The sequence below is a fragment of the Tetrao urogallus genome (genome assembly GCF_951394365.1).
Source record: "Tetrao urogallus genome assembly, chromosome: 2".
NCBI classification, from domain to species: domain Eukaryota; kingdom Metazoa; phylum Chordata; class Aves; order Galliformes; family Phasianidae; genus Tetrao; species Tetrao urogallus.
The window spans coordinates 93,932,428-94,004,516 of NC_136814.1; positions in this window are offsets into that span (position 1 = coordinate 93,932,428).

Genomic DNA, 72,089 nt, shown 5'->3' on the forward strand with positions numbered 1-72,089 from the left:
TTTTTTTCTGGTAGGCGGCTCATTACTTCATAAATCTGTGACTGAATGGGAATTGTGGCTGGGGAGCAACTGTGCTGCTTCATGCATCATGACCAAGTGTGTGTGGGAGTCAGGAACAGCACCTCTCTGGACCAGCTGCTCCATCCATCTGCAGCTGGGTCTAGGTACAATGATCTACGGTCAAGATCTGCACTGGGAGTATTTTTATAGCTGTTTTATAGCAGCTGGTGTGAATGGCACTAGAAAAACGAACGATCAACTTCCTAACCACCAGGAACAAACTAAGAAAGAAAAATAAGCATAAAAATTAGCACATTTCTGTAAGTATTATAAAGACGCCCTTTGAAGTTCAGTTTCTCAGAAGAGCTACAGTGAGCTTACATATTCACTGGTTTGTCACTCAGCTGAAAATTTGCTTTATACCAAAACTTGGCACAAAAATATATTTGAGTGGCAAATGATGTTCGTAATTTCAGATGCTTTTATGTCCTCTTAAAATTGAAAAATAACTATCTGAAAAGGAAATGGAACTTGAAACTAGTTTGTTTTCCTCACTCTTCTGAAGGTAAATGAGCAAATAGAGTTATTTTTAAAATCCAGATTGAGTGGGGTTGCTTATAGAATACTGAATTTATACCTTCAATTCATGTGGAGTCCAGCTAAAGAGAAAAATTCAGCATGCTGTAAATTTAATAGAGTGAATGTTTTTTTTCTTTATTATCCTAGTTTCAACATAATTTACGTAGAAATATTTCTACACAGCTCAGGCTTTTAGCTGTGGTTAAATTATCATCAGGGATCTCAGCACACTTCAGATGCTATCTGGAGCTGCATGTTGTGGTTCCATAGCTCCTGGCAGGGGAAGTACTGCCCTCATATTTAAGTCTCCCTTGTAATGCCTGCATCTATACTAAATAAATCATAACAGAGAAAGTGAGGAAGGTGAAGGTGTTTTTTTGTTTTGTTTTGTTTTGTTCAGAGATCTTAAAATCAGTTCAGAGATTACTTAAACATTTTTTGTGGAAGACTGAGAGTGGACAAAGGAGTGAAAGCATTCTGGGCTGGTTTTCCTGCAAGTGATGTCTAGGAAGAGGATTCTCTCACATTTTGGGTAGAGTTCTCTCTCATGGAAGAAGGGGAGAAGTACTTTTCTGTCTTCCAGAGTCTACCCTCTCTTTAGAAATGCTCAAGAATTCCTCAGGAAAAGAAAATAGTTTTTTCTTTTGCTTTGAATACAGCAACTTGCACCCACTTCTCAATATATGTTTGTCAAGAAAATAATACCTGGAAGAAAAAATTTCTTCAGTCCATGGTGTTTTCCTTGTAATGACATATACATAGCATTCCTTTTTCAGCCTGTCTTTCAGAAAGGAAGAATCCTTTGCCCATGAACAATAGTCACATAATTGCCAAACCCTGATCTGTCCTTTCTTGACTGTGTATTGGGTTGATAGAGAATTCAAATTCCCACAGTATTTACAATCTGTGTGCTCCTACCACACTGGATTTAGCACAGGTCACTTCATTCTCTCTAAAATAGTGTACCAGCATTTCTGAACCTCCCATGTAAACATGTTTATTCCCTCACTCACTCTTCTGCTCTGGTTTAAAGACACAAAGACACATAGGGTGGGCTGGTCAAGCAACGGAGATGTCATGTTGTTCACATAGGAGATAAACTCAAATCTACTATTGACATAATTAACAGATTTTTTCCTGATATGGTTGTATGCAGGTAATGGATGCAGAGGTTGATACAAAATCAAGTAAGAAGGAGGTTCCAAATCAAGTAAGAAGGAGGTTCCAAAGTAGAAGAAGTCTTACAGAAGTCTCTGGAACTCTCTGCAGAGGTCAGAATCTGACTTACCTGAACCATGGTTCTATTTTGTGTCTGTCTTTCAGCCTCTAATCTTAAATAGCATAAGATATATAGAAAATCTCACTAAAGACACATAGCATTCATAACAAATATGGGCAACCAACAGGGAGTATCAGTCCAGTTCATAGGTTAGCTTTGAGAATTCAAGTCAGATTGTGGACTGATTGTATATTCCACTTACAAGGGCTTTATTGGAGCTTTTTCTTTTTTTATACAACCACTGAATTTTTTTGCACCAGCTGAAATTCTGACTTTTTCCATTCAGAGTATTTAATCTCTGAATGATGGCAATGAGGCTACTGAAATTACCAGGAAGTTGAAGGGGAAGGTGGGGGAGAAACAGGACATACTCACCCCTTAATCATAGCCCCTCTCAGATACTGATAAGAAAATAGTAGTATCAAGATCATGTCCTAAAATTCAGACCAATCATTAGCCATTTCCACATAAAAGCAAAAGAAAAGCATTCATGAGAAATGAAAGAGTCTAATCTGATAAAATCAGCTGCTCTTTCATGGCCATACACAGCTTAGAGCTAAAGAATTAGAAAATGCTACTGTATATTCGATGGGAAAACAGGTCTCTTTAGTGTTTTCCAGTCAGCAGTGACAGTCTGTCTTCCCTGAGCTTGGTGCAGAGGGTCAATTTGAATCCTCTGAAGTGCCAAGAGCTCCATCTGCTCTTCCATCTGAAATGGGAATATTTTTGCTCTTTTTTTTAAATCTTGATTTGGTCTTTTGGTGTTTGTGTTAGAACACACAGCCCAGATGCCAATAATGAGGAAAATATATTAAGTGATAAGGGAGAAAACAGAGAAATTAAAATGAACGAGGTAGGAAAATTGTAAATGGAAAATGGGAGCTGATTGCAATATCCAGCCCAGGTGTGGCTGTGAATTAAAGTGCTTTCCTGAGAGATTCCAACAGATAGATCCCATAATCCTACACATCTGGGAAAGTGTTGGTCAAGACAGTCCTGGAAGTTGTGCCAAAAACACCTTAAAGATATTCCACACAAAGATCCAGCTTGCTATATACTCCAGCTGCTGTTTATTAGTGATGCTCATATTTTATGTATGCTAGCATACAGGAATTCTGTTACAGACAAAGCTGTATATCTAGATTTAAATCCATTGATTGTATATTCCACTTACAAGAGCTTTATTGGAGCTTTTTGTTTGTTTGTTTGTTTTTCTTTTTATACCACCACACAGTTACAGTATTTTTTTAGTTGGAACTGAAACATATACCTCCCCAACTACAGACACACACACAAGTACAACAGAATGCTTTCATTTTCCTTAAAGAAAATTGAAAAATGACAGTGATTCTCTTCAGGAAAAAAACTACATAGGGATATTTCACTTCTCTGTTTTCACAAACACTTTGAGCTTTTCTAAGTCCAGTGAATTTGAAAAGTTGCAATTCTGAGACTGTGAAATTAACCTTAGCAACTGCACTGATGCATGTACAAAAGTCTTCAGTGCAAAAGAATTACTGTTCTGTTTCTGATACAAATAGAAATACTATGATTAGGAAATATCAGAAAACACACTCAAACCAAGATTTTTTTTCAAGAATGCTTCACCATGCAACAGCTTACATGTACCAGTTAATACTTGTGAGAATTTTCCTTTTTTTCTTTCTCTCTTTCTCTTTGTTCTTCTCTTTCTTTTTCCATTGTTGTCTGACTCATTTTCTTGTTCTTCCTCTTCTACTCTCTCTCCCTTTCTCATTTTTCTTTCTTTTTCTTCCTTTCCCCCCCCCCCCCCCTTTTTTTTTTCTTTCTTTTCTTTCTCCCTGCCTATTCCCTGGCTTTCCTTTTTTCCTTTTTTCCTTTTTTAATTTTTTTTTACTTTCACTTTTTTTGTTTTTTTCTCCTTTTTTTCCTTTCTCCTTTTTCCTTTCCTTTCTCTTTTTACTCTCCAAACTATGAAGTGGTGAACAGTCCCAGATGCTGCTGGTCTTAAGACACTCCCTGCTATGAAAACATCTCTAGTATATCTCTGAGTTATTAACCACTTTGCTTTCAACAGCAGGTGTCACCACAGTGATAGAAAATCTCAAAATATTTTGTAGAACTGGTGAACAAAGCATGTTCTCGTAATAAGAACAACAAAATAATTCTGAACATAAGGTGACAATGGAAAGAAGTTTGTGGAAGTCCATAAAACAGGGTAGCTGGCATAAGCATATAAAGTTGAAAGCAAGATGGACATAACATTGTTTTAACTGTGATATATCATTGCCACAGTACTCGAAAATGAAACTGACTGACATGCTTTCTTTGTATTGGTACATAGTATTACAAAGCTTCTTTTAAAGAATACCAATTTCCAAATGATGCAAGCTTAGATAGGTAAGTTCATCAAACTAAAACTGTCATCACTTAAATGAATTGGAACTGCCTGTGAAATAAAAACCATGACATTGAATTTGTGAGTGTTTTCCAGGGTGCACACACACACACACACACATACACACAGAATCAACAGTAGATATCAGCTTCATTCTGAATAGCTTTGGAAGCAAAATTGCACAGCAGTGTTTTACAGAGATTACTTCATGTTAGACAGGTTTCAGTGAATTAAAACACTAATCTACCATATTTTGCATTGAATTTATTTGCTATTTCTATCATTTTCAAGGCATTTTGAAAAGAGTTTGAATCTTTAAAGACAGAAATCATATTTAGCAATATTTGTCATGGAAAAACATTTCTATTTTTAGATGAGTTCTAGAAATAGCAACAACAACAAAAAAGTCACAGAACAAATACTTGTCTGTTTTCTCAGTTTTGGTAATTCTAGTGGCTGCAGTGAAATAAGGATGTCTAAAATACTTGCTGAAGTAAACTGATGCTGCTGTCTAATTTTAACTGTTTTAACTATCAATGGTGTTTCAAGGTAGCAAGAAAGAAATCAAAAGATGAATTTAATATTAAAACTGAAGTAAAAGAAAAAAAAAAGAAAAAAAAGCATTTAGAGGGAAATAAAACCCAAGAAGCACATTGATGGAATATTTTTTCACATCTTTTAATGTTTTTCCTTAATTTATTCCCTCAATAGTAGCTGATACATAAGGTGATGCATAGCACTTAAGGGAGGATTTCCTGTGTTGTACTGAGTGCTAAAGTTATCAGAAGCCTGCAATGGTGGCCTCTGTAAGGAAAGGCTCTGTTTTGCCCCCACCCAGGTCAAGCCAACTCCAATGGTGCCAACTGCAGGGCATGGCTGGGCCTAGCAGCCAAGAAGGCAGTGCCTCTGGGAGGTGTATTCAATAAATAGCAGAAAACACTGCACAGGCAGTGAGATATGAGAGAAAATATGTGAGAAAAAGTCCTAGAAACATGACGGTCAAATGCTCTCTGTTGTGTAGGACATGGTGGAACAGGAATTTCCCTGCAGTCTATGGAAAGTGCCATTGTTCAGCAGGTTTGTCCTGAAGGAAGTGAAGCCCACGGGAAGAACTTGGGCATGGAAAGCATGAGGAGTAAGGAGCAGCAGAGAACTGTTATGGACTGACAAAACATTCACTTCCTTCCATTTTGCACCACTCCAGGTAAGGAGAGACAAAGCAGAGCTGAGAATGAAGGAGGTAAGGTGGGACTAGAAAAGACTGGAGAAAGATACTGTTTTTTTCTTTTGGTTTCTCGCTACCCAAGTCCACTGTAACTGGCAATAAATAAAATTAATTTTTGCCCAAATGAGTTTTTCACTTGCTACACTAACTGGTACATTATATCTCTACCTTTATCTCAACCCGTGAGCTTTTCCATCCTATTTGCATCTCCCATCCCACTGAGAAGTGAAGTAGCAGCTGGGTGGGCATTTGGCTAACCAAAGCTAACCCACTGAATGTCTGAAAGTGCATTAAGATAATTAGTCTATTTCCTTCTATTGCCTTTGCTAACATGTTAGAACACAGTTTGTTCTTTCCTTCCTCAGTACACTTTTAATTGTATTTATAGCCAGAAAGCTGTCTTCAGTAAAAGGACCTGCCTTCATATACTTGCCTTAGCATAACGTGGTTGTGGCACTGAAAATGTCTGGTACGATGCTAGCATAATTTGATTAGCTGTTCTCTGTTTTCTCATGGGAGGAACGCTCTAGGGCATCTGCATCGTAATAAATAACAATATATTAAAATGTTAACTTTAGTTGAATGGCATATCCATTAAAGCAGACTGAAAAGTTTTGAAGTTGCTATGCTAATTGTCCTGAAAGTCATCCAATAAAATATGGTTCAGGAAATACAATGTGACAATTTATACCAGGATCTTAAATATATCTGTTCTCTTTAATCACCATCTTCAATCTTCCACTTTCACAAAAGGGCTACGAAGTAGAACTCCTCCTCATGCATAAACCCCCATGATTGTTTAAGTTCTTTACAGAGAGAATGGTGAGGTGCTGGAACAGGCTGCCCAGAGAGGTTGTGGATGCCCCATCCCTGGATGTGTTCAAGGCGTTCAGATTGGATGGGGCCCTGGGCAGCCTGGTCTAGTATTAAACGGGGAGGTTGGTGGCCCTACTTGTGCCAAAGGGGTTGGAGATTCATGATCTTTGAGGTCCCCTCCAACCTTGGCCTTTCTGTGATTCTGTGACTGTTTAATATCTCCCTGTATGAAAGAGGGATTCTTAGTGCTACTGTGCAGCAAAAACTGTAAACTAAAGGAAATACCATTTTGCAGACTATGAAATGAAGGATCTGACATAGACTGTTAAGAGGCCAAAGGTATGGTGGGTTCCTAAAGAAACAAAGTAAATTAATGGAGGAGAAATCCTGTCATGGTCTGAAACATAGATTCCAAATCTGGAAGTTCGTATTCTGAAAATTATGCAAAAGGAAACATAATTCAGTTCATAACTTTATGTCTTGTTCTCTCTAGATGTCCATGAACAGCTCCTGATGGAAAAAAAAATCTACTTTATATTCTACTGTCATCAACTCTTGGTCCACACTTACCAAAAGCGTTCCTGCATATCATCTCATCTCTACAGGATGCCTGGTAGAAAATTTATGAAAACAGATATCATAGGAGCAGAAATAAAGTGTGAGTACAAGATCAAATGTGAGTTATAGTGCTTTACTGAGGTTCTGTCGATTAGCTCAGTTATCCTAACTCTCACTGTTTATGTTTTGGATAAGTTGATCACTCACATGGTTAGTTTATTTAACTTAAACAGAATAACTAATCCTATTATGGATTAATGGGACATTGTAAGAATACACATTGCTGGAGTTTAACAATTTAGCTAATGGGCAATAACTGCCATCACTGTCTGAAGCTGATCATGAATGACAAAGTACCTGTACTATAGCTGGCAAGGTGTTTAGCTGATGTAATATTCCTCCATGAAGACCTAATCTATTCAGTGTTTTCATGTTAAAACAAAATAATGGCAGAATTTGTGCATTACTAGAGAAGTACGTAAGTGATCTGTGCTGCAACTACACGTCCCTTCTGTTCTTTATGCTGAATGCCTGAACCCCTTGTTGTACAGCTCAAGTATGACAGGAACGTAAGGATGCTGCTCTCTGGGCAGTCACCTAAAGGCCAGAATCTGCCAGAGGGCTAGCAAATGAGGAACAGATCTGGGATTTCAAAAGCTCAGATGCTCTTGAGCTTTTTGAATCAGTCTTCATTCACTATATCTGGGATCATATTTTAGGGGTCCAAATATATTATTCTTTAATACAGTATGCTTCTTGCAAATGATTCTTCCTAATTTTGAAATAAGTTTTTTTTTGTTGTAAAATCAGACATTTTCCTAAGTCTTCTATGTGCAATTAGTCAGATTATTGAAAGCAATGGATTTTCTAATATTTGAAGAGATAGTGGCTAAATCAAGCTAACACTGTGTTGTTATTTAATATTTTTAATATTTATGCAAATTTGGGACAGATTTTTCTGCACTGTACACAATAAGTGAAAAACCATATGTCATCTTGGCATTTCAGATTCCTGAAACCACCTTCCTTCCATGCCTTGAAAAAATTTGGACATTTGGAAACTTCTGAGGAAAACAAACAAACAAACAAACAAAAAAAAAACCACCACAAAACCTTGTCAAAATGTTGTATTTTCCCATAGAACTTGAAAACAAGTCTTTTTGTTTCCAGAAGAAGCTCCGTGAATTTAATCTACCCAAGAATTTCAACATTTTAAGAAATATATAAACATATATATATATGCAATGCTCCTGTCAAGTAGGAAAATCATATAATCCACATTTCACAGATAATATATGAAGGTGAAAGGAGTGGAAAGTTAACTTTTTAAATAAATGTTGACTTAATGATTTTTCCTGACTTTGGAAAAACTGCTCAAATCAAATGTTGGAGACATTCACATTTTCTAATGAAAATGTTTACAAACTAAGCAAAGGTCTGACTTTGGACTTCTTCCTAGCACACCACTTGACATGTGCTCAGAATGGATGTGAATCCATATATTTCAGACTGGGGAAACAGTGAATTTGCTGGCTTAGTTTGTGCCCTTTTTGGTACACTAAAGACATTATTTGGGTACATGTAAAGTTTTTTTCTAGAAAATCATGTCTATACTAGCAGTTTGTGTTGCCATAGTTATGACAGTCATGGTTTGTTGCAACACCTAACTAACTGTGGCAAGCCAGAATTTGTTCTGCAGACCTGGCCTCTACATCAATGTCTAGACCTGATTTACCACAATATGGCCAGGGATATGTCTAACTGAATTCCTAGTCCAAACTAAACTCTGCAGTAAGCTATGAGCAAATCAAATTTGAAAATTGTTGTGTACCCCTGTTGGAATATTGGCTTTGTGGGTGCATTCATTTGAACACATGGAGGATCCATTAGGCTGTATTCCAGGCAAATGTTTCTGCTGGGAAAGGAGCTTGACAGCTATTTGAAAGACCAAGCACTGTCAAGGCTTTGAACATGGGTCAACAAACACCTGATTCTCAACCATTCACACATATCCATAGAAGAAAATCTTTTCTGTAGCGGAACACATGTGTAAGTTTTAATGACAGATATGTTATTTTATCATCAAGGCATTTAATGTAAAGTCAGAATTCTTGTTTAAAGCTGTTTAGAGTTTGCTTTTGTACCTGAATATTTAGCTGTCATGGCTGTCTAGATGATGAGTTTGCAGGATAATATGGGCAAGAGAGAGATGTCTGTGAATGTTGCGCAGAAATGGGGGATAAGGCTCAATGATAAGATGCAGTTCTGAAGTAATCTGAAGGTCTTCTTGTTTCAAAGACTACGTTGTTGTGTGGCATTATCTAACCTCTAAGGGAAGTATAACTGAAAAGAAGTAAATTAGAAACACACAATCAAATTTTCAGAAAGTCCAGTTAGACATTATCAGAATCAGTTGGCTTGATGTCATGTCATATCTAACAAGAGCCACTGGTACAATTTGTAATAATAGACTTTGCATTCATAGGGCAGTATTGCTTCAGACTTTCTGAACTTCTAGAGAAGCACTGGACTTTTGTATTTTTGAAGTACACTATATGTAAGATATTTTAAGCATGTCCACTTCAAAAATCACTTCATACAGCCACAGTCTTAGCAATACAGTGATCAGATATAACAATACAGTGATCAGATATATATTCACGAATTTACAGCAAAATCAATTTCTCCCTAAAATATAAATATTAATTCTTGAAACACTTGCCTTAAATTTTTACCTCTTGATGGCTGCCATGCAAAGGTGCAAAAGCACCCAGAACAAACTGTTCTGTGCTTAGATATGCAAGTTTCTCCATGTACTTTTTTTTTTTTTTTTTTTTTTTTTTTTTGTCATTAAGAAAGAGCTCTGGCATTAGTCACCAAGATAAATTCTTGGATCAGTTCTTAGACACAGACTGGCGACGTCTGTGTAACTGGAAAGACTGGGCCAGAGACCACTCCTAGCACTGCGAGGTGCAGCACTTCCTACACTTGTATAAGCTCAGTTTGGTTATCCTTTGAAAACAAAACAACCCTGTACAATCTTCCCATTGCCTGACCCTTGCCATCTCTACTTCAGCAAATGCAATTTGGCTCAAATTGAAGTTGTGCCCTTGAGGACTCTAGCAATTTAACAGTATAAAGCGATTGGTGAGACATCTCCAGTCTGGATACATGAAGCCATAAAGTCCCACGTCCTTCAGCTGGGCACGTGCAATAGTGCAGAATTTTGCCCCCTTGAGCATCCCTTAGTCTTTCATGTAATGAGAGCCTTTCAGTTGCAGGCTCTGTTACTGCCAGGAATGAACCATTCATTTTACTTGGCATTGTAAAAAATGATTTGGCTTAAGAAAAAACAACAGCAACCAAAACACACTTATTATCCACTCCTCTCTATTTCGGGTTCACCAGCCTAAAAAGATAAAATGAACAAGGATTGTCCCTGGAAATCACAACATATGGCTTAAAGAAGCATGTAACATTTAGTCCTTTTAGGATGCATCTAGAGCAATGTAATAGTAGTCTTTAATCCACTCTGAAGTGTCACAGGTATTTTTTAAATCTTAGTGCTACTTTTCTATGATATTGATGTGTTCACTTGCCAGCATTCCTTTAAATACTAGTGTTTCCCACTTACCTGACTTTAACATTAAGAAAAGTGGGCAGTAATGTAGGACAATAATCCATGAACTACTCAGACCTTGCTTCTTGTTTCACTTGGGATGCAGCCCTGGAAGGCTGGGTCAGCAATATCTCCAAATGTTGCATCATGTCACACAACAACCTCTGACAACTATCCTAGGAATTTCTGAATTAATTCTCCTTCTCATTTCTTATTTATCTTTTGTATTTCCTTTGCATGGAATCATAGAATAGAATGACTCTGATCTTTCTTTGCCACTGCAGTGGCCACGTACCCACTTATCCTTGAGGCAGAAAATTTTTTCTTAACTACTTTTCTTGCTTTCTACCCGAACAAATAAATATGACATATATTAGATCTCTGTTAAATTTCTTCAGATAAACATTCTTAGCATTCTGATTTATTTTGTCATTTTCCTGTTGTGTGGATTATCACAAGAATGCACAGATAAACAGGTCACAAAATAATAATAATGCTCACATACTGTGTAGTAGTATTGAGACCTATCATTCCAGAGAGAAATACCTCATATACAGAAGGAAGTGATATGTGGCCGGCAGTATTTCACACTGCACGCTCATCTAAACTGCCCAGAGAATCATGTTTTATAGGAGCAATAAAACAAATGGAATGGTGAAAGATGAGGCAAATGATCTGGTTAATGTATATTGTTTAGCCTTTTATAAGTGCTGTAAATATCAAGAGACATTACACCATCCATAAAAGAAGCTTCTTATTTAAAATATTTATTTAACATACAATAGAGCCTGATTTTAGTGCAAGCAGAATAGTCTACAGTATATTTTTTGGTTTCATATTCTTCAAATTTTAATCACGTTAGCAAGAATCATACATGTAAGTTTAGCTACAGACCATCTTTTACCATTATTTACACTACAAGGTCATCCAAATACTGATGAAACAGAGATTAAAAAGTACATAAGACTGGGGATAATATGTTCCCTCCCTACTGCTTCACTCTTCCTGTAATTCTTTCTGTTATCTGCATACCAGTTGGTTTCAGTCATCAAAATTTACAGATACTGAGCACATGTTTCAGTCCATTTCACCAGGAGTGTTGAAAACTACTCCTAGATGGTCTTGAAAGTTCAGGCGGATGAGCTTTCAAGCACCTGGGTGCACAGTGCCTTCAGGTGGGGAGTTTTCTTACTCACCAGTCTTCTGATTCATCTCTTCTGGCATCCCCATCCTACATATCATGCATGTTTCTAAGTAACTCATAGGTGCATTCCTTCCCTTGGCTCCAAATGCTGCTGCTATCCACCAGGACAAGAGAACCTCATTTTGAAAAACCAGGAGGAGCAACAGCCCATGGATCTGAATAGCAGTTTCTTTAGGAGAGTATCCACTAGCAATATATACAACAATCACTGAAAAAAACAGATACCAAATAGATGCTTCTATTTTTTGTACTTCATCTTTCACAGGAATTATCAATTCCATAACTCAGATGGTACTATTTAGCACTCAGTAAGGACCTGATGTTTTGTTTGTTGGTGGATAGATTTGGTCAGAAATTTTCTGCCAAAGCAGTTTACTGAAAAATGCCAGTTGGTTGTCTGTGAAATATTTCAGTCAAAACAGCTTGGGTTTGATAAAGTTTTGCCAAATCCAAGGCAAGATACCAAGAGAAACTGCATCTCTGGCAGGCCCACCCAAGGCCTGGGAACACATTAAGCTATGGTGTGGCCAGTCTGAAGGCAGGAATACCAAACAGGTTTGTGCTGTGGCTAGGGTTACTGGAAAACTTCAGAGTCCCCCATTGGAAATGAGTCTGGATGTGCTCCAAACAGAGATGTGTCTGGATTCATCCCAGCTGAGGAATTCCCTAAAGCTACCAGAATTAGTGATAGGATATTCAGAGTCTCCATAAAAACCCAAAATTCAGAAAATTTCTAACATAGATTATATAAAAAATAAAGGTAGGACTTCTCCTTTCCAAACTCTTGTTCATAGATGTGTCATAAACAATTCAAAGGAGCAAGAAATTTAAGATTTCTGGACCGTTAGTCTCCATTAGTCTTTACTAAAGATTGGACTCTTAACATTGTAAAACTAAATCAGCACAGATCAAAACATGGCCCATGGGTCAAATCTGGCAGAGAAATTGCTTCCATCTGGCCCAATCAACAGTCCCTGGAGTGGGGGGGGAGCGGGTGTTGAGGCAGCTGATGCTGCTCAATCAGCCAAGCAACTTCTGACCCTGCACACAGCCCTGAGCAGCTGCAGACCCTCTGGGTCACCTGCAAGGGGCGGGAGTGATGCTGGAGGCAGTGGGATCTCTGATGCATGTTGTGATTGCTATGGTTGCCCCTCTTGGACTGTTCTGCTCTTAGCCCCTGATAAGCCTTTTAACAGATGTATTCAGCTCTGTGACATGCCTTGGCTCACCATCCTGCCTGGTATATCTTCTGTCCAACAGCTAAAAGTGAGGTTCACTGGAAGCAATAGCTTTTTACTGTATTTTGAAGTAGGACTGTGAGTGTCAGATTGATCTCATGCAACATTGTACTTTATTGGACTCACTTATGAACTAACCAGTTGTTGCTTTAAAATGTTCAAACTAGATGATTTATAAGTTTGTAACCAAAAACCTTAACTAGGTAAGTTTTATATGGATTTTGGATTATAAATGTTACTTTTGTGAGTGTTTATTCCAACTATAACAATTGCATTAGAATCCCATGCTATAATTAACTGTTATTCTCCTACCTTGATAGCACAAGTTGTTATTTGATCCCTAAGGATCAAATGGTGTGTAGGAGGAGAGAGTCTGCTCCTTTAAGGGTATCTTGCTGAAGGTCTTTTCTAAGGCCACAAGGGATAAACTGAGAGACGCTCACAAGAAACAAACCTTCCAGACACACTAATTGATGGGCTAATGAGCTACAGGTGCCATTTCCAGGAAGGATAAACAGGTGTCTGTTTTCTAAAATTATGTGGAGGTTAGTATGATTGAAGTGGGTAAGGAAGTCCAGGATTTGAGGTGCTGTGTGGACAGGAGCTGTGCCAGGTATCAAAAGCATCTATGAATTTGTGTGTGCGCTTGTGTTAGTGAGCCAGCTGTACAGGAAACTCTATGGAAGAGACAGGCAAGTACATGCTTCAACTGAGGTAGCTGGGGGGGAGGGATGGGACAATGCAGACAAAAAGACTGAGAAGATATTGCTAATGTAGAAGAGTGAGAGAGCTGACCATTGAGATGTTTAGATTCTTAGTCATGGAGTAAGAGAAAGAATACTACTACTCCATAAAATCCAGGCTACCAATACTCAGCAGGATCTGGCATCTTGGCATTTTCTTTTTCTGCTGATTCTGTTGCTGTTGAGGGGAAACATCTGCTGAGTTCTGTGAGCTGTATCTGGACTATATTCCTCTTTACAGGAATGGGAACCCGCAAAGTATATTCTTTCAACCGTACTACTTGGTAAGGGAAAGAATAAAGCAACTCAGCTTCAAAAGGCCTTTGAAAAAATCATTCATGTATTTAGTTCACAGAATAGGAAATGTCAGCATATTCTTGCTGGCATGACTGTTCTTGTTCACCACAGAGATGGTGCATAATCTGGCCCCTACGTTTTTATTTCCATGATTCTTTATGTCTTCTTTCTGGGTTTTGTCCTGTAAATGCATTTATTTAATTATTTATTTGGAGCTTCAAAATGCCAACGCCTCATGATTCCTTCAGGGGTACCCTCTTGCCCAGAGATGTGACTGCTCATCCAGTCTTTCTTTTTTTTTTTTTTTTTTTTTTTTTTTCCCCCCACTCAGAGATTTTAAAATAAAAGTTCAAAGACACTGTTAAAAAGTATTTCCTTTTGTAACCACAGCATTTGGAAGTTAACACCAAGAATCATTTATTCCTCTAAAAGTCAGCTAATACATACAGCTTTTTCAATGTGTGAACAAACTAGGTTTTGACCAACTGTTTGACTGTTTATATGAAGGATAATTGAAGTAAAGAAAGTAAAATTCAATGACCAAAAAACATTAAGGATTTGAAAACTTGTGAAGGGTCCAGATGAGATCACAACATTATTAAATGTCTAAAGAAATTTGGCTACAAGTAGAGGATTAGTTTGGGATCCAATCTGCCTCATTATAGGAGGTTTACTACAAAGAAGACATAAACATTCACTTCAGGAGGATTGCTTCATTACGATGCTAAAAAGTGGATGTTAGATGCTGATGTTTAGTGGATAGTATACCACATGGAATGACTTCTGCTCATGATTCCTGCTATTCAGAATAAGTATGAATCTGTGAATGGCAACACTGGAATGTATAGAGCCCAGAATCTTAGGATAATTCTGGTTGGAAGGAGCCTCAGGAAGTTCCTAACATGATGTTTCATATTGTTTTGTTTTCTCTACAAAACACTGCAGATTTTAATTCTGCTTGGGAAAGTATCTGAGTGGAGAAAGCAGATTCATCTATGTAAAAGATATTGAATGATACTGAAAGACAAGAATCGACAGACAAGCTGCAGCATATTTGCATGGAAATATTTTTTATGTCTCAAGGTGGTAAAATAGTGGATTTTAGGAATGGATGAGAAATCTTTATCTTCGGAGACATTAAAAACCTGAATGCATAAGGCTCTGAGCTGTTGGAACTGATTTCAGCATGTGGTTAAATTAGAGACCTCCAGAGGTTTCCTTGGGTCCTGCTTAGTCCTACAATTCTGAAACTTCTTGGAGACATAGATGTACCCCTCCCCCCATGTATTTACTTAAACAGCAATTATTTAAAAGTTACATAAATAGAAATCACATAATATGAACTGCCAAATTGCAATACACCCATGAGCAATTCCTCATCAGGAGAATCAAGCATGATTAAGAAGTGCTAGCACTGACAAGTTGACAAGAAAAATGTAGTCAATTTCTTCAGACTGTCATGCTGTTTCATTCAAGAATCAGACCAATAATTCCTATTGGCACATCTCTGAGGAAGAAATGTACATTCTTTGTGACAGTGGTACAACTATTTCCATAAAAAGTATTCAGACACAACCATGAAGTACAAAAAGCACTTAATAATTAGTGAAGTTATCTAATAAGTTTGGAAATATTATTAGTCTTTCAGAGAATTGTAGAGAGAGATAATGTCTCTCCTGAGCCCCCTCTGCTCCCAACAATCCCAGTTTCCTCATTCACTTTTCATAAGACTTGTGCTCCTGACCAGCACCAGCTTGTGCCCCAGCTTCGTTGCCCTTCTCTGTACAATCTCCACTACCTCAATGGCTTTACAATACAAGCCAAGATGCCACTGGCCCTTCTTGGCCACCTGGACACGTGCTTAGATGGCTGTCAGCTAACACCCCCAGATCCTTTTCCTCCATGAAGCTTGTCAGCCTCTTTTCCCCAAGCCTGTAGTGTTGCATGGGGTTGTGATCTAAATGCAGGACCTGTCACTTGGTCATTTTGAACCTTATGCAATTGTCCTCAGCCTATCAACTCAGCTTATACAGACCCAACAGTTTTGTTGACATCCCTTCTGACTTCACCAAGAATAGATAACTCTTATCATTTTGTGGTCTCTGTGTTCAAGATGGCTTTCAGCCACCACATCTCCCACCACCCTTCTCTGTTCACGAACAGAAGTTCACCTGTGGACCCAATGCATCCCAACCTGAGGCAATCCAGAATTGCACCATCAGAGGTAACATAACTTACTTCGTTAATGGGAATCTAACATGAATTAAAATTCAAACTCAAACTGAATCAATATTCTCCACACCAGAGTGAGTAAACTGCAGTTTTGAAAACATCAGTGCCAGGATGTGGCCCAATGAAACAGTTTTTCTTTGGCATGTCATAAAAACTTCCCTCTGCCCAAACACCGCTGTCAACAAAGTGGGAATTTCCAAAGGCAAGATATTTCAGGAAAGTTCACCAAAACTCAACTAATTTTCCTTTAATTCCCCTCCAAAATTCCTTCTGAAAGAAAACAGAACACATTCAGTGTAGAAAAGCTTATCCTCAGTAGTTAAACAACTTGAAATGGGCTCTTGATGTAAAGCATGTGAGAAAATATTGGTAAAAGTTATTGCTATCAACTACATGCAAGTAATACAACAGTCTACAGGGAAAGGTTAAAATAAATATATATATAGGTCTGGTGCAACTCCATTCTTTACATTATGAGCTGGATGATATCTACTGACCTTGTTTAAAATTCTTTGATTTTAAATTAGTCTACCGAGGTCATGTAAATGTGGTTTCAGAGTGAGCCAGATATTGAAGGTTTAACTAAGTCATCTTGTAGTATTTATGAAGTCTAGGCAAGTTACATTGGGTCCTCACTTTTTGGGAGAAAGAGAAGTTTGTTCCTATAGAAGATGATCTCAGGTTTCCAGCTGGCAACCAACTTTAGGTGCTCTGAGTTTCCCCAAGAGGAATGTACCTCTCTTCAGCAGATACAACTCACCTGCTTAGGTTAAAGCGAGCCTTTATGAATATCCTGTCCCCAGATCCCTATCCTACATTCCTCACCGTCAGTTTGCTATTTCCATACCTCCACCAGCATGTATATTACCTTATACTCTATAACAGGACATGTGAAGGACACAGATTTCCAGCCTTTAAGTTGAATGCGCTTTGCAGATTTCAGTTAAGACTTTTCACATTGTCTGTTCCTTGTTTTATATTAAAGGCCTGTTCTGGTTTTTTTTTTTGTTTTTTTTTTTTTTTTTAAATTAGTGGTGTTTTCTGTGCCTGATGGTGTGTGAAATGACATGCCACCCTGCATCATCAGCACATAAATAATTCACACTGCCACTGTATATACCACAATAAATGTACTTACAAGAATTAGGGCTTTCAAAGCATTATTTGACCTCCATGACCTTTTTATTTTCAATGGATGAAGTTATTTTTCCTCTTATTTATGGAGCATATAAGATACTCAGATCTTAATGTAATGGCTGAGGCATCACCATAAGATAAAGGGCTAATGGTGTAGCATTAACATTGCTCTACAGTATTTCAAAGAATGGTTTAAATTTCATTTTATTACATCTCTTATTATGCACTGTAACTTCCTGTCATGTCCTATGTCCCAAAAGAAATGTCAGTGAGACAAATATTGCTTTTTGTAATCTTGCAGACTTGTGTTTACATTACAACTGAACCATATAATCTAAATTGTAACCCCAATAATGATTAAGAAGTTGTATTCTAATAAATTGCATCAGTTGAGAAAAATTATTTTATAGGCAAGACAACAAAATAAGAAAGTCAAAATAAAATTATGTATTTTGTTTATTTTTTCCACTAATTACTATTACAAGAATTTCTGTGCCTCTTTCATACTTGGAATACATTAGTAATCTTGTAAGCAGCTTTCTGGCAAAGTCTGTGTAAATCATTCAAACAGAACTAATGAGAGATAACTCACTATAGCCAGTGGTAAAAAACTGCACAATGATTTGTCTGTTTTGTACTTCTAAATCACTGAGAACTTCACTATAGACTTATCATAGTGAAAGTCATACACTTACCCTTTCAAGATATTATTTTTTAAAATCTAATATCTATAGGAACATGAATCCTCCAGTCATCTATTCCATACTATCCTATTAGTCCTTGGAAAAATTTGATCCCATATAAGGTTAATCAAGAACGGTATCTGACTTGCAGGAGACATGGATAGTGCTAGGTATCTACTGCTGTTCCACAAACTGTTTAACTGTTTTGCTCTTTGTAAACACCACAAAGTGTTGACAATTCAACTTTTTCCATGCTCTAATGGGTTTTGAGCAATCTGGTCTAGTAGGAATTATCCCTGCCTATAGCAGAGGGGTTTAAACTAACTGATCTTAAGGTCCCTTCCAACCCAAAACATTCTATGATTCTTCTTCTCTCTCTTTTTTTTTTTTTTTTTTTTTTAAACAGTATGTCACTTTTGTCCAGTTCCTTTATTCATTTATTCATGGCTAATTAAGTGTTTGCTCAAGCTGTGTCTTTCTCATGCTCCAGTGTCAGCACAAATCTTCACTGGGAGACTTTCAAGCTCTATGCATACTGAGCCCTCATTTACATGGCTTTTCAATTGGAAAATTTCTGTTTCTTCTTACAAAACAACTTATATGTTCCTGATTCGTTTTTGTAAATAGAATGACTTACACAAAAGAAAATACAAAGTTTCAAATATAGACAGAGTAGCAGATAAATTTGATAATTTAACTTAATAAGAGCCTTATGGATGCATTTTTAACGATGAGTATTTGACAATGATGGCAAAGTTTGTATTATGTAAATGAAATACTGTGGCTTAATAATTGGGCAGGCTTTGAATTGAAATTCAACTTGGGACCTGACCATGACTAAGAAACTTTGTGAGACATGTTTGGATTTCTCTGGAACTCTGCTCCTTGTGACTATGACAGCACATTTGATGTCGAAATCCTCTCTTACTGGAGGGAATTGTATTAGCATTGTTCTACAGACTTGAAGCACATCCAGCTTTTCTTTAGTTTGGGTGTAAATAGTCATAAAGTTCATTAAAACCTGTTCACATAGGGAACTTCTAAATGCTGGCGAAAAAAAAGACAATAAGTAGTAGTCAGATGTTCACAGATTAAATTTTGTTATGACTTGGCACTCTAACATGAAAGATAGGTATTTCATATTTATTATTAGGCTGAAGTTGAAGTATTGAGGGACTTAAAAAAGGAATGAATCCATAAGCTACCTTCCTCAGTAAATCACAGAAGCTGTGTGATGTGTAAATCAGGATAAAAATTAGGCTATGATTTCCAGAGACTCACAGGTCTTTGATAATGAATGAGATTTACTACTGGAACACATCTGAATAAACTGATAATGAATTATCGTAACACAGTCATAGAATCTCAGAATCATCAAGGTTGGAAAAGATCTCCAAGACCATCCAGTCCAGCTGTCACCAATATTTCCCCATTAAAACAATGACTCTTAGTACAACATCTATACGTTTCTTGAACATTTCCAATGAGAGTGACTCAATTACATCCCTGAGAAGTCTGTTCCAGCACCTCACCACTCTTTCAGAGAAGATTTTTTTCCTAATATTCAACCTGAATTTCCATCCAGAATCAATTTTGAATTCTTACAAATGATGCTCTGGGAATAGTTTAGGTTGGAAGGGACCTTAAAGACCACCTAGTTCCAACTCTGCCAAGAGCAGGGACACCTCCCATTACATCAGGCTGTGCAGGGCCTATCAAGCCTGGTCTTGAGCACCTCCAGGGATAAGGCATCCACACTTTCTCTGGGCAACCTGTGTCAGGGCCTCATAAGCCTTATTGTGAAGAATTTCTCTCTAATGTCCAATCATTTAGGTTGTAGCCCATCTACACTCTTTGGGTTATAGCCTATCTCTACATTCTCTGATTAAAAAAGTCAATTCCCTGCTTTCTTATAGGGCAATATGTCTTTGGATACATTTGAATTTTGCAGAACAATTTTTAGTCAATGTGCAATTGTTTATGTGTTCTTATGAAGAACATGCAATAAGCAATGAAATATATTTAATTTGTCTTAAAGATTTTATTATACTATACTTACTAAAGCCACAATGCCTGGTTGTTTTTTTTTTTTAAACATGGGCCTCTTTTGGCTGTATGTTCACAGGAGGCTCTGGGTAACAAAGTGCTGAAAACCTCCTGAAAAGCCTTTGTTTTCTTCAGCTCTATTTGTTTCAAAGGATACTGAGACTCTTCAACACCAGCCTGTGCCCTCTTGTGCGAGATCTGCTAAGATTTGCCAGGTAGAAACTACAGGCTGTAGTAACCATTATTCATGTGTTTACTGAAACAGTGAAAATGTTGCAACTGACTGCAAACTATGGATTTCTTGAGTGGGAAAACATACTAACTTATGAAAGCTCCAGTAGAAAACATTGTGTATAATTGTGAGAAAGAACCCAACACTGAATTGTCTGATGATTGTGAAATATAACATACAATTAACTGTTGTCACTGCAGTGTTGAGGCTGCATTCAATGAGCAAAGCTTCTGAACTTAAACAATTTAATTTTACACTTAATTTCTTGAGCAAAAGAGATAGCTGTACAAATGAACTGCTAGCCCAACATCTGAAGCTGCATTGTTGTGCTATATTCATGTTGCTTCCACATTTCGTAGATCAGTTTTAAGTATTGACACTTACTTTCCCGTATAAGTGGGATTCATTTACTGTTTGCAAAATTTCCATTCAGTGCTGATGATAACGATAAAATATTTTCAGATATTTTTAAAGAATATCTGCTTTTCTGATGAACTTCAAATTCTGATTTTGAATTGAAACACAGGTTCAGTAAATAAAGTCTTCATAAAATTGTTATTTTCACCTGAAAAACACATCAAGAGCTCTTATATCACAATAACTCAGTAGCTTCTGTAATAATGAATTATGTCTCATAGAGATAACTGTCTGTGCACTGTGCTGTGATACATATTCCTTCTCTTATCTGTGCAGGTGCATATTTCAATCCATTGATTTCAAGTGGAGCTTCTTCAAGGTTACAGAAAAAGAATGCCAGGAATATGTCATCTCAGCAGAACAAAAAGTAGTTAACAAAATAAACTAAAAAATTTGTTCCTGTGCTTAGCCAAGGAAAGATTTACAGAGAAGACTTCTAAATATCTATTATTTAAGATACGCTATGACTTTGGGGGGGTTTGTATGTAAGAGTGGAATCAAATAAGAAGACTATGTTCCTGACTATATAATCCCAATTCAACACACAATGTAAGGTGTTCTGGAACTTCACCTGTGTTTTCTTCAAAACCATATTTTATAAAACTCAGAATTATTACTGAGTGGAACAAAGTATACATATGCACATATGTTTACATTTTACAGTTCTTTTTTTCCCTCTTTTCATTTTAAGGGGTAGAATTTTTTTTTTTTTTTTTTTTTTTTTTTTCCCTCCCCAGAATAATTTTATCAGTAGGAAAAAATCATGCAGTCAGTCAGGACGACAGTACTCTCCAAGGAGTGACCAAACTTCTTGGATCTGACTAAGGAGCTGTGGCTCTTTGTCAGATGTATCAGCCTAGAAGAAGGCTCATTGTGCTCTGGAAATGGAAATCTCAAACTTCTATAGGTTCACAGCTCAGCAGGTAATATCATAGTGCTAGTGTTGGAAAAGTAGTTAGCTTAGTATTCAGCCAGTTTAAATTACATAATCAAGAAACAAATACAATTCCAGTAGGAAAAATCAAATATCAGTAAACAGATTTGGGACCAAAAAGAAGAGTAAAAACAGGAAACAGAGAAAAATATATAATCAAATACCTCACTTATGCTCATGCTTATTTGTACATACATATATTTAATATATGTATGTATTATTAAAATATATTAATGGAAATGCAAATTCAGTCATGAACAACTAGTTAATTAGCAACCACGTTTAACCTGAAGGAAGTAATAATTCATCAATCTCTACACTGGACCAAAATAAAGAGTTACGCCTGCTACTCAGGCTATTTTCTCTACTGTTTTCCAGTCTAGAGAGGAATAATTTTCATAACTGCCATGGACATCAACATTTCTAGTTAAATAGTATAGTGTATGTCACCTGCCATGCACCAAGGCCACTGTCCCCGCAGGGTCAAGGCACAGCAAATATGGAAATGAAAAAAATGGAATTTAGAGGGCAAGCATTCAGTCCCACCCAAGCTATCTGACAGAGAATAGAAATTTCACAGAATCACAGAATCACAGAATTATAGGGGTTGGAAAGGACCTCCAGAGATCATCAAGTCCAACCCCCCTGCCAAAGCAGGTTCCCTACAGCAGGTCGCACAGGTAGGCATCCAGGCAAGTCTTGAACATCTCCAGAGAAGGAGACTCCACCACCTCCCTGGGCAGCCTGTTCCAGTGCTCCGTCACCTCACTGTAAAGAAGTTCTCGCACACATTTGTGCGGAACGTCCTATGCTGTTTCACTCCAGCTTATTAACTACACAAGCAGTAACACAGATGTTTGCACATTGAGCAGGCTATTACTTGAGGGAGAGAGGGTGCTGGCACTCCAGTCTTAAATTCTCCACATAGAAGGAAACACCACCTGGAGCAGGAAATGATCCAGGGACAAGCAACCAAAGAGAAAAGGGTGGGTGGAAAGGAAGCGGGAGGAGATCTATTGAAGGAAGAAATGTCTGTCATATTCTTGCCAGCTGCCTTTTCTTTCAGTTGAAATGCAGGTTTGTCTCTGTTCCTGTTCAGGCTTTGGGGGAGTGGGTATGTGTAGGATCTTCAATCTGCTGTGTTTGCCCCACAGAAGGTGGGAGTCAGCCCACGAAGCTCAGCAGCTCCCAGAACCATATGGGAGGCTCAGGAGAGGACGTGAGAAAAGTATGTGGGAGCACAACCTGAACAGGAGGTTGAGCAGTGGTATATCTATTGTAACACAGCAGCACGCATATCACGAGTCTTTATCCAATGTGCCAGAAGGCTTTTTCAGTCAGGATTACACCATCAAAGCATCTCTGTATCACTCAGTAGTGTTGATTTTAGAAAAAAAAATTGTGAAAATAAAACATCTGCCAGAACAGCACATATATTATTACAGAAAGAAAAAAAGTAACAACAACTTGCATTGCATGAAAATCTGGCCATGAAGTCAAAGTCTAATCCAAATCACTCAGGAGACCATCTTTGGAATAAGGCCATTTCAGAGCTACTAGAAAAAATGGATGCTGCTAGCTTCTGCCGTAGCAATAACAAGGCTTATGGCTGCTACAGCCATGTTGTCTTTCAGGAATTTTTTCCTTCACCAAAGCCTTTTGCAGTTACAAGCCTAAATAACCATTGTGCCCAGTGACCAAAAGCTGTCTGTTGTTTTCTGCCTTTTACACAGCTTAATGAGAGTTTTTCTTGGGTGGATGTAGACATATGTTTAGAATTTATACAGCAATAAAAGCGTCTGATTTCCATCATAAAGCCAAATATAAATGAAGGCAGTGGAGGCCTACACAAAGGCTACAGAAATAACCTCAAGTTCAGGTCATTCTGACTTCTCTCAAAGGAGGGTAAGCCTCCAGACCCTCAGAGACCCCCCTGCCAGCTGTGGTGATCCCTCACAGGGGAATACAAGCCGGAATCATCCACTGAAATAAAGCTGGTCTGAGAGGACAAACCAGATCACAACTCCAAAAAAAGAGTAACAAGCCAACCCTAATACCATTTCCCATGCTGGTTTTGTGTGGTTTATGAGGTATGTAACAAGAACTTGATGGCATGGTGTAGTGCTGACGCTGGTTTATCATACATACCAAGATGCATTCATCTGAAATGCAAGCCTTCGGATTAGAGCATGTGGAATCTAAGGGATGACTATTCCGCAGATGTGCTTATTTATTTATTTATTTTATATATTTTATTTATATATATATTTATATATTTTTATTTATTATTATTTTTTATGCCCTTGCTATTTTCTGGTATTTTAATATTGTCAGTAACTCTGTAACTCATACCTCTGCACAACTTTTTTGTTTCATTATGAGATGTTAACCTAGCCACTGTCTACTCCATTTTCTCAGATGCTGCTTTATCAATGGGCAAGAAATCCAGCTGGGGTTAAGCTGAGTGATTTCTTAGGGCTAATAAATGAACAGGAAAGGCTCTCATTAAGACACAGCGTGTAAATTAGCTGTAAATCTTATTTCTACTACCCTTAGCCTCCTTAGCCTGGGCTAAGTCACCTTATGATCAAATTTCCCTAAGGATGACTTCTTTTTTTCCTTAAGTCTTGTCCAGATATTCACAGATTTTGGATGTTTAGTGTTTCATGAGTCTTGTAGGCCATGGGAAGCAACAGCTGAAGCAACACATCTACACTGCTCATCTCCTTTACAGAGGCAGAGCTACTATTTAGCATGAGGACAGATACATCTGCGAAGCACTGGTCTCACCCAAATCATCTTCGAAAGTTAGAGCTATCTATTTTGGAATTTGCTGGAGTTCTGCATATGTGAACATGATTGAGGTAGGTTTGAATCCCCTGGCTGAGTGCCCTTCAGATGAAGCTGACAATTACACAGTAGGGTATCACTGGAGTAGAAAACACATGCACACATTAAAATCCTGAACTTTGTCTACGCACACAGTTGAAAGAACATCACCAAAAGGAATTTGTTCTCATTGAATAGATATCCAATCGATTCACAGGTTGGAACATGTGAACTTGCTCTGTGTGATGCACAAACACCAGTGATGCAGGGAGGCATTTCTGAGAACTGTGCTGCTCAAAAGCACCAAGACAGTTTGAGAGCCCTGCACTCTTCTGTGCCTCCCAATCCATCACTGGTGTGGTCTGGTGATAGCCTATGCTAGAAAATAAAATATGCACGAATACTGTCTGCTTCAAGACCTGCCAGAACTTTGTTGCTATACCATCTGGGCTGTTTTTATTTATCCAGCTGTGATTTCTTTGGGTTTTGCATTTTTAATTAACACAATTTTGAAAGAGGGGCAACTTTTTTTTTAACCCCTTCAGTGCTGTGACATGTAGATGAGGCAAAATACAATTCAACAACAAAGGCTCTCGAATCTCCTGAACTATTTTTACTTACAGGAAGCTATCACAGGTTTTCAGTCCACAGGCTGCGTGGAATTCCAATAAATGTAAGGGCTTTTTCCACAAAAGAAGGCAAACATAGGTGGGGAGAGAAAGACTTAAGAAACCAACACTGTTGTCTTCTTACTTCTGAGTCACTAACTACCTCCAGGTTATCCTATCTATATCTAAACTATTTTCCTTCCCATAGAAACCCCTCTCATCTTTAAGATAATGTTACAAAGTTTAACCTCATAGGTAATTTCACAGCTATGCCTGCATCAATCAGATTGCCTAACTGTTTACTGGTGCTTTAAAAACATTGTGAACAGAGATTTGGCAATTATACTTATTTAGGAAGGAAACAGTGGGCAAATACATGTGACCTTCTGCTGTTGTCAGCTACTGCAGATAAAGACCATGATCTTGGCAACTCCTAAGCATGGGCTTAACTTGATAAGACAACGACTTTAAATGGGCTTGAAAATTAAGCATAGGACTGTCTATCTGAATAAAATGTAATGCCTTGACCACTGACACTTCACAATTTTAAAAAAGTGTTGTCTGGTCTTTTCCTTTTGATAACTCATGCAGAGAAAATATAACTTTTTGTTACTATTTCTCACCTTTTCCTAAGCATCCTTTTTGGAATGATCTCAAGGATCTCTTTCAACAGATCAAAATGAGCAGAACCGTTTGGTTTACAGAACAGAAGGACATACTCCTTCTTTAATACCTCATAAAATTCCTCTTGATTTCCAATATTTATTTCAGCGAAGTATCAACACTTTACCCACGTTAACAGTAACATTTAACAGGAATATCACAATCCATAGAGATTATCATACTGTTTGATTCAGAACATATACCAAATAATACAGCAAACCATACTGAACTCTATAGTAAACATCTTTAGACTAAAACATGTTATAATTGACAAGTAGTCATTAAAATATAAATCCTCACCTCTGCTGAGCTTGCTGCTCCTTTTTGTTTGTGTCTGTGTTCACTAGACTTCGTACTCTAGCCTCAGTAGAAATTTCTGCCCTTGTGATACTTTATAATGCACAAAAATGTAGAGCATATTCATGAACATAAGAAGTATTGGCACCCAAATGATTGTGAAAGCTGTGTTATTTAGCCTTCAGCTTTTCAAATAGGCACTCTAGTATTCTGCAACTGCTGAAAGTATGACAGGATGTTCTTTGCACAGCCCCATGCTTTTTGCTGTAGGTCATGGAAAAGAAATGGCAGTACTCACAGTCAATTGAGAAGGAATTCACTTCCATGCTGCCCAGGAATGCTCTCCATAGAAGCCTGCTGTCATCAGGAATAACATTCATGATCCAGCCCAAGGGAAAACTTAAGCCCAGCAGTAGAAAGTCCTTTTCATTGCAGTTAACATATCTGTAGATACGTCTTTGGAGAAGAGAAAACCATCTCAGCAGAATCTCAGCAGAGGTCTGGAACAAGGTTATTTTAGCTCTCTTTGCACATTGTTATGAGGCTAGGGTTTTCAGTGTCTGAATTCTCATAGAAGGAAATTAGGTAGGAATCTCAGACTAATTCCATTTCTTTCTCTCTTGGGAATTATAATCTGACTCTTTTCTCTCTCTCTACAATAAATATATATATATATTAACATCCCTGAGATTTCAGAGTCTTGAAAGAAAGTAAGGAGCAAGCATCAGTCCTTGAAAGATAGGGAAGAATTTTAGTTACCAGTACTCCTTCCCTTCTGTTCATCTTAACTTTGTGTTGAATGCAGGTTTAAGTCAACTTCTTGTTAATAGTGAATGACATGGTTACTCTAAGAATCTACAAGTTTATTCAGATGCATAACTGTATATTCCAAAATTTGGCAGTTAATTTTCTCACTGTTCCAAATCTACTGGAATGCTTTGCAGAAAATGTATTCTACTACATCTAATAAGGTTTTCCCCAACTCCCTCCCCCTTCTCCCCCCCTCCCACTATCATTCAATTTCTTCAAAGCATTTCCAATAAGAACACTCCAAATTATGTCCCCTTTGCTAGTTCATCTGTTCAGTCAATAAGAAACATTTTATTGCTTTTATGAATTAAGCCCACTTTACATCCAATCATTTTGCAAACATCTGTAGCTGAATCAGTCTAGGGAGCTTTTGAAAAATCAATCAGTAGGGAACAGCTTTCACTTTTTTAAATTTAATTTTAATAAAGTATTTACACATCTACTCCACATGAAGTGGAAAATGCACTAAGGTTTGTTGTCATATTTTAATACTGCAGTGAAGCCCACCTCACAGGTACAAATTTTGTTTATTTAAAAAGGAGAGATATGGTGATGACAGTAGAATGATGAATTACTACTAACTTCTGTCCTAGCTGTGAGCAACTAACCCTAAGGTAGTAAAGCAGCTCGGCCCAGTAACAGAGCACATCTAATTTCTGATGTGTGTAGGAATGTAATAATATATTGATTGTCTTTCTCTACTGCATGATTGGAAAGCTAGAAAAAAGACCAGGAAATGGTTTTGAAATGATCTTCGAGAACATTGACTTCTTAGTCCATTTTATTTTCATTTGGAAAATGCTGATTCATAAAGTCCAAATTTTCCAAAGAATATTCAAGCTAGTTTTAACAAGAATTAAGTTGCTGTTTAAAATGAGAAAGTCTCCTATCCCAACTCAGCCTAAAGTTTAGGATATTCACCTAAGGTCCATTCATTCAACTTAAGGACATGAGTCTATTTTCTTACTTCCTAGAAGCTAGCTAGAACTCTGGAATATCCCTAGGTGAGAATGGATGTCTTTTCACTTTGAAACAGCTTAATTTCATCCCAGTATAGAATTGGAATTTTTTCCAATTTTTTAAAACAGTTTTGATATAGAAAGATACTTTTTTTTTTTTTTTTTTTTTTTTTTTTAATCCAGCTATCAGTGGAATCAATAGACTTAGTTTTAACTTCCAATCTGATGTTTCCCCAAAAAAAGTTAAAATTGATATGTCTTTCTGCAAAATAGAGATCATTTCCTTCATTCTACCTTTGCTGATTTTCTCTAACTGTGCTGGAAATAGTTTGGGTTGGTATGTTATGAAGCTTTTACAATGAGGTACAAATTAATAACAGTAAGCTGCACCCATCTGGTGTTTCTTCTGGTTGACATGGGAGTGAAGAGGGACATATTTCTGTCTGAATAACCTTGGAAGAAAAGCATATCAATTATGAAGAACTAGAGCAAACTGTGAAATACTGAAGAAAAGCCCTGGAGTGGAGTCTCTTAGAAGCTTAGCAGTTTTATCAAAACCGATTATATTCACCAAAGGTAATTATTTCAATGATCATGATACTTTCCGGTATCAGTTATTGCTGAGCTGACACATTCAATTATAAGGACTGTAATGAGAATGAAGATATGCCATAGAATAGTATTGCTCAGTTTGGAAAAGAACTTAAAGATCATCAAGTCCAGCCACAACCTAACCATACTACCCTAACTCTAACAACCCTCTGCTAAATCATGTCCCTGAGCACCACTTCCAAATGGTTTATAAATACATTCAGGGATGGTGACTCAACCACCTCCCTGGAGAGCCTATTCCAGTGCTTAACAACCCTTCCTGTAAAGAAGTTTTTCCTGATATCCAATATTGGGAACTATGTTCCTAGTTATCTAAAAGAAGTGACAAGTTCTTGAGCTTTTACTATCCATCTTTCTTGAAAATAGGAACGTGAATTCTCCTTGTTAGGAGAATTCAACTGAAAACCTATACCTATTTCACATCTTATAGAAATACCTCTGATATTTGATGTATTTGGCTGCTTTCACTCTGGTGAAAGTGGGAAATGGCGCCCAAAATCAGGCAGTGGGTTTCTGCCCAGCAGTGCAGTTTTTTCAAGCAGAATTGCCCCATCCTTGTCCATGAACCCACTTCTGGCCTTTTGAGAGAACAGGCTTTGAGACAATAAATATTCTTTCATGAAATTCAAACCCTTTTGGCACAAGGTTGCCTGCACAGAGGAGGTGTAAATCAAACTGACCCAGAAGCACTGAAAGGAATTATCTTCTGGAGCCATCCACAGGTTGCTTAAATGCACCCATTTACAGGACACAGCAGTGGCACCTTCACCTCCTCTCCCTCTCCATCCCCATAATTTCAGGGTACTGAGACTTTACCAGAGTTCCTTGCCCCCCTCCTGTCTGTGTGTTGGTTCCTTGAACTACCAGTTTCAAGTCACAGGAAAGTAAAATGCCTCAGCCTTCTTTTCATTATACCTTCCTGTCTTCCTTACTGTGCTTGGCTGCTTCTCTTAGATGTGCTGCTTTTATTCTCTGAGCTTATTCTTTTGCTCTGCGATCCACGGGAATAACCTTGTTCTGCAATTAACACGGGTACCCAATCTGCTTGAATGCATTTGACACATTAACTATTTTAAAAAGGTTCTTTCAGGTACTTAATATACATTGCTGGCATTTTATTTATGAAGGTCATTTAAATATTTTCTCAGAATTGCTGAATCATATATTGATCTCACAACTAATTGTGTTGTTTCTGATGTTTGCTTTTCTAGACATCATTTCATGTTATTAAAAAAATAACATGAAATATAAATAAACTAATTTATCTCATACTTGTTTTGTATTGATTTTATTTCTGTTTTTTTCCCCCATTTCACTTAAACAAAACAAAACAAAAAACCTGACTAAAAGAAGTAACTAAAATATTTCTCTTTCAAAAGGATGAGCGTTAGAATGGAATTTGGTGATTATTTAGAACCAAAGATTATATGTTTGCACTGATACATTGATATCCTCTACAAGTAATGTCTGAGAACTCCAGGAGTAAGGATGAGCTTTTTAAAATAAAGCGGTTAGAGCCAAATTCAAAAACTTGTTGTAATTACTTCACATGCATGCTAGAAATCTTAAAAGCACAAATGCCTGAGATCAGGTGATTCAGGATACTTTGAAAGAGAGTGAGACAGAGCAGCTGTGAGGATATATAGCATCTCAGAGACTGAGCAGGTGTCAAGCAGAAATTATTTTGGAGGAATTATCAGAAAATTATAGCATCTCTGTCAGTGCCTTTGAAGGTTTCTATCCCTAAATAAGGAAAAACTAAACAGCCAATTCAGTATTTATTACACCTGAAGGAACAGAAAACCTTATCATGCAGGCTACAGGTAGCAGAGAAAGAAACCTCCCAAAGCAGATAAGCTGCAGTTGTAATAGAAATTTTTGTGCTAGTGGAATATCTGCCTAAGAAGTTCTTGTTTACTTTTTATCCATCCTTTTCCTGACTTCTTATCCCTCTTCCCTTTCCCAACTCTTCCTACCTGCCCCCCAAACTGTGCTAAATCAAATGGAACTCTGTGCTTCAACAGAAGCAGCAAAGAACTCCAGCAGAGATGAAATCAAACAAAGTGAAAAACAACCTCATGTGGCCAACTGAAGTAGTCCTGCAGTGCAAGGTTCCTGAAAACAAAATACAAGAATTAAGAGGGCAGATGTCTTTGTAGCCTTGTGACTATAAACACTGTGCAATTTTAGTTATTCACTCAGCATCTGGGACTGTTTAGTCTGGAGGAGCCCCAGGGGAGACCTTATCACTCTACAGCTCCCTAAAAGAAGGTGGTAACAAGTTGGGAGTCGGCCTCTTCTCCCAGGTAACAGTGATGAGATGAGGGGGAATGGCTTTAAGCCATACCAGGAGAGCTTCAGGTTGGATATTAGGAAAAAAATATTCTCTGAAGGAATGGTGAGGCATTGGCTTAGGTTGCCCAGGGAGATGGTGAAGTCACAATCTCTGGAGGTATTCAAGAGAAGGGTGGATGTAGTACTTGGAGACATGGTTAGTGGGCAGTATTTGTGGAAGTCAACATGGAAGGTTGAGCTGTAGGTGATCTTAGAGGTCTGTTCCAACCTCTATGATTCTATGATCTAAAGAACCCTGGAGCAAAATGCACCAAGTGAGCCAAACCATCCCTGTAGGACTTCAGCCACCTTCATATCTTTCCTGAATAGCCTTTGCTTGGCAGATACTGGTCTTTTCCTGACCCAGGTTGAGGTAATACCTAATGAACAAGGTTCAACTTTTTCTTCAGCTGCATCTTCTCTCTCAGTGATTTGTTTTGCCCTCCCATTTGTGTTTTAATATCCTCTAAAACTTCTACGTCTAGCACAGTCAGCAAAAACAGTCAGTGCTGGGATTCAGAATCTCGCAGACAAACAGTCAAAAATGAAGCCAACTGTTCATTAACATTTTAAACAGCAAAAGAAGAAAAAATAATCTGGAGATCTGTGCAGTTGGAGTTCCCATTAAACTCAATGAGGATAACTTACACCTAAGCATTTGTACTCTTAACTTTGGCCATTAAGGTAAGAAATTAAATTTTTTTAACTAGTAATTTTTATGAGGTGCTAATTGCCAGACCTGAAAACATTTCCAACCTACACGGTTTCATTGTTTACAATATTAACTGCTAAAGCAGGGAGAATTGCTTGTGAAACTCCCTGGACAAAGATGAGAATGGAGATTTGCATTAATGCTCCAGTAAACAAATGATCATCAAGGAATGATTAAAATACAAAGGTGGTTTCCACTCTCCCTCTGTATCTCTCCCCCACCCCCCTTTCCTGTTTTGTTTCTTCTATCATTACAAGTATCTCAGCTGCATTTTCAAATGTTTGATTATCATGTAAGCACACACTATAAAATGGTACATAACTGCATCATAACCCATATGTTCCCTACCACGACAGAACAAAAGTATTTCTTGTGTAGAGTCACTGAAACTCAATAGCAACCGTTCATTCAAATCTTCAACTTCTCCAAAATGAAACACAGAAAGTAGGTGTGAGCTACAATGTTCTATGCAATCCAATGCAAATGTATGCAAATTTCTTCATATTAGAATCATTGTCTAGTTGTCATCCTCACATGGGGCACATCAAAGCCATATGACCTGATTTTGCACCTGCTGTTTAATTAAATTTACAAGGCAGACACTCTCTCTACTCCCGGTGATACACAAATCCATTTTTACTACCGCAGCTTCTAATTTACAAGATAGTTGACTGCTGTGTTTCCCCGTCAATAGCTGCCCAACTGCTCTTTGTTAAAGTGAAGATTAAAAACTGAAAACTGGCCACCATTTGGGTGTATGAATTATAGGAAATATTAAATGTGATTTCCCTCTTCACCTTTTTAAAAAATGTGGCAAAAGGGAAATGACAGTGGGAACATTTCATACCAATTACAACAGCCTTGATTTTCTTCATTCCCCTGCTATGAAGAGGCCAAGACACAGCACTTTTGTCAAGTTATCAATAGTTTTTTCTGTTTTGCATGAGCCATATGTTGAAATATAGCAATGCACCAGTGCTAGTAGCAATGATATTAACAAAGCTGTCTCTCTTCCACAATAATCATGCAAAGTTTTCGGTATTTATGCTATTGAATTTACGTCTCACTTGGAAATGATTTTGCTGATCTTAATTTGATTTTTTTTTTCCCGAAATCAAAACCTGTTACTTTTTACTCCTTCCAGTGTGCAGTCAGTAAAGCTGCAGTAAATCAGGAAGTCAGAATGCTCAGCACTATGCAGTTTTTCTCTTTCCTTAGACAACTCATCAGCTGGTACTCTGCTATAGTTAATGTCACTATTACCAGAGCACTATTAGTCCTACTGCACAGTTCATGAAGTGCAGAAATTCTAAGCTGCCAAAACCAGCTAACTCAGCTTTATTTCATGTGCATGTGATTTTAGGCTTGTTCCTGTAATAATTAAAATGATATACAACTGAGAGCAGTTTCAAGTAACACATCAGAGGACTGACAGAGAGATTGTCCTGTATTCTTTTCATTTTATAGACAGAACAAAGAAAGCAGAGATAATAATGCCATACTCATAAGCACCTTCACTGAACTATCTTTAACTAAAATTGTTAAATTAGCTCATTGTAACCTTGCTTATACTTAATTTGATGCTCAGTTTGGTAAATTCGGTAGTTAGCTCCACAGATAAGTGGCAGATATGACAAAAAAGAGGAAATTAAACTTTCTCATTAGAAGCATTGGCTTTTATTATAAATTACAAGAGCAAAAAGACATTTCTGGAGATGCCTATGGGTGGCAGCACATGTTCACTCAACGACTACCTTGTCGGAAAAGTTGGAAACAATTCCTACAAATAAAGGCTTTTCCTCTTCACTTTTTTTTTTTTTTTTCCCTTGAGATACATGGGGCAAACATTTGAAATTGAGCAGTGTTTTTTGATGGTGCAAGAGCTAAACTGAGAGAAGAACATCTATGAACACTGTGCCTAACACCCTGCCCATCATGGAGCCTCCTTTCCCTTCTACATATGGGAGCAGCTTAGTTCAAAGCCCTAGACTTCTCAATAAGAATAGGTCCCAGAGCTCTCAGAAGCAATTCATTGACCTGAGGGTGGCACTGAACTGGTGCTCAACTGCACACTGCTGGTGACTGGGGCAATCAAGACAGAGTGGTATTTCAGGTGGCTTGACCTCATGTTGCTGTGAAATAGATGAGTTTTAGCTGTGGCACCTCTGCAGGTTCTCCAAGAAGGGCATGTTCTCAAACAGTAATTGTCTCAACCAACCCTAAGTCTTGAATTTCTGGGGAGTGCCAGTGACCTCTTGCTTTTACTGATGCTCAGCCTCCTATATAGTTTTCTTAGAATCATAGAATCACCAAGCTTGGAAAAGACCTCCAAGATCTAATCGTCTACTTATCACCAATATTTCCCTAATAAACCACATTCCTTAGTACAATATTTAAATTTTTCTTGAACAACATCAGAGATGATGACTCTACCACCTCTCTAGGCAGCCCATTCCAGTGCCTGACAACTCTTTTGCAGAATAAATTTTTCCCCAAGTCCAGCCTTCCTGGATTATTCCATGTATAGTGTTTCTGAAATTACTTGTCACCATTCTTCTGCATTGATATTTTACATCAATATCATGAGTCCCTTTGGAAAAGTTAATTCACTTCAAAGACCGTCAACAGTTCTGGGTGCTCAAATGTCCTCAGAAGGATCTGCCACAAATTCAGTAGTGACTGAAAGCATTTAGCAAGGGATTCTTCTCAAATGGACCCCAAAAGTACAAGAAAGGAAAACAAACAGACACAGAAATTAAAAGTCCACATTTGTCTCACATTTAGGCAACATATGAACAACTGCACAACTATAAACAGCTAAAAACCAAAAGGTAGCTGGGAGCAGAATTTTGCCTGATGCTTTCACACCATGTAAAAGGGCATATGCAATGGTCTTTTGTCTACTTTGGGTATTTTATTATATATATTTTATACACAGAGAAATAATTAACACTTAGAAAACGACCCAGTTTCAGAATAGCCCGCTTTAGGTTGCCATAATACCTTAATTTTCTTGTTGATTCATATTTTAATGAGGAAGCTATTATTGCAGTATTTTCATTGTTTAATTAAAATTATAATTAGATATTAAAATGCTCAAGCACAAAAGTAAGTTCTTGCTGAAGGGTATCCTCAAGAAAACAAAGACTTATAAAGGCTTTTCTGGCTTTGAGAAATTAGATGTGGTCACCAAATTGCATCTGATTTTATTATTTTTTTTAAATAATAATTACCTCACTAAGAACATACTGTTCTCCGTAAAGAATTATGGATTAAATTTGGTAGCTTGTATAATGAAAAAGGTCATACTTGATGATCAGAGTCGACCTTTAGGCCTTAAACTCTGTAAATCAAGCAAATCAATGGTAAAAAGTAATTACACTTAGCATTTGCATAGTGTTAAAAAATACAGACCACAGAACTAATAAACCTTCAGGGTACCCATTCTAATTCATTTCCCGCTCTACTGCAGCATTAACAGAGTCTAATATTTCATCATTATATATTATCTAATATTTTAGAGGAAAACAAAGACTAAGGCATGAAGGTATCAGAGCCTCTTCCAGGAAGAATTTATAATAAATAGGAAACAACAGATAGAAATGTGTATATTTAAGTGTACGATAATACAAATGAGAAATTGTTTTTGATTATATTTGGGAATCAGCAAGCAGAACAACAGAATGACCAGCTTGTGGAGAATCTGGTCCAGAGGAAAGAGGGCTAAGTACAAACAAGGAAGATGTGAAGATAGAGGGAATAGAGAAGAATAGGAAAAGAGGAGGGATGCAGATTTGCAAATGAGTTGTTTAGTGGCTCATGGGTGGTTAACAGGTCACAAGACTCCATAGCAAGTATGTGATTGTGATGAACATGAGGCAATACTGGGAGATAATGATACATAGACACCTTAATTTGGGTAATGAGAAAGTAAGATAAGAACCTACTGAAATGGATGGGACACACTTGTCCAAACTTAGATATTAAGTGCCAACTGAGACGCTGAGGAGGATGTCCCAGAGGGCGTCCAGGCGAGCTAGAGGACAATTTTGTGTTATTGGTCTAATGCCACATTGTCAGGTCTCAGGATGCCTGGCACTAGTATTTTAATGTCCATGTATCTTTCTCTCATACAAATGTGTTCAAGCCAGCCAAGACACTGACTGAAAGGAAATTTCTGGAGCAGAGTTTAAACCTAGACGTAACATGGATACAGAGAAAGCAGTTGTGAGAGAAAATAGGCTTCTGACAAATACACAGCCCTGTTCAGAACACAGAACAAAACAATATGGCTAATGATGCCTGCAAAAGGATAGGGTTGACTTCAATCACCCACAAAAAAGTATTTATACCCTGTGATTCTAGAATAGGAGATGGGAACTGATGTATCTGATTACTATTAAAAAGAAGAAAGACAACATTTTTTGTCACATGCATGTTCTGGTAAGGGAATTCAAAGCCTCTTTGCTATATTGGCACCAGAGAAGGAAACATGGCTTAGAAGTGAGATTTCTTGCTCTTATTCAACTCAGAAGAGAGATTTCTTTTCAACACATCTTACATTTGTCTAGTGGAGTATATTAGTACATTTTAAAAAGTTAACCTTATTCTAGGTGATTTCTGACTATTGTAATTGGCCATCTTAAAACTTAGAAAAATAGTTAATATTCTTCTCAAAGAATGGAGAGCAGTGAAAAGAGAAAACTTAGAAAGAGAAACAGGATAGGGCCTCTGGCATTTTGCATTTGTGTATGAGGCATAAATTCAGAAATGTCAGAGACAGGGAGGCAGTTTTTTCAATATTCATCCCAAAAGCTTATTTCATTTGGGCTGTTTGTACATTATCAGTGTTTTGTCAGTTCATCTCTATGCTCATTGTTAATGAAATGTATTATCCATGCAGGTCCACAGATATAAAGGTCCAGTAAATCGAGTCCAGTATTTTTCCAGCTTTGCATCAGCAAGGGGGACACTGCACATGTTTGGATTTAAACTGTGTGACAGGACAACAGATAAGCATTACCAAGCAGCAAGCACCACTAGCAAGACTGACATAAAAGATAATTTTTTAATTACAAAAATATACCATCAGTGTCACATAAAGACATCAGCACATTCCATATGTGGGTGTATAGAATAGTGAATGTATTGAATTTGTCAGATTGTTTCACAAGAAAAACAAACAAACAAACAAAAAGGTTAGAACTTCTGTACCAAACCTTTCAAAACGATTGATTTCTCTCTCTGTCATTTTTCAAATATGCTTACAAGGAATGTTAGAAAACAGTGTCTGTTCTTTACAGATATACTTCTTTTTGTCCCTCTAATATATTCAAAAAGCTTTATTTCAGATAGCACAAACTGTTTCATTTGAACTGAGAGAACATTGGAAGGAGGTAGCTTGCATTAGTAGGGAGAACAAATATTGATGTTATAACCTGGGTCAACGGTTTATATTATTTTAGTTTGATTACCCAAATTGTCTTCCAATTAGCACCAGCAACATCCAAATAGCTGAACTGTAATCTCTTATTCTATGAAAATGACAATGATTTGTAGTGAGCTGCAGTCAGCACAGAAGCAGTCGTGGTGGGGTGGGATTTGGAGGGGGAACAAAGGCAATGTCTGCATTGCTTCCCTGTGGTAGTTTTGTTCAAAAGGTGCAGGTGGGCAGGTGAACCACAGCAAAAGCAAATGGACCAGTGAGACACTGCTGTTACCCAGCAAGCTACTGGAGTAAGAGCCTAAAAGAAAGGACAGCTGGTCGGAGAGCCCACGAGAGGAACTGCCCCACTAGACCTGCTGTTCACAAACAGGGAAGGTTTGGTGGGAGATGTGGAGGTTGGAGGCTGTCTTGGACAGAGTGATCATGAAATGATAGACTTCGTGATTCACGGTGGAGCCTGGAGGGGGAATAGTAATACTGCTACCTTGGACTTCAGGAGGGCGGACTTTGAATTGTTCAGGGGACTAATAGGGGGAGTCCCCTGGCATTCAGTCCTAGCAAGCAAAGGGGTCCAAGAGAGCTGGTTGCTCTTCAAAAAGGAAGTCTTAAGGGCGCAGGAGCAGGCAGTCCCCCTGAGCTGCAAAATGAGCCGGCGGGGAAGAAGACCGGCGTGGATGAATAGGGAGCTATTCCTGAGGCTCCGGGAGAAAAAGAGAATCTACCGCCTGTGGAAAGAGGGACAGGCCACTCAAAATGAATACAGGGAAGTTGTTAGGATGTGTAGAGGTGAAATCAGAAAGGCAAAAGCCCAGCTTGAATTTAACCTAGCTGCTGGTGTGAAAAGGAATAAGAAACTCTTTTATAAATACATTAACAGTAAGAGGAGGACAAAGGAGAATATCCACTCTTTGCTGGATGAGGCTGGGAATGTGACCACTGAGGATAAGGAAAAGGCGGAGGTTCTGAATGCCTTCTTTACGTCTGTCTTTAAAAGTCAGACCAGTTATCCTCAGGATACCCCTCTCTCTGACCTGGTAATCTCAGCCGGGGAGCACACTAACCCCCCTGCGATTCTGAAAGAAACAGTCAGAGACCTACTGCTCCAGCTGGACTGTCACAAGTCGATGGGGCCAGATGAGATCCACCCAAGAGTGCTGAGGGAACTGGCGGAGGTGATAGCCGAGCCGCTTTCCATCATCTGTCAGCGCTCCTTGTTGACTGGTGATGTCCCAGATGACTGGAGGCTTGCCAATGTGACTCCCATTTATAAGAAAGGTCGTAAGGAGGATCCGGGGAACTACAGGCCTGTCAGCCTGACCTCGGTGCCAGGGAAGGTTATGGAGCAGATCGTCTTGAGGGAGATCATGCGGCATGTGCAGGGTGACCGGGGATCAGGCCTAGCCAGCATGGGTTCATGAAGGGCAGGTCCTGTTTGACCAACCTGATCTCCTTCTATGATCTAGTGACCCATCTGGTGGATGAAGGAAAGGCTGTTGATGTGGTCTACCTAGACTTCAGCAAAGCCTTTGACACTGTCTCCCACAGCATTCTCCTGCAGAAGCTGGCAGCCCGAGGCTTGGATGGGTACACTCTTGGCTGGGTAAGGAGCTGGCTGGAGGGCCGGGCGTAGAGAGTGGTGGTGAATGGAGTCAAATCCAGCTGGCGACCGGTCGTGAGTGGTGTTCCGCAGGGGTCGGTGCTGGGGCCTGTCCTCTTCAATATCTTTATAGATGACCTTGATGAGGGCATCGAGTGCACCCTCAGTAAATTTGCAGATGACACCAAATTGGCTGGAAGCGTGGATCTGCCTGGGGGTAGCGACGCCCTACAGAGGGATCTGGACAGGCTGGAGAGCTGGGCTGGAGCCAATGGGATGAGTTTCAACAAGGCCAAATGCCGGGTCCTGCACTTCGGCCACAACAACCCCAGGCGACGCTACAGGCTTGGGGCGGTGTGGCTGGAGGACTGCGTAGAGGAAATGGACCTGGGGGTATTGATTGATGCTCGGCTGAACATGAGCCGACAGTGTGCCCAGGTGGCCAAGAAGGCCAATGGCATCCTGGCTTGCATCAGAAACAGTGTTGCAAGCAGGAGCAGAGAGGTGATTGTTCCCCTATATTCAGCACTCGTCAGGCCGCACCTCGAGTACTGTGTCCAGTTTTGGGCCCCTCACTGCAAGAAAGATATTGAGGCCCTGGAACGTGTTCAAAGAAGGGCAACGAAGCTGGTGAGGGGTCTGGAGCACAGGCCATATGAGGAGAGGCTGAAGGAGCTGGGAATGTTCAGCCTGGAGAAGAGGAGGCTCAGGGGAGACCTTATTGCTCTCTATAACTTCCTGAAGGGAGGTTGTAGTGAGCTGGGGGTCGGCCTCTTCTCTCATGTCATTAGTGATAGGACCAGGGGGAATGGTTTCAAGCTGCGCCAGGGGAAATTCAGGCTGGACATGAGGAAGTATTACTTTTCAGAAAGGGTGGTCAGGCACTGGAATGGACTGCCCAGGGAGGTGGTGGAATCACCGACCCTGGGGGTGTTCAAGGAAAGACTGGATGTTGCGTTGAGGGACATGGTTTAGTAGGAGCTATTGGGAATAGGTGAACCGTTGGACTGGGTGATCTTTTAGGTCTTTTCCAACCTTAGTGATTCTATGATTCTATGATTCTATGACTCTGCAAGGTTAGGAGTTTCTTACAGGCCTCATTCTAGCTTATACAGAACATTAAAAAAAAAACAAAGTCATTTATTTTCTAATAACAACATTGGTTCAGAAAGAAATTATTTTGGTTGCTTTCATGTGTTTCTCATAAAACTAAGGAATTATAATTCTGGTCCTATAATTCTGGTCACCTTTGTGATGTCGCTCTACAGTCAGTAAAGTGAATTCTCACTGAATTTTCAGATCAGAGGGACGGGCACTGTTATGTTCAAAGAAAGAACTTAAAGTTTTTGCAGTCATAGTTAGTTCTGAGTGTCTTCTTTTTCCTTTCCTTGCCTTGCCTCTCCTTGCCTTGCCTTGCCTCGCCTTTTCTCTTCTTCTTTCTTTTTCTTTTTTCTCCTAAACCTGGAACTATTTCAGTATTTTCTAGCATTCTCTTCAATTAAAAGTAGCAAATTACAGCAGAATGTATTACCTAGTTTAACTTTCTATTTTATTAATTCAACATTGGAAAATAGTAGACTAACATTTGGAACACTGTTTATGGAAGTGAGTCTCTTGAGGTGAAGAATAAGACTGCCCTTCAACAGGTATACATGGGAGTTCAAAGAAAGATAGAATTTTTTGTGAGAGAAGAAGCATTATTTGAAAGCCAAAGAGACATCAGCAGGAGCAGGAACAGGTCATGTTTGTGCCTTCACTAAATTTGATCGTAATAGAATAGATATTTCTGAAAGAACTGATATAAGCTCCTCATCTCAAAATATCTATAAAAGGAAAAATATCTATAAAAGGAAAGAAACACTCTGAGGAAATCTAGGGACATCACATCTCAATTCTCTAACTTTATTACTCACTCAATTACCTAGTGAACATGTTTACTCTTAACATTTAATTGAATTTAGAATTCACAACATTTTCTATTTTTTATTAAAGAAATATAAACCATTCGTGATTTAAGTTTTCTTAGCAGAAATTCAAAATTCATTTGTAGCAAACATCCACAAGCTCTTTCTGGACAACAAAGGAAATGAATGTGTTCAAAGCTGGAGTGAAAAAGAGATTTTGTGTATCGGGTCCAGTATAAAGTAACTATCACCAAGTAAGAAATATTCCCATGGCAATGCGAAACATGCCTGCATAGGTCTATCTGACAAAACTAAACAATTTTAACATTATATCAAGGTTCACCCCAGTATTGAATCCTTTTGCAGCAGTTTACAAGTCACCTATCCCAAACGTATAATAAATTTTCAGTCTGCCTGAATTCAATTTGTTAATTTTTCTCACAGTTTAATATATGTGGTCTTCTATGCAAATAGATGTCCATCTTGACTATTTTGTACATTTGCTCTAGTAAATGGGCATATTTAAGTCTCAGTATGGTAATTTTTTTCTGAAGAAAATATGGTGTGGGCAGATAATGGAACTGAATATATGCCTACTCCATTTGTAACTTATAGGATTCAATACATGTGCAAATTAGAGACCACTTGAGGAGAAACATTTGCAGTATTTTAATTAATATGATGGTTAAATCGGAAAAATCGAGGGGCATGTCTAGAAAAGTTAACCGCTCTCTCCAGCAGTGCAAGTTTCTAACAGATCATTATTCTCACTGGTGCCATAAATAAATAAATAAATATTAATCCATATTGTTTTTTGGGCTCAACATGTGTTTGGCATCATACAATACACATAAATAAAGACAATCCCTGCCACACGGAACAATTATTCTCCAATTATGTATTCTGAATCCAGTCTCTATGGCACTGCAATTGCCTGAAGGAGCTAAGAGCTTGTTCAACATAGACGTTTCTTTCTTTTCCTCTCCTTTCCTGCTCTTTTGCATTGCCAAGCCCTGCCCTGATGAAGCTTTCAGCTATTTCTACTGTGCCTCCAGCAGTGCATTTCCTTTTTACTGCTCCCTATGCAACAGCTATCATTCTACATCTGGTCTACAAAGCCACTGACCCCTCTTTAGTTAGTTTGTCAGATTCTGATAGACAATCTATAGCTTATCTCTGAGACATAAAACATAAATGCCATAGAAAATCAGATGTGAGAGTTGTTAGCTGGTTTGGTTTAAAATACTGTTACATTCTCTAGCAAAGGTAGAGTGGGGTTCACTCCTTTGAGCCATGGAGGGATAAAAGGTTCAAACCCTTCATTATGTACTGAAGGCAAGTTGAAAGGGATAAACTGCAGTGTTACATCCAAGTATCTCCATTCCACTGGAAATTTTATTTCCATCTATCTGAAATAATGAAAAATGATGTGACATCTTTTTCTCTTTGTAAACTCCCAGCATATTTTTTATCTAAATCTCCACATGCAATTGTCATTCTGCATTTCCACAGCCTGGCATTTTTTTCTTTCCGATTTTTTTCTTTCTGAATTCTCTCTACAGCCCTGATGTTGGTCCACCTAGCCGGCTACTTTCAAGTAGCATGTTAGGGCATTATCACTACTAAAAGGAAAAGAGAAAGGAAACCTAGTAAGATTTACTCCAAAGACATGCACAGTTTCTCAGCTTCCAAGCAAGTAACAGTGTCTCAGGGCCCTCACAGCCTAGGAGACCCTTCTCTGCCTTTCAAAAAGCAGTCTCTTAAGAACTGCTATTCTGTAGAGTCAACAGAGCAACTTGAACATCTCAAAAAAAAAAAAAAAAAAAAAAAAAAAAAGGAAAAGCACAGCTCCAATTAACGATCTTGGAATTAAATTGCAATTAATTAGATTGAACTTCAAGAGGTTACAAGTTCAGATGTTATTTTATTGCAGATCATACATAGCATATTTACAGTTTCACCTCAATATGGAGTAAAACTGTTCTGTTATAACGATTCCATGTGGTAAAAGCAATAAATGTGATTACTACGCAGTTCTGGGAATAAAATCTTTTTCATTTTAGACTTCTGCAGGTAAATTCCTTCTCTTTCTTGTAGGTCAGGTAGATGGACAGTAAGGTGAATAAATGTACATGTGCAGGAGTTTCATGCTTCTATTCCACAACCAGCACACACATACATAAGATAAAATCCTATGTGAAAATAAGAAGGTTTAAATCAGATTCTTCAAAATAGCAGATATCAAAATTGAACTTCCCTGCATAACATAATTTGGACGTCTTATTTAGAAGCACTAGCTTCTGAAATGTCTTCAGTTACAAACCTTCTGAATTGCCTAATTTTTATTTTTACTTTTTTTTTTTTTAATATCACTTAGTTTAATAGCACAGTGAGAAATTAATAGTTGAGCTATGAGAAATGGAAAGATGTAGTTTAACCTGGATTAGAAATGGATAAGTTCTTTCTCTTTCTGTGTACCTTACAGATAGACAGCTGTCCCATGCCTCCCCACTTCACCCATGTTACCTCTGCTAGCTTTTGGTCCATCTTGGGATGAATTGCTACCAATGCAACAAAACAGCATCACCCAGAATTGGGAAATATCAAACCATCAGCTTGCATTTTGCTGTGGGTACATCAAACTAACAAGCAAGACAGCAAGAAGATAGTTCAGATGTACATGACATTAAACACCTCAATCTCCTGAAATATCTACCAGTAATACAAGTGACAAAATGTTCTCATGGAAGATGACTATGTCTTTTTAGGTATATGAGTCTTTGTGGGGAAAATGTTACTTCATAATTTTTTGGTTTAGGGATTTTTTTATTTTTTTTTTTTTCTGCTTCTAAGGGAACTTTTCTTGATGTATTTAAGATATGTAACAACCCACAGGGGAATGGAATCAAATATAATACTGTATGCATAAACCACAAAAAGTACTGATTAGAGAAAGAAAAAAATGTTTGATCAGATTGAAAAATGTTCTATGAAACTGCAGAGATCTGAATTTTTTAAAAGCTTATTACCATATTGCTGTGCTCAGGGAAATGACTACACATCAGTATACATTTTAATTAAAGCACAAAGTTTTAAAACTAGATTCTATTGAGTTCTTACTCAGCATACCCAGAGGGCTCCCCTCGCTGTTCAGTAAAACACGTGATTTTACTGACCTGGAAACATATGTTCTTCTAGCGACTGCAGACATCTATCCTTTAAGAGGATATGAATTGCCTATCCAGATTTATACAATATATATAGGTATTTTGTCCATTAATTTTAGAGTCTCTGTAATGCTACTTGATTACTGCAATGCATATTTAAAATTCAACTGTGAAACTACAAAGATGCTAGAAAGAAGTAGTTACCAAATGGGCTCAAATTAAGGATAATCTTTATTTGCGATTTGCAAAATGTGTGTTCATCTGAAGACTTGTGTATGTGCACACATATATGAACTGAGCATGTTTTTCATTATGCATATATATGTAAACAAGTTTGGAAGTACACTTTTTTGCACATTTATGAATGGAAAGGTAAAAAGTTGTGTAGTCATCCCACCTCTAAGTGCCTACTTCATATGCTGAGCTGGAAGATTAGTCGATTGGTCTCTTTATGTAGTCAATGGGGAAAATCAGGCTCACTACACTACAACAGACTTCCAGAATGTCCTTTAGACCGTGGTAGACATTGGTGTCTTGATTGCCTTTAGCCAGCTCAGAGCTTACAGTCTCAGAGAGGAATCACAAGTGGAGTGGGACAAGACTCAATGCTTTCATCGTGGAAATTTTTAAAGCTGGTTTTTCGTTGTCCATCTTAGGCGTGGAAGAGGTGAGGGCAGGAGATGTCCAAATTTGTGTTGTACTTAGTCAAAGTGAAAATGCAACGTGCTTTAAGACTCTGCTGTACTAGGAGAGAAAGTCTGAAGATTAACTACAATTATTTTCAAGCTAAAAAAATATTGTTTTGCTATGTGATTTTCAGTCAAATTGTGTACTCAGAGTACTGGAGTGTAAGGCGTGCTCACATGAATGCCTTGACAATTTACTATCATTTTATACACTTACACTGCCTCACAGAATCACAGAATCACAGAATCACAGAACTGTAGGGGTTGGAAGGGACCTCCTGAGATCATCGAGTCCAACCCCCCTGCCAAAGCAGGTTCCCTACACCAGGTAGCACAGGTAGGCATCCAGGCAGGTCTTGAACATCTCCAGAGAAGGAGACTCCACCACCTTCCTGGGCAGCCTGTTCCAGTGCTCCGTCACCCTCACTGTAAAGAAGTTCTTGCGCATGTTTGTGCGGAACTTCCTATGCTCCAGTTTCTGGCCGTTTCCCCTTGTCCTGTCTCCACTCACCACTGAAAAGAGTCCGGCCTCGCCATTCTGCCCCCCACACCTTAGATATTTATAGACCTGGATCAGGTCCCCTCTCAGTCTCCTTTTCTCAAGGCTGAACAGACCCAGTTCGCTCAGCCTTTCCTCATAGGGGAGATGCTCCAGGCCCTTCACCATCTTCGTGGCCCTCCGCTGGACTCTTTCCAAGAGATCCCTGTCTTTTTTGTACTGGGGAGCCCAGAACTGGACGCAGTACTCCAGATGAGGTCTTACCAGGGCAGAGTAGAGGGGGAGGATCACCTCCTTTGACCTGCTGGCCACGCTCTTTTTAATGCACCCCAGTAAGCCATTGGCCCTCTTGGCCACAAGGGCACACTGCTGGCTCATGGCCAACCTGTCGTCCACCAGGACACCCAGGTCCCTTTCCGCAGAGCTCCCCTCCAGCAGGTCATCCCCCAACCTGTACTGGTGCATGGAATTATTCCTCCCCAGATGCAAGACTCTACACTTGCTTTTGTTAAACCTCATCTGGTTTTTTTCTGCCCAGCTCTCCAGCCTATCCAGGTCTTGCTGAATGGCAACACAGCCTTCAGGCGTGTCAGCCAATCCTCCCAACTTCGTATCATCGGCAAACTTGCTGAGGGTGGCCATTATCCCCTCATCAAGGTCATTGATGAAGATGTTGAACAAGACCGGACCCAGCACAGACCCCTGAGGAACACCGCTAGTTACAGGCCTCCAACCGGACTCTGCACCACCAACAACGACCCTCTGTGCTCTGCCAGTCAGCCAGTTCTCAACCCACCTCACTGTCCACTCATCTATCCCACACTTCCTCAGCTTTGTTATAAGGACGTCATGGGGGACAGTATCAAATGCCTTGCTGAAATCAAGGTAGACTACATCCACTGCTCTCCCCCTATCCACCCAGCCAGAGACAACATCATAGAAGGCTACCAGGTTGGCCAATAATACAGAGTTTTTTTTGTATTTTTGTATTTTTTTTGTATTATAATACCTCAGACTTGCCCCACACATGCAAATATGTAGCTTCATGAATCAAAAGGTAGGTGTGCAACCTGCAGTGTACCTTTCCTTCCACAGCATTCAAACAACAGGATCTGTTAATCAAAAGATAGACTCTCATCTCTGCTCTGGCAGTAGGTTCATTTCTGAAGAGTGATTGCTGAATCTTCTAGAGAAGGCAGCTAAAAAAGCAGTAAAAGTAAATAGCTGTGAACAAGCCGGAGACTGAAGTTTTTTTCTCTAGCAATTCCTCTGGATTTTAAAGAATGAATGCTCCAGCATTGTTCCCATGGAGGAATAAAAAGGAAAATATTCCCTAGATACCTTGTTTAGTATGAACAGTTTGCTCAACCATGCACAATTATGTTTGGCAGGATTTTGAAGAAACATGTCTTTTGCCTTTAATTTAATTGCATTTATATCTTCATTTTCCAATCAAGCATATACCAAAGGAGAAAGAGTGGAGATTGAGATGAGATTATTTTAAAAAATGATTTTCAGATCAGTGTATGAAACAGATTTCTTGAAAACAAATGAGCTTTCCAAACAAATGAGTTAGGTGGCACCAAAGGAAAGGTCCAAAACCAAGTGAAGACAGTATTAACACCTGCCTAGAGAGGTGGTGGATGCCCCATTCCTAGAGACACTCAGGGTCAGGCTGGATGGCACTCTGAGCATCTGATATAGCTGTAGGTGTCCCTGTTCACTGCAAGGGAGTTGGACTAGATGGCCTTTAAGGATCCCTTCCAGCTTAAACAATTCTGTGATTCTACCTTACACATCTTGAGAAAGAACTGTGTGAACACAAACCTAGTGCTTCAGTGTAATGATCAGGATTTCTGCTCCCACAGGAAAGAAATTTTTTCCATGCTTTAGGACTTTTTAGATAAAACAGAAGCCAAAATAGAGAAAACCCCTTCCTTTGGTACTTGTTACCTGAAGTGGGAGCAAAAGAAGAGGCGCTTATTCTTGTATGACGAGTGCTGACCTAAGGAAGTCTTCCTGAAGCCAGACCACATGAACACATATCCCCATAACCAGTAATCAAGTCCTGAATCCTGGGAAGGGCTGCCCTGCAGCTGAGCTAGAGATTGTCATAACCTGAAATGATTTATTCAGTATTTATTACTGATTAGCATTTTTTGTGGCACCATATGTATTCGAAGAAGTGTCCAAACAGGAACTATTTAATTAATTCTTACAATACCCCCCATGAAGTACGTAAGTAAGTTAATAGGAGCTCACAGGCTCTCAAGGTTGATTAGAGCAGGTGAGCAAGGAATTGTTTTGCTTGGGCTGATGATGAAAATGGATGGATGAATGAAGTGGGAGGGAAGAATTTGCCTTTTTCAGCTCTCAAGTTTACAAGAAATACTCTTGAAGTAAATGCAACAACTTTCATCAGTGTTCAAATTAAAGCTGTCCTCTAAGAGGAACTCACATTATGTTTGTTATTTTCTTTGTGATCACTGGCATAAGTCTAATATTTATTTTTCATCATATCTGCTTCTATTATGTTTTCATGACATGCACATGGTCTTATTTAAAAAAAAAAAAAAAGTACTTTGTCTATCACACAGGCAACAGGCTGTGAATTATGTTATCAACTATTTTTAACTTTGTCATCTTATGAACAAAATGCTAGCAAAGTTACTATCTCACTCAACACTGGTGATAGGGTCTGGAATGAGCTATGACATTTTAATTGATGTCCATCATTAAAAGGGAAGGGAAAATAGACATATAAAAGAAAGGAAGAGAGAGGATTTTGATTATGTAAAATAAGCATGAAATGAATAAAGGGCAAAAACTGACATAAAATAAAAGACTAATTTTCCTTCTCACCCCCAGATTTTTGCGATGTATTAACTTAGCATAAAATAATAACGGAATATAAATGAACCATAGGGAAAACAAAACAATGGGATTCCTGAGATTAAGAAATGCTGGTAAAATTAAAATTAGGTTAAATCATTATTTGGCCCATTTGGAGCTGAAGTTAGCTCCCACCCAACAGCTAAGAATTAATGTGACACTGGTTCCTTCTCTCCAGCTGGAATGATTGGACAGTCAGAAGTGTTTTTAAGAGTTGACTTTTATTCATAGATGCAGAGGTAAAAAAGAGAATGGATAAGATGCTTTTAAGAAGAGGCCTGCTGTGAAGCATTGCATTAGGCTTTCTTAGAGAGCTCTTCAGCATCTGAAAACTGTAATGGAAAAAAAGACAGAGAGGAACCAGCAAGAACAGGTTATATAAGGAGTGATCTTTCCTGCTTCCAAACCTGATTCCATACAGACTGCAGAATCTGCCTTCTGCTTTTTTTTTCTAATAGCTTGCTTTTCAAGGAGAAATGTTTTGGTTTGGAGGTTACTTACTGACTCAAAGGGCTTTTACAAACAAAAAAACGAAGAAAGGTTCTTTTTCAGAAGGTATAAACCACTTGAAGCAAAACATTTTTGGTCTTCTTTGAAACTCCTATGCACATCAAATTGCTGACATTCCATTCCATACTCCTGTATTTAGTTCATGCCGTTTTCTATTTCTGTGTTTATCTTTTTTTTTCTTTTCATACCTGTATCACACCATTTACAAAAGTCTATTAGTGATATAACTTTTTGATAGACTTTAGTTTCTGCTACTTTGGCAAAAAAATTTCTATTGAGTTGTTTTCACCTCTTGTAAATTTAAACCTGCAGTTATTATTTTCTGGAGACCTACAGCACGGAAAAGAAATCCCCTTAAAAAAGCAAATGTTGATGCATTGTGCAAATGTTTAAATAGGATTTTGGTAGGTGTGCAGCTGATTTTTGTAGGGGTGAGAGCTGCAGTGTAACAAACATATTTCTTGATCTGAATCTCTTCTGTGTTAGTTATTGAGATGTCACAATGCAAAACAAAGTGGAAGTGATCTATGTTAAAGTGTGACGTGAGACTTTGCACCCATTGAAACCATTGCAAAAGGTGCAGGATAAAAAACAAATTCCTTTTCCTTCCCTGAGAGCTGAATTGTAAGTCCATGGAAGACTGGATCCTGTTCTCCACCTTCCCACTCAAAAAGGGCATGAGAAAATCTGCAGTAGTTAGGAGTGGTTTCACTTAGAAGATAGAGGGGTCAAACAAGGATCTACATCCCACATTAGGACTGTTACAGGACAGCAAATGGGGACATTGTGTATTTATGTAGCTCCTCTCTGGTACATACTCAGTTCTGCTGAAAATATGTTACATGCAATGTCCTCTAACTGCTTTTTTGAATCAGAAAAATCTGATAGAAAATGTATCAATGTCTGGATCTGACCTAGACACTTGAGATATCTTGGAGGATGATCTATCCCATCTTAGCTAAAAATCATCGGTTTCTTTCCACTGATTATGAAGAAAGGCTAAGAAATTTAGCTTGGATATAAACATCCACATAAGGGATGTGCAGGATTTCATTCATTTACCCAGATCTAGATGTCTACTTATGCTTGAGATGCTCCATGGTGTGTATCCAAGTTGCAGTCACACGACTGCCATAGGGTGAGAGACAACATGTGGGATGGCCTAGGCATCTGTGTCTTGGCCCTGGAAGTGTGTGTGGGAGCAGCTCAAGTGAGAGCTAAGTTGAGGTGACTCCACAGTTTGATGTTCTTGCGTAAGTTCTTCATCTGTGTTCTGCAGAAGCTGTGTACACCACAAAGGAGATGCAGCAGTCAAAGTAGCATAGTTACCTTTCCCAACACAAATGCAAACCCTTCCTTTATGGAGAGGTTAACTTGCCTGTGCTCAGATACTGAGAGCACCACACTGTATCTGCTCAGCCTCCATCAGAAGGGATCAAATGCCCAAGTTTCACATTGTTGTCTGCCAGCTCCATGTAGCCATTTTGGATGTTCTCAGTTCCTTAAAATGATTCTTGTGTGAAACAACCTTATCTTGCCTTTTGTTATTGATTATTTTAGTGAACAGTTCTACATTTGCTGTTGAACAGGAAAGAAAAAGATTCCTTAGCATCTTGGAATTAATGAACAGGTAACATCTGCAATATGGACATACCAAAGAATTTTCTGAGGAATATTTGTTTTGGAAAAAAAAAAAAAAAAGTAACTGAAATTCACCTGAAAAAATACAAAAATATTTGGATCTTTAAATGCATTCTCTTCTGAGTAAAAGGGAAAAGGAAAGAACATGACAACTGGGAAGTGCCTAATTTATGAATCCTCAGAGGAAAAATAGACTTCAGAGGCACAGAGAAACAGCAGCTCTGTTTCAAACTCATCTGCTGTAAAGAAGTTTTACTCTTCATAGCTTTCCTTTTATTTTTTATTTTTGCTATAATCCATTGCTTTTACAGAAATGTCCTTTCTCTTATTTTAATTTTATTCTACTAAAATAATTTATTACCTTGCCCAGTTTCTGTTAAAACACATATGTTAAGAAGGATACAGACTGCTCAAGTGTAGCCATATTTGCAAAAGATCAGGAACAGCACATAGGATTATAACAGCAGTGCACAAGCGGTTTCATACTACTAAACTGGCCTGACACGTGCTCTCTCTACATGGCAATGGCAATTAATGCACATAGAATAATTAGAAATGCAGAGGCTTAGCCTGTGTTGCAAATATGTGAGTTCTTTTCAAAGTTAAAAAAAAGAGAGAGAGAGAAAGCAAAGCTTTTAAATTGAAATTAAAGTTTTAAAATATTTTGAAGCTATCTGAATTCTGGAGCAAACATCACTGGACTTAAAGTGATTTGGAGACTGTCTTTGGCTGTTTCCTACTCATTAGCTCAATTAAAGTTTTGTAATCTGATTTAAAAAGATCTCACTCTCATTACCAAGCTTTAGGGACATAGTTGTAGAACTGGCCAGAGTATATTTCTGAAACATTCCACTTCTGCTTCATTCAAATCAAAGCAATGCAAACTCTTCCTGAAGACATACAAGCATTTACAAAGCTTTCAAAACTCTTTCAAAACATTTACAAAACTCTCACATCCAATGCATAATACTTAATCTCTGAATCAAAACCAAGTCTTTGTTCTGCTTGATTCAGAGCTGAGTTTCCCATTTCAAATTGCTCAAATGGGGCAAAGCAGGAATTTGAGCATCAGCCTCCCATGTTCCAGGTAGTTTGCAAACCCAACATAAAGTACATGACAAATTTACTGACAAAGGCATTTTCATCTCTTCGCTAAAACTGCCATTCCTCTGACAATCTCTTTTAGCCTTCAACAGAAAAACACTCTGCCACGACATTTCATTTGTTTGCAAACATTCTGTAGCACTAATAAAGGTAATACAAAAACAGAAATATTGTTGGATACAGCATTGTGCTTTTTTCAATAGTAGCTCAGACGCTGCTTTAAGCAGCAGCTGCTGCACAATAGAGGGGGCACTAATACTGGTGAAAACCTGCACAGATCCTTGCTAAGGTGGTCTATGGCTTCACCAAAACACTCTTCAGGAGTTTACAGTCATTCATCCTGTGTCCATCACATGATAACTGCAGCAGGAAACCAAGAGCAAATGATCTTGGAAAAGGCTGGAATTATTAAATATTTGACAATGTTTCTGACATTCTCGAAAAAGCACAAAGAAATTGGGACTTATTTTATTTCATTTTATTTTATTTTTGTAAAAAGTTATGGACATCATGTCTCATGTCTTTCTGGAATGCTTCTCATCCTGCTATAGGATTTAGCAGTAATGCCAGTGTTTCAACCTGTAGCTTTGCTATGCTAAGACTGGTAAAACCAGAGGGAGGAAAAGTGAGTGTGCCACAGCTTTGCTTAACTTACATAAAGATCACTTGGCTGAGGTTGTTTGAACAATGATAGATCTGACCTAAACCAGATTCCAGTATGTTGCTCTGGACTATTCCAGCACATTGTTATTTATAGATTTAATGCAGCTAAAGCTTTTATCTAGTGTGAATAATGCAAATCTTACAGCACAGAGAATTTGCAAGTGAAACAGTTTATAAGCAAAAAATGAACGGGTCTAATTTTAGTTATCCAAGATAAGATAAAAATAAAAATGATCTCACTGAAGTGTAAAGCCAAAGAGCAGTAATTTCAGTCTATGGTGAAAAGTTGTAATCTATTCACCAAACCATACACGACCCAATCACCATTAGAGGGAAACAAATCACCATTCTATACTGGTGGCACAAATACTTGGCATAGTAAGTATTCTTCTTTCTAACACTGTAACACCCTTTTAGAAATAGAGATTGTGGAATAGTTTTGTTCTTCATGAATATTCTGAACCTGAATGGTCTTTCTAACTATACCCTCTGAATAATTTAAAAAAAAAAATAACAAGACTTACAGCCTTATCCTAAAGTCCTCCCTGCTAGATAAGTATGATGTACTCTTTTCAGACACGCTACAGCCTGACATATTTACATTTTGTAGAGCACTCTATTTTCAAATAAATATTGCCTTATTTTCAGATACAGAAAGAGAAAAGGTCACTTTAGACTGTCATAAATGTTTTTGATCAGTTAAAAGATAGTTATAGCTTTTAGAAAGAAACATATATCTTATGGCCTCTTCTTTTTCTGATGAAGACTGTGGTTTTTTGTACACCTGATGATCAGTAAACTGGGTAGTTTAGGAAAAATTAAGTATAGGGTCTAAAATTGTCTCGGTTTTCTTTAAAAATACACATCCAGAGGTGGACTAGGCCTCTCTGGAGAGCCTTAAAGATAAATGTAAAGATGCTCATATTTCCAGCCTCAAAGAATTCACTTTTACAGAGGTCAAAGACTTTATGGGGACAATGCCTTGCCAAGTCAAGATCCTCTGACAGAACGACACCAATATATCAGCATATGTAGAATTTATTTGGTACTATTTGACTGATGACATAGAAGAAGCAAATTGGCTTTCTAACATTACTGGCCTGTTCCTGAGCAAGATTTCTTTCAAGGTAACATTTGTCTCTGAAAGGATGAACGATACAATGACCTTACTGCTTACCTCTCCAGAGGTAAATAATGGTTTTCACAGTGCTGTCTAAAGCAGGAGTGATGGTTGGCACTAAGAGGAGAAGTAGCTGTTTTTTTGTAAGAGTAAGGTCTCTAAAGTCATTTAAACATTAAAGGTAATTATTGCAGTAACTCTCCTGCAATGTGGAAACCTCATCGTTTAATACAAAGGAATGCATCCCAAATGTTATTTCTGATAAACTGTTAGTTACTATCCTCAGAAAACAAAGCAACAAATAAACAAACAAAAGTCACGCTATAAACCAGAAGAAACATTTTTGCTGAGCTCACCTGCATATGTTTTCCCCAAACATAGATGTTGCTCATTAAAATAACAGCATAAGAGTGAGCTTTATGTATTGGGTTATGGCCAAATCATGACAACATATTGCAAACTGTGTCCTCCTCTTAAAAAGCACTTATCAATGTCCTATTGCTCCTGGGGAATAAACACTGAATTAGACATAGACTGTATTCATCAGCCTGTGACTTTGCATGATGTAGTCTGTAGTATTCTTGTATAACGTCGCAGTTAGAAATATTCAGTAAGAGAGAATTTGGTGTAAAAAAACAGATCTAGCTAACGGCATAGAGAAAATTGCAGGTGAAATCACTGCCCTACACTGCTTTTTATAGTGCCTAAAAATCAAAGGAGAGACATTTAGCATCATTTTGTTCATCAGATTCTCAGTTCTCACCTCCTGTTTACTAAGTGAATGTGAAACTTTATAATCTCAGTTTATTGAAGTTTTATCTCTTGATGTCCTAAGATAAGATCACAGAGATAGGAATGTTTTTAGGACGTGAGAGCAAGAGCCCACCTAGCTGCAAGCTCTGGAGGAAGGATGCATCACAAATTACAGAAATGGAGCAAGACGGTACAATCCTTCCCCCAGATATTTTTTTCTGGATTCCATTTATTTTCAACTCAGGGAATTTCCTGAACCAAATAAGTGTGTTTCCTACAGAACTGTTCATGGATTCTTTCATCTTTTCCTTTAAGAGTCTGTCCCATCTTCTCTTGAGCCCGGGTAAAACACTCATTAGATCTTTTATCTGTAATTCCCTCAAATCCACTGTGTACTGCGCTGTAAGGCCATGTAAGTGTTTAATCTCAGTTCACATAAGTATTGTTTCATGAGACAGGTTAACCACAGGGATAAGTGTGGCATGAAATTATTTCTTTCAAACAGCCATAGGTCAAACTAGCACTTACATCTGATCAGCCTTGTATTTGTATTCTTTGTAAGTTACCTTTTAATTCCATCAAACATACATGTGTGTTTGGATATGTGTATGTGCATATGTACTTGTAGGTTACGCATATGTGTCTCCCCATTAAAACTGAAACCATTTTCAGAGAATCAACAGTTACAGTATGTGCAGGATTTACTGAGTGTGCTTTTAATGCATCCATCATTACATTACTGCAAATAGTAATGCAAAATGAAGTTTGATCATTTAACAGATCAGTGAATATGTACAGTTCAAAAATGCTCTTTACTATACCCAATCATGAAAATATATCTGAGATGATATTTGAATATAAATATGCAAAGCAGTACTAATTTTATTATGGTTTTGTTTTGTTTTGTTTTGTTTTGTTTTCTATCCAAATTCTACTATTCTGTATGCCTCCTGCGCAGACTTAGAGAGGAAAAGGTGACCTGAGGAAAGCACTTAATGCATAAGTGCATGCTGAAATGTTCATGACGTTTTGGCTTATGCTGTAAAAACATGAAAACCTGAGACTGAGACAATAAGAAATCATCCAATTTCAACTTTCAAAATGGTGTCTATTAAGTTTCTCTCCTTGCTTAACTAGTGGCAGCCAAAAGGAATTCTGTGAGATGCACTGGATTACTATAAACTTATGCCCAAGTAATTGATGATAGCTATATCTGCCCTCTGGATTTTTTTACTTTAGGAATTGTGGGGGTCTATCCATGTTGTTATGAGATGGTTGATGTGCATCTATGTCTAGTGCTAGTCACAGATGACAAATGACAGTTTGTCAGTGGTCCCCATTATTTCTTCAGGACTGTTCCTCTTCCCAACTTTGCTACTGCTGCTTGAGGTTGACATGGATTTTTCATATCTTGAACAGAGCGACCCTTTACATACCTTGTGCCACCTCTTTGAAATCAGGCAAGAGGAGATAGAAAATGCTTTGTACATCTTTGCACAACTGATCTGCAATTCTTTTTCTCTGTGCATCATACCAGGGTCAAAAACCAAGAATTTTCATGCTTTCTGTGTTCAGAAAACCCTCCAGCTGGCTTTTGCAGCTTAGTCTGGCAAACCTTTTACCAACTTTTATGCTAATTTCAAAGCTTTTTATGCCAATTTGTGTTCAGAGTGCCATGTCCAGTAATTGCTCTTGTACAAGCAGCCTATGATACAACACTTACAGGGTGTTTTTTTTTTTTCAGCAGTGAAACTATCAGGCCAGGATACTGCTTGGAGATCTTCTAGCTGCATTAGAGAATAGAAATAGAATAAATGATGGCTAGTGCTTAGGTAGCTTCTTTTCTGAAAAGACAAAAGAAAGTGTAACTATTTCTTGCAGTTTTGAATCTGTAGCCAGTGTATTTATTCAGCCTCAAGAAATAAAATCAATGTTTAAATTGAAAAGATTCACTGAAAGATCTCTGTTCCAAATCTATTTGAAAATATAAATGCCTGAGTTTTTTTTTAAATCCAAAATTAAGACCATTTATTTCTAAGGCTCACATGTGTGTTCAGATAAACCTGGAATTAATTCAGAGTCCTAACTCAAAAAAGCTAGCATTGCTTGAGGTAAACTGTGCAGAAGCACATTCCTTTAATTTGCTAAGAGAACAAAAGGGATCTGGCATAAAGCATTATTTAGCATGGATTTGTGAAAGTATAGGGGAATCCACTTTCTGCTTCTGAAGTTTTATATACAATATAAGTGCTTTCCTTTTCCAGGGACACGATCCAAAATTCCATTGAAACTAATGGAAATCGCATCATATCCTATGGAAGAAAAGGAAAAAAAAAAGAAAGAAAAATGTTTTGCATATCAAAGTATCAGACGTATCAGTCTGAGCTAACAAAATATAATTTGACTTGTTCAGTCTTGTATTTTTTCTCCTTCAGGTTTCTCTATTTGACTCCATATGCAGATGTACAATTTCACTAGTGTAACTACGATTACACTCTGGTGGTGTTTGTTATGTTCAAACATGCAGGTCTAGTGGGTTGCAATTTAGCCATGAAAACTTTGATGCAGCAAAGTCCTAAAGCCCTCATGCCTTCGCTTCCTCACTTGAATTTAGACTTAAACACTTAGCTAATTCAGGACTTCCTCTTGGCATATTTGCCCTTTTGTATCTGCTGATGCATTTAAATAGCACTTGGACAAGCACAGTATGATTTAGATCTCGTGCTGATGTAGAGCAGGTCAGTTTGTTTGTTGCCTTTTCTGAAGACATTAAATGTTTTATGCTGCCATAGCAATCTCTGCTGATCATGTTGGGTGAATAAGAAGGTCTAAACGATACTGCTGGAAAGTAAAGTTTTACCAAGTTTTACCCAACGAAAGCAGGCCAGCCAAAGTCAGTTGCATGGAGATGAACGTCCAGCTTTGCTTGAACAAGCCATTAAGTAGCTTAAAACAAACAGATAAATAAATAAATAAAACCGCCAACAAAAACTAAAAAGCAAATAGAACCCAAAGTGAATTAGCTACAAATCGTCAAGCCAAAATCTGATAATTTTTTTGCAAAGTACTTGACTGTGAATGAGCAAAACTGTGGAGAGGCATAAATCAAAATATGAAGTCAGGTCAAAAGGATTTAGAATTTCAAATGTTTTAAAAAATGAGCGTTGTCTGTCTGAATCTCTGGCTGATATGAATAGGAGGAATTAGAGTTTCTTGATACACAGACAGTCACTAAAATCCCTAAATTCAATCATTTACACAAAAAAATCTGATTAGTGCAGAGAAGCATGCTAGCTGCATTTTTGGAGTTTGTGTTCAGCTATGTACAACTGGAATCAACGTGACACAAAAATGGCTAGGGTGCTCAGTTTCCACCAGTTTGCTTCCTCTGCATGTAACCTCTGCATGTTTTGTAACAGAGAATTCTTTGCTTTAAGTTGACTTAAAGAGTATCACACAATAAAAACAATTAAGAATTTCAAAATCAAGGGGAAAAAACAGTCCTTTTTCCAAACTGGTAGCATACTATCATGCTTCCATGTAACCTCCTTTACCTGAATGTGAATTTGCAGGCCTATACTACTTAATACAAAAGTTTTAATTGCAGTTTTCAGAAAAAAATCAGTTAAATATATGGGGAATCTCAATAAATTGCTGGATCTCCACTAATCTACATGAGTTCAGAATTGTAGTAGTATTGTGCATGTCTAATTTGTTCTATGACTGTTAATTCTCATTGTTTAAACAGTGTCTTCCACTTCAAATTTGTAAGTTACGTTGCTAATTTTTAAAAATGTGATACCACAAGTAATATATGTTTTTTCAGATTGATAAATTAGTTCATCTTTATAGGCTGACATTTTGATGAAAGTGGGCCAACATAAGGCAAGCACAGGTTTGGAGTTTCATCTTCTTTAATAGGCAGATCAGCAATCAAGATACAGACACTCTTCTGCAGGAAGTCCTGAAGCAGCAGTCTAAATCTAATAATCATCATAATGAAAACCCCAAACCAGACATTTTTTCCTTCATTTCTCAGAATAGAGCAAACACAGTGAAATTAAGTGCAAATTTCATGATTTAGTATTTACATAAAGAGTTGTAGATTTTCTTTCGATCCAAAAATATAAATTCCTGGATTTAGCAATTAGTGGTCAGTAATGCAGCCCCACTATACACTTCTCAGCCTGTGGATGAAAGGTCAAATCATGGCCCATTACATGCTGTCTGGTTCTGAGAAGAGCTCTTCTCCTGCCTTCAATGGGGGTGGTTCTTCTTAAAAGAGAATGGGTTCTTAGGACATGATCAGACATATTTAAGTCTGCAGGTTCTGGGCAAAAGAACATTTTTAAACATTTCAACAAATTTGTAGAGGTTTATTTCAGATATCTATCAACATAAATAACAAGAATTCTCTGCCTATTGATTCCTGTATTATTTTACCTATTCAAATACCTTACCTTTGGTGTAACAGATCTACATCTACTTTTCTTGGGGAAAAAAAAAAAAAAAAGTGAACATCCTTTTTTTTTGCATCAGATAGCAGGTTCTTGGCTGATATAGATTGATATAACTCAGTTGAAGTCAGAGGAGCTTGGGCAATTAACAGAACTGCATCTGGTTCCCAGTCTCCACCTTAGGAGTTTTTTTTCTCCCTTCCTGATAATGGGCTGACGTTCATTTTTCCTGTCTTGACAGGTCACCAGCACTCACACAAATGACTTGTGTGTAAACACACCTGACTGTGTATCCATGCAGAAAACACTCAGGGCCATTTGCAGCAGGGAAAAAAAAAAAGAGAGAAAGAGAGAAGGGGAGGTAAATACTAAAACGCTGGCTGATCTTATTTAGTGATTGATAGCTCTGCTTTTATAGGTACGGTGGGAACTGTCAGAGTGGCCTGAGCAATAAGCAGCTGCTGGCTCTGCACTCCTTGAGCAGCCTGTCCTGCTGCCCCTTCAGGCGAGCCAGGTGGCTGTGGGTCTTTACTGGTATCTTTGCTGGAACTCACCGACTCTGGCTTCAGGTGTGGGCCAGTCTTGGAAACCTCCTCATGGGGCATATGTGATTAGCTCTGAGAAACTTTCCAAAACAACATCTGAAAAATTATGCCTGCCATAAGCATTTGCTGTTTAAAAAGAGAAAGATGTGGGGAAAACAGCACAAAACAACAGCAAACCCTAAACAAAACAAGCTGTTAGGGAAGAAGTGTTCAGGAAAGCTTGGCTGTAATTGTGCAGGTGCAGAGGTTGGGTAGATGCCAGGTCATGCTGATGCCATAGGTTTTGCATTAACATTTGTCAGGCTTGAGAAGTTTCTGAGGTTAAAAGAAAGAGCAAGAAAGAGAAAATAAAAAAGCATTAGTATTATTATCAGTCAGCTGGCAATGAGTTTCATAAGTGAAAGTAAAATTTCTTTTGTAGAGCACTGAAATCCCACCCCAGCAGAAAGGAAACTTAAAGAATGTAGATATTCCTTTTTTTTTTTTTCTTTTTTTTCTTTTTTTTTTTGTGTCATTAGACATATTAGCAGTATGACTTCTGATCACAATAAGCAGATAAATTCTGCCAGTATCTGAGGAGGTACTTTCAAAATACTTTCCAGAAATATGAGACTGAAGCTTACTTTCCTGAAGACAAGAGAGAAAATCTTTCTATCTTTGGTGGAGTAAGTCAGAAGATTCAGAGAATTAAGGCTTAAATCTGAAGTCCTCACAAAATGAAACCCTACTGGGCATCCAGAATCTTTTTTTTTTTTTTTTCATGTAGTTCAGCCAAAGAGCTGGAGAGCTTTGGATCTCAGGAAAAAGCGTATCTTTGGAAAACAATCCCAATAGAAAAGTATTCCACTAGCAGGATGGTTAAACCACATTTATCTGAAAAAGGACTGAGAGCATGACAGTCATATTATTATATATTTGGGTAACTGATTCACAGAATCACAGAGTTCAACCCCTCTGCTAAAGCAGGTGCTCTACTATAGGTCACACAAGTATATGTCCAGACAGATCTTGAATATGCCCATGGAAGGAGACTCCAAAACCTCTCTGCACAATCTGTTTCAGTGCTCTATCACCCTAACCATAAAGAAGTTCTCCTGCATATTAGTGCAAAACTTCCTATTTTCAAAAATTAGGCCACTGTTCCTTGTCCTATCACTGCACACCACCGAAAAGACCATGGTCTCATTCATTTGCGTACCACTTCCATTCAGATATTTATACATATTTATCAGATCCCCTCTCAGTCTTCTCCTCCCCAGAATGACCCAGGTTACTAAACCTTTCTTCATACAGGAAATGTTCCACACCCTTTATCATCTTTGTGGCCCTTCACTGGGCTCCTTCTAGGAAATCCCTGTCTTTTTGGAACAGGGGAGCCCAGAACTGAGCAAAGTATTCTAAATATGACCTCACCAGGGCAGAGTAGAGGGGGAGGATCACCTCCCTCAACCTGCTGGCCACACTCTTTTGAGTGCACCCCAGGATGGTGCTTTCTTGGCCACAAGGTCACACCGCTGGCTCATGGCCAACCTGTTGGTTACAAGGACCTCCAGGTCCTTCTCCACAGAGCTCCTCTCCAGCAGATCATCCACTAACCTGTACTGATGCATGTGGTTATTCCCCCTCACATTCAAGAATCTACACTTGCTCTTGTTAAGCCTCATCAGGTTCCTCCCTGCCCAACTCTCCATTCTGCCCAGGTCTTGCTGAATAGTAGCACAGCTTTCTGGTGTATTAGCCAATTCCCTCAGCTTTTCACCATTGGCACATTTGTTGAGGGTGGACTCTACCCCTTCACCCAGGTTGTTGATGAAGATGTTGAGCAAGACTAGTCCTACGACCAACCTCAGGGGAACACTGCTAGTTACAGGCCTCCAACCAGGCTGAACCACTGATGAAAACCCTCTGAGCTCTGCCAGTCATCCAGTTCTCAATCCACTTCATTGTCCACTCATCTATCCCACACTTTCTGAGTTTCATAACAAGGATGCTGTGGGAGACGGTGTCAGGTGCCTTGCTGAAGTCAAGAAATGCCACATCCATTGTTCTCCCCTTGTTTACCAAGGCAGTGATGACATCATATAAGGCTATTGGGCTGGTCAAGCATGATTTCCCCTCTGACAGTTTGGGGTGCTCAGATTCCTAGCACATCTGCAGACACTCACATAAAGACATTCATGCTAATCCCAGGATGAATCCCAGAGCAAATCTGTAGTTGACAAATCACACCAGGGCTGTCTCAGATTTCTGAAGCCTGTGTGAAAATCCCCGAAGGTCATTGCTCAAGGAGACCTGGGGAGCACCAGAGAAATGCCACAGAGAAGATGCTGTGGGCCCCTTTCTCAGCACAGCAGGGTTTCCTCTAGGTGTTTTTCCAATGAGCGTGAAGCAGGCAGGAGAAGAGATAACATTCACAGAGCAAAGGCAATATGTTGGCATTCCACTTACTTTAAACACAATGAAACAGACTTGGGAAAGACACAAGGGAATGATTTAGCTAATCCATCCACATATTTGCTTTAGTAAAAGATGAAAGAGACATCTCTGTAACTGAAAGTATGAAGTCCTTTGTATAGGCATTCAGGGACATAAATGATCTTGTAGCCCCATCTGGGCACTGTGCAGGCTGAAGCTCCTTGTGCAGTGGTGGCATCTGGGCAGGGCTTGGTAGCCAGGGCCCTTCCCATCACCTCAGCCAGGAGCACCCAGTGCTACCAGAGCAGTCCCAGCCCTCAGTATCAGGCACCATCCTGGGGAGAGAACCAAGCTGAGGCCCAGGTGGGACTTGGACCGTTGAATGGGTCCCACACAGTGAGCCCATGGACAGGGCTGTGAGAAGCTGCAGACTCGCCATGCAATGTTTCACTTATATAACAGACCTTACATTTATATCACAGATCTTACTAGTCTTTGAAAAGCAAATGTCAAGTTTTAGAAAATAATATAGTTGGATAAGGAGTACTGTATGAATCTCTTCCTAGAGACCAAGCCAAACATGAGTTTGAGAATGTTTATTTTAATTTAATTTTCAAGAGAAAAATATGCATATATATTTTAAAAGCTTCCAAAGAATCTGGAAAATTATGGTGTGCAATTAATAGTTTGAAAATGTACTGAAAGACACAGTTTGAAAGGTGCATCAGACAGTAGTCATTTATCCCAAATAATTTTGTGATTCAGTAGGCAGGTCTCTGTTTTCCAACTACAACCATCTTCAGAAGAATATCCTGCAACAATGTCTTGTGACACTACCATCATCCATGCAATGTCTCCTCCTCTCACTGATGGTGATTTTATACCATGAACCATAATGAACCTCTGAATCGTGATAATTAAATAGGGAAACAATGAAAGAGCACTTTCTCAAATATTCTCTGGAACAAGAACAAACACAAAAAACCTTTTTGAGGAATTTTCAATATAATAACTTTCATCAATATTAATTTGCATGTTGGAAAGTGCATTAACTTTTTATTTGATGCTCTTTAGACGTTATGAAACTCTTTGAGATTAAAATGCAGTTAACACAGTTACAACAATATTTATTAATAATGTTCTTGGGAAAATGTGTATTGCCATACCCAACACCTCACACACTGTGGCAGAAGAGAAATTGAGGTGAACACAGACTGCTCTTGTTACTTGGAAAATCACATACCTCTTCCTGATCTCTTACAAGCTGTTAGCTACAGCTGGCCATGATAACAAGCCCTTAAAAATCACAATGCCCTTTAACATCTAAATTACCATTGCAACATTCCTACTAAATGCTCAGCATGACTGGTGATGTTTCAGAAGCATGCACACAGCTGGTGCCAAATAAAACAAAAAAGTAGTAATTTGTAAAGTTCATGTCCTAGTCCAAACAGTTAGATAAAATGTTCTGCAAGGATTAAGTCCCATGAAACAAATGGTTGCTATTAGTTTTGGGGGGATTATTTTTTAAATGCTTCCATTTTATTTAATGCAGCTTTAAATATATTTTTCTTTTTATATTTATCTGGACATGTTTCAAAAGCCATTTGTCATGACCCCCAGTTTCATGGCAATTCTTTTGTCTAATGCACTAGTGGAATAGCACTGTCTCAAAGTGATGTAAAACAGATTGGTTTAGCCAGCAAGGAAGGCTGCTGAGTGTTATTCTAGCAATCCGAAGAAAATTTGCAAAAGAGCAGTACATTCAGTGACTACTGAGAACTAAAAGAATGGGAAAGCAGTGTTACTGCGATCACAACTTTACCCTTCATTTTCCATTTCTACAATCTGCTCAGTACAACTCGATGTGTGTACCATTTGAACTTGCTGTGGGTAGCAAAATTGAATAATATGTAGAGGATAAGATTTTATTTTCATTTGAAATTGTAAAATTTCTGTACAGTTTATCCTCAGTATTTTAAAGATGGGACTCTTCACTGCCCAAAAGGGCCTGAATTGACTATTTCACTAGAGGAAAATCCCAATGACCTCAGTAGGACTTTATGGGGTTTAAGTTTCCCAGGAGATACTTAAGACCTATATATGAATGTGTAAAACATAATATTTGGGATGAAAAGTGTCTTTACTGAAGATATGGCATTCCTGTCCTTTTGGGTAAGGTTCAGGAGCTCACAAAATAAATAAATAAATAAATAAATAAATAAAAATTTCTCTAAGGCCTTTTTCAACTTGTGTGAAGAAGAACAAAGCACATTTAAAATAGTTTTTATCAGTTACTCTAATCAAGTCGTTGTGTATCTTCTCATTAACATAACACATTTCATAACAAGATTTTACTGCGGTAAACATTATGCAGAAACTGCAGATAAAAAAGAAGATGTTTCCTTAAACACTGTGGCAGACTGTGGAGAGGTCAAGCTTCAATACAATCACTCAAAATTGATACTAATTATACTACATTTTACTGATTTGAAAAGATGCCCTGTAAGAAGATAATCATATTCTGCTCTTGAAGACAAGTAGTAAGCAAAGCTAATTAGACAGGTATAAGTATTTAAATAGAGCAACATAACCAAATATCTTGCATTCCAGTTACTCAGGTTCCAGATAAAAGAACAAAAAATTGTCTTACAAAGAAAAAGTCTTATTCTCATATTAAATCATTCTGATGAAGCAAAAAAAGTCCTTGAAAATATATTCTTTTTAGAGAAGTTCTTTAAAGAATTGCTTTTAAAATAATGTGAGCTCTAATTAGGATTGCCGCATCTTTTTCATAATAGAGATCAGATCCTGTGTTTTCGATGTTATCCGTCATATTTGAGCTGGAAATCAAATTTTATGAACTGAAGTCATCCCACCTAATGACTGTCTCTGCACTGATGGATTTACCAGCCAAGTAATTATTGTTGCAAAAGGAAAACACATTAGTATGGCCTGTATTTGTGACTAGTACTCAGAGGAGATCATGTTTTAAGGCACACAAGAGAATGGAGATGATTTGTAAGGCTTCCAAGACTGTACCTGGTTATTTTCAGCATATCTGTAAAAACCTTTCTCTATGCCTTGAAACAGAACAAAACAAACAAACAAGAGAGGACAAATAATTTTTTAAATGGCTGATATATGTGTCCATACATAAATGTTTATGATCTATCTGTTCAGTTTCCTGTATTATATTAAAGAGAAAGACAACATCAGCTAAATGCCAGGCTTGAATCACCTCAGTGCATAATCACCTGTCCATGTGTTTCTTTGTACCAGAAGTGCAGTAGGTGTGATAGAGCCTTCTGCCATTCAGGATAAAGCTAATGACTCCTCACTGGTGAATTCCTGATGGTTAAGAACCAGAGATGCACATCATAATGTTGGTTTTGAATACAGATACCTGATTTCTGTTTTGCACATAAGAGGCAGAAACTTATGTTTTGGGAAACAAATTCTTGTCTGTCTCTCCAAAGTTCTTCCCCAGCAGAGTAAAAGGATCATAAAATCTGACCATCTCTTCAGGAGCTGTAAAAGACCTTGGCTGTAATTTTTTTCTAGATGCCATGTGGTTCTAGGCAGTCAGAGAAAACTTGTATCCCAATTTAAATGAGATGATACAACCAATGAGATGAAAATACAATAATTTGTACATGAAAATACAGAAATCTCTTTGTAACTTGGTACTCTCATCTGTGAATGAAAAGCATAGTAAAAGCTATCAGTTGCTTATTGATCTCTCAAGCATAATGACTGTGTCTCTGCTCTGTGTTTTCAGACGTCTGAAACCCTTCCCCTTTAGGTTGTTATCTCCTTTATGACAATTTAGGCATTCTTAGATTAATAAAGTGGGCAAGAGGTGTCCTATCTACCAAGATAAAACACTGTTGTTGAAGCAGTATCCTCATCATCACCAATTCCATATTATACTGTTAGGTAAAGCCTCCACTTAGATCAGAGCAGCTGCCAGTCCTTGTTCCAGAAATGTTTACTGATTAGGGCACCCCAAGATACAACCATGACATTCAAAGAAGAGTGTACCTATTCATCATTAAGTATCTATATAGCGCTATTTGCACAATCTGAAGAAAAGGATGTACTGTATTTCACCATTACTGCAGGTAAGTGAGTTATCTCCTGAATGACTTCCTGAAGGAAGAAAAGGCTCTGGAGACAAGATGTTTTCTCTAAGGATCAAGAGCATTTGGAAAAGAAAGTGAAGAGACCGATGGTTCCATTTAAGTGAAAAACATTTTGCTAACATCCCTATTAAACTCACAGCTATGGTTGTATCTTATATTCGGAAGCTTTTTCCATATGGAGGTTTTTAATGGTGTTCCCATCGATATTTTGCCCATCCTGCTTCTTTCCTCTCCCTCTCTCCCTGCTAACCTTGCATAATTTTTCACCATCAAAATTGGATTTATTTCCAATTTAACAGAAAAGGCAGCAGAGGTGAGATAGTGAGGTGAGACAGATACTCATTCAAATTCAGTTGCTATAGTTCAAGATTTTTGCCTAAATTTACAGTATTTCTAAGGTCACTTAGAAGTGGGAACTCTCACGTCAATTAATGTAGTTAATTTCAGTGAATTTTCCAGGACAGTGCTTGCACACTGATGAACACTGGCTGAGCAAAGTGAGTGACTTGCTTGCTTACGATACCAAGGCTCTCTGAACAATTTGCCTGTGTGGATCCATGTTCATGACTGATAACCACATTATTTCTAACCAAATCTATGCGATTATTTCTTTAAACTACACTACACTGCAATTGGTGTATAAAATTTCCCAGGAAACATACATGAATACCTGTTCAGTGACACCTTAGCTGCTTTCATTGCTTGGAAAAATGTTTATGTCCTCTGTCCCCACATAGTTTGAATTCCACATCCAATGGGATTCTGAAGCAGGAAGCCTGGGAGATAATCAGTGTTCCTCTGTCTTATATAACATATAGCAAGGAAGCACTGAACATGGCCCCTTGGACACTGCTGGCCAAAAGATTCTTATTATCTGACCTTATTCACATGACTACCTCACACCACACCCATAAGAAGCCTGATTTTTTTTTTTTTTTTTCTCCACAAAACTTGCTTGCTCACAACTTTTTATCACTGAACATTTTAGAGCATTAGTCATTCTGTTATGCCACAGGGGAGTTGCAAAGTCTTTCTAAAATGAAAAGATTTACTTACCTTTTGCAACTTTTTCTTTGTACAATCTGATGATGCTCTGGAGCTTTTATCCTCCTCTAAGATATCTTCTAACCTCATTACCTTGTAGTTTAGCTGTGTTCTGGACAACTGTCAGATGGCTGTAAATGCTGTTGCTAATGAACTGTAAACTATCCAGGGAATAAAATGTTGGCCTCATATTTAGCGTACAGGTTTTGAGATTTTATATATGGGATAAGAAGTGGTGTTATACTCCTTTTATTCATCTGTAAAGATGTTAACACTTAAACAAATTATCCATAACATGCAAGAGACAGTTGCTTCTTTAAAATGACATGTTTAAGTCAAAGAAGGAAGAAGAAATCATAATTCAACACAGGTGACCATTCTTTATGAATACAGCTCATTTAAGGCTATGACTTTGTAAAGCATTAAAATGTACCCAGATGATAAAGTTATCCTTGATAGCTTGACCTGCTCCACGAACTACAAGTCATAGGAAAAACATTGCCTGAGCATAATTCTTCTAGCTTGTAGAACCTCATTAGTACTAACATTCTTAGAGTGGTATAGCCGAAATGAGTCTTAGTTTCAACATATCAGAGCAGTTTTATTCAAGGTTGGCACCTTGACATTATGTAAGACTAAAGCAAGCCAAAAAATTTGAATAACGATTTAAATGTCTCTTTAAAGCCCACCCCAAACAAATCCCAATGGATTATATGTTGAAAGATATCTTAATGGGAATAGGATTTAAGAAGCTACTAGTCACTATGACTATGTGTACCTACCCATACCTAACTCCCAAATAAGACAGAATTTTGTTGATCCTACTGCAACACAGATAGATGCATACAACACTCATGTTATCTTCAGACTACATTAGACAAACAACAGTTGTAAGGGGAATGTTTTTGTTATACATAATGTGTCACTTTTATACTGCCAAATGGGAGGCAGTATAAAATACTACCTTTTTATGGCTACCAAGGTGATGGGCTTAAATTTCAGCAAAGAAATGCTAAGCTATCCACCACCAAAAAAAAAAAAAAAAAAAGTAAAAAAAAAAAGTAAAAAAAAAAAAAGTATATATATGTATATATATAGTATAGATGGATGAACACGAACAGTGAATATTTCTTCAGGAAAACTGTGGAATCTTTCTTTATAATGGCCATAAGATTCTCCTATCTCAGGACCTATCAAATATCGTTAATATCCATTCATTCTGTCATTGGCCAGGGGATTAGATTACTTGACTTCATGGGATTTAATGAGAAACAGCATTTTTTTTCCTAATAAAATGTTTTCTGCTAACACTAAGACAGTATATGTTTATTTGAAAAAATCACTATCTCATTTAAATCATCAGATAGTCATGGTAGTAAAGAAAAGGTTGATAACAAGTGTACTTTACATCACATACCCACACCAGGGTTCGTTCCTGAAAAACATGGCAAGAAGTGATATATTACATTAATGCATTGTACTGACTTTGAGGTTCTTTCCTGGAAAGCAAGGCAAGAATTGGTACATTACATTAATGCATTGTATTGACTTATAAATTCAGGTAAGAATAATCTGCACACAAAACATACATGATGTATTTCACTCCAGCATTTATCCCTGATATAATGGCCTACCAAGCTGATAGCATGATATAAAAAATACCAGGCTATTTACTTTTAAATCCAAACACAATTTCTAGACTGTATATGGAGCATGGAAATTACAGATCTTGTTTGAATCCACTGGCATTCAGTAAGGGAATGAGTACTATGCTTCTGAATATATCAGTCTAGTGTGTTTATACATCTGATGGTCTGTCTGCTGGCTGTAAAAGGAATCCGGAAGACTAGGACGGAGATAGAAGTTTGCAGTATACAATACTGAAGTTAGATCAGATAAATTTTTAACTGTTATCCTGATATTGACTTAATATTAACACCAAACCTCTTTATTGGTTCTCATACAGGTCCTAAGGAAATTGAACAATATTACAGCAGTTTTCTATCAGTGAGAAAAGCATGTCAGAAATCTTCAGGATGACTCAACCTGAATCAAATTACCTAGCATTTACTTAGGTAAGGAGTACTCCTGCAGGCAATTATCACAGATTAGCTGATATATGGTGTCTTGTTAAGCCACAGTAAAGATCTAGATCTTCTAAGCCTCAGGCCTTTAATTTGGAATTAGTTGTAAACTCACCAGGGCCTTGGGAGTCTTGTATGATAGCACACAATTACATCCATGAGCACAATTATATTTAAAACTCCTTTGTCTCATTAAAATATGTTAAGTGGCTTTGATAGACGCAAGTCAAGACCTAAAAGTCTGTTGTATGTATACTATTATTTTATTATCTGGCAGGGCTAACATCCACTAAAGATGTTATTTTTTTGTCTCACTCTTTCCATGATGGTCACTATTTTGGTTGGGTGCACTTTTTAAACACTATTTATGCTCTATAATCTTTTAGTATTGTATTATTATATGTCTTTAAGCCCCAAAGTTGACTACCTTGAACTTATAATGAGCATATTCAAATTTAGTAACTATGGTTCCAGACCCTGAGCTTGCCTAATGTCTGTCATAGTAAAGGGGGGAGGGAGGGGAGTTTGTTTGCTTGTTCATCTCATTTCTTTAAGAAATCAAATTTCTCTACTGGGAAGTTTTTCCATCCTCTTTTAGACATTTCCGATCTTTCTTTTATTCTGCCACTTCTAAAATACATGCAGTGAGAGAAATCAAGCACAAATACGTGAAAATACATTAAAATTTTAACTGAAGTAAGAGCATCTTGTGATGTACATGTAGAATCTTACACCACACCTCAGCATGACAAAATATGAGTTCAAGTTGTTGTTCTGTCTTGGAGTTCTGTTGTCTCTTTCATTTTCTTTCTTTCTTTTTTTTTTTTTTTTTCTCAGGCAGACAACCATTTTTTATGGGTAAACTTCTTTTTTAAGTCTTATATATTGTCTACACACTTGCCTGTTTACTAGACGATAACAAGGAATAGAGAAGAGGGACCAATAATGGAAAAGAACTACGGGAGGGGGAGGATTATTAAACACACTTGAACCTCCAGAGGCAACATATTTCTATCACTACCTCTGGCACCAAAAGGAGTTGGCATAAGAACAACTGCCTCATTTACTCTTCTTTAGTGCAAGGAGACATAGTTACTGGTAAGATTTGTACTACCCAAGCAAATTTTAAAAAAGGATTGTTTTACTAATTGTCATATCTGTACTGAACAGACTTCTTCCTTATGTGCTTTTCAAATTAGAAACATGAAGCATATTAAACTGATTAATTGCTATGTGAATCCAGGATCAAGCTAGTTGAAAACAATGACTTGTATGTCTAAAGTTATGGGACATAGAGTAATACTGGTAAAACAAGAAGATATTTGTAATCAGCTAGGAATTATTATAAAAATTGCAATGAAATTGTTATGAAATCAATTTAAATTAAATTTATTACCACCATCAAGTGTAACATCGCATCTTCATATTATTCTTTTATCTAAGCTTCTAAGCTTATCTAACTAGGAAGGACTCTGGAATATTCTAGGGCCTAGGACCTCCAAAGAAAAGCCGCATAATATGAACAAAATCAGCTTTCACAGACCCAGAAGTGTGTGATACCAACAGAGGGAGGAAAGTTTGACAGTGTAGAAGCCATAAGGAGAATTGAAATAGTATGTTCTTTTAGCAGGAATAGTTACAGTTCCCATGCCCATGAGGAATTAAGAATCCCAGGGTATGGTTGCAGTGCAAATGCCACCTGCCCTGTGCAGCAGTAAAGAAGCTGTTATTCACTTGCAATTTGTTATACACCAGAAAGACTTCGAAGTATTGAAATAATTACAATATGTGATCTAAGATGCTCAGAACTTTCTGTGAAGATGAAAATGGGAGGAAATATCATGCTTACAAAACAGAAGGCTTGAACTCTGGACATTTTTCCTTTTCTATAGACTCTATATGATTTACAGAATCACAGAATCACAGGGTTGGAAGGATCCTCAAGGATCATGAATCTCCAACCCCCCTGCCACAGGCAAGGCCACCAACCTTCACATTGAATACTACACCAGGCTGCCCAGGGCCCCATCCAACCTGGCCTTGAACACCTCTAGGGATGGGGCATCCACAACCTCTCTGGGCAGCCTGTTCCAGCACCTAACCACTCTCTCCGTAAAGAATCTCCCCCTGACATCCAACCTAAATCTTCCTTCCCCCAACTTAGAACCATTTCTAGTTGTCCTGCAGTTATCAACCCTTTCAAAGAGTTGATTCCCCTCCTGTTTGTAGGCTCCCTTTAGGTATTGAAAGGCTGCAATGAGGTCACACTGCAGCCTTCTTTTCTCCAGGCTGAACAAGCCCAGCTCCCTCAGCCTGTCCTCATAAGAGAGATACTTCAGTGCCTTGATCATCTTTGTGGCTCCTCTGGACCTCTCCAACAGCTCCGTGTCTTTTTTGTACTGGGGAGCCCAGACCTGGACACAGTACTCCAGACGGGGCCTCACAAGAGCAGAGTAGAGGGGGACAATCACCTCCCTGTCCCTGCTGACCACCCCTCTTTTGATGGAGCCCAGGATACCATTTGCCTTCCAAGCCACAAGGGCACACTGCTGGCTCATGTTAAGCTTTTCATCTATCAAGACCCCCAGGTCCTTCTCCACAGGGCTGCTCTCTAGGACCGCTCCTTCTAGTCTGTATGGATGCCTGGGATTCCTCCAGCCCAAGTGCAAAACTCTCCACTTTGCCATGTTGAACCTCATCAGGTTCACCCAGGCCCACCTTTCTAGCCTGTCGAGGTCCCTCTGGATGGCATCCCTTCCTTCTACTGTGTCAATTTACATTCTCTTCCTACAATTACTTGTGCCTTGACTTGTTTCTCTGTACAGCATTCCATATTGTTCTATTAACAAAAGTCTGTTAAGTACATGAAACTAACTATATGTGTATGCTTTTGCATGATTATGAGTGTAATTTCTTTCTGAGCCTCACTGATTGCTGAATAATAGATTTTCCAGTGTAAGGGAGAAGATAAGCTCTGCCTTCTTTTTTGGTATTGTGCCTCGTGTTAGGTCGAATTGACAGAACATCTATATGGACCTGCAAAGATAGTGTGATGGGAGTAGTGCATATATGCATATGTGCTCTGTTGTGGCTGCAACTTTCCTACATTTGTAGGAGTTAGAGAAAAACTTGGTGTGGAATAAGTCTGAAATGCCATAGCTCTTAGGCAGGGCTGTGAGGAAAAACCTCATTCTCTGTGGAGCAGCAGCAGATCAAAACCAGATTTGTGCCAGCCCTGACACAACAGCAGAATGCTTCAGTGAGATGTTGAACAATGGATAAGCCATGGGTAAACTTGGCTTTTTCTCCTTGCAGGCAATCCTACCCTCTTAGAACTTATGGATGGTATTAGTCTTGCCTAGCTTCGCAACTGACAGCATAGATATCTACAAGTACTCAGCCTAGTCTCTCTTTATGAATCACAGAGAGTACCTTGGGGTGCAGTTGATCTAATTCTAAAGTAGGCATTTAAAATAGGCCAGAAAAATCGTTCTCAGAAGCATAATGTCAACCATTTACTGGATTTGAGTTTGATCTATCATATCCACACTCAGTAGGCTGTACAATAATTTGTGCATTTATAAGTGTTTTCATTGCCTCTGTCATCTTGAGGAAGGGTCTTAAAAAGATTTGCAGCCATAAGGAAGAAGAACAGATGGTGTAACAGCTTCACCTGGCAATGAATAACATATACATATGAGGACTACTCCATACCGATGCCTTTCTCCTCTAAGTAATAGAACAGTTTCTTTACAGGACAGCTGGAAGGACTGCTGAGCCCCCTTCCATTCTCCTGAACACAGTGGCCTGGATCTGAAAAAGAACTGAGAAGCTGAGTTTCCTAACATTTACTAACATTTTTGCTCAGAAAACCCAAAAAAAAAAAAACAAAACAAGGAAAAAATAGGTAGGGTAAAAAGAATATGGTAAAAATAAAATAAAAAAAAAAATGATGTTCCTTTTGTTTATTACAGTGA